The 66,072-nt window shown below is 35.8% G+C and overlaps 8 protein-coding genes and 1 long non-coding RNA gene across 10 annotated transcripts; 5 read left to right on the forward strand and 4 right to left on the reverse strand.

Annotated features, from left to right (window-relative positions):
- The first annotated feature begins 30,092 nt into the window (after positions 1-30,092).
- On the forward strand, positions 30,093-31,889 carry LOC105948674 (tRNA (guanine-N-7) methyltransferase). The gene is made up of 2 exons (XM_088819312.1): positions 30,093-30,405; positions 30,856-31,889. The coding sequence occupies exon 2, from the start codon at positions 30,881-30,883 to the stop codon at positions 31,640-31,642; it is 762 nt and encodes a 253-aa protein (XP_088675438.1). The 5' UTR covers positions 30,093-30,405; positions 30,856-30,880; the 3' UTR covers positions 31,643-31,889.
- Positions 31,890-32,333: 444 nt separating this feature from the next.
- On the reverse strand, positions 32,334-32,998 carry LOC148772741 (putative ripening-related protein 1). Its single transcript, XM_088812815.1, has 3 exons — positions 32,953-32,998; positions 32,553-32,752; positions 32,334-32,498 (listed from the first exon to the last, which is right to left on the reverse strand). The coding sequence occupies exons 1-3, from the start codon at positions 32,996-32,998 to the stop codon at positions 32,334-32,336; spliced, it is 411 nt and encodes a 136-aa protein (XP_088668941.1).
- An 80-nt stretch (positions 32,999-33,078) lies between these two features.
- Positions 33,079-33,846, forward strand: LOC148772742 (uncharacterized). The gene has a single exon (XM_088819323.1). The coding sequence runs from the start codon at positions 33,079-33,081 to the stop codon at positions 33,844-33,846; it is 768 nt and encodes a 255-aa protein (XP_088675449.1).
- Positions 33,847-33,860: 14 nt separating this feature from the next.
- Positions 33,861-34,211, forward strand: LOC148772743 (putative disease resistance RPP13-like protein 2). The gene has a single exon (XM_088813263.1). It carries the CDS (start codon positions 33,861-33,863, stop codon positions 34,209-34,211), a length of 351 nt encoding a protein of 116 aa, XP_088669389.1.
- A 1-nt stretch (position 34,212) lies between these two features.
- On the forward strand, positions 34,213-36,664 carry LOC105950387 (putative late blight resistance protein homolog R1A-4). The gene has a single exon (XM_088819314.1). The coding sequence runs from the start codon at positions 34,213-34,215 to the stop codon at positions 35,749-35,751; it is 1,539 nt and encodes a 512-aa protein (XP_088675440.1). The 3' UTR covers positions 35,752-36,664.
- Positions 36,665-36,706: 42 nt separating this feature from the next.
- LOC105948644 (uncharacterized) lies at positions 36,707-37,788 on the forward strand. Its single transcript, XM_012971869.2, has 3 exons — positions 36,707-37,023; positions 37,092-37,164; positions 37,259-37,788. The coding sequence occupies exons 1-3, from the start codon at positions 36,820-36,822 to the stop codon at positions 37,552-37,554; spliced, it is 573 nt and encodes a 190-aa protein (XP_012827323.2). The 5' UTR covers positions 36,707-36,819; the 3' UTR covers positions 37,555-37,788.
- A 467-nt stretch (positions 37,789-38,255) lies between these two features.
- LOC105948660 (sphingomyelin phosphodiesterase) lies at positions 38,256-45,496 on the reverse strand. The gene is made up of 5 exons (XM_012971886.2): positions 44,825-45,496; positions 43,214-44,403; positions 39,956-40,111; positions 39,222-39,338; positions 38,256-39,124 (listed from the first exon to the last, which is right to left on the reverse strand). The coding sequence occupies exons 1-5, from the start codon at positions 45,117-45,119 to the stop codon at positions 38,501-38,503; spliced, it is 2,382 nt and encodes a 793-aa protein (XP_012827340.2). The 5' UTR covers positions 45,120-45,496; the 3' UTR covers positions 38,256-38,500.
- Positions 45,497-47,205: 1,709 nt separating this feature from the next.
- On the reverse strand, positions 47,206-49,378 carry LOC105965669 (uncharacterized). 2 transcript variants are annotated; one of them, XR_016031662.1, is made up of 4 exons: positions 49,225-49,378; positions 48,797-48,963; positions 47,543-47,751; positions 47,206-47,471 (listed from the first exon to the last, which is right to left on the reverse strand). It is a non-coding gene; the product is annotated as an uncharacterized LOC105965669 (long non-coding RNA). The 2 variants fall into 2 exon arrangements; XR_016031665.1 differs by lacking the exons at positions 47,206-47,471; positions 47,543-47,751 and adding an exon at positions 48,505-48,524 and having other exon boundaries at positions 49,225-49,334.
- Positions 49,379-59,652: 10,274 nt separating this feature from the next.
- LOC105948681 (Pathogenesis-related thaumatin superfamily protein) lies at positions 59,653-60,805 on the reverse strand. Its single transcript, XM_012971908.2, has one exon. It carries the CDS (start codon positions 60,595-60,597, stop codon positions 59,851-59,853), a length of 747 nt encoding a protein of 248 aa, XP_012827362.2. The 5' UTR covers positions 60,598-60,805; the 3' UTR covers positions 59,653-59,850.
- Positions 60,806-66,072: the final 5,267 nt, after the last annotated feature.

Here is a 66,072-nt window from a genome sequence, read left to right on the forward strand (position 1 = left end):
ATTAATTGCTAGAACTAATAATTTATGTATGAGCGTACTTTTATCTACAGCTAAGAAGCAGGTGACGGAAGGCTTGTGCATTGGGGAGCACGAAACCTTCTGAATTATTAGCTTTAACTAGGGTAGGTAGTAGTAGTAATTCAACCCTGATTTTATTGTCTTCATTTTGATGCTAGCTATATTTCACTATATTTTGCCATATCTTTCATTATATACCTTATTTGTGATAACTGAGTATTTCACTTTTGCCTTCATTTTGATTCATGTATAAGGTAGATTTTGCCATATCTTTCACTATATACCTTATTGGTGATATCTGAGTATTTCATTTTTGCTTTCATTTTGATACAAAAATTTGGTTAAATATTGGCAAGTACTTGGTGCCTAAAGATCCGAAGGTTAATACAATACCATCCAACAAAATATTAACCTGAACTGGACACCGCCCCCTGAGGGATGGTTTAAACTTAATATTGATGGTTCGTCTCTTTATAACCCAGGTATGGCAGCATCCAACAAAATATTAACCTGAACTCGACACCGTCTTGTATCTTTATAACCCAGGTATGGCAGCATCCAACAAAATATTAACCTGAACTGGACACCGTCCTCATAGGGATGGTTTAAACTTAATATTGATGGTTTAAATTCAAGACCAAATCAACACAAAAAAAAAAAAAAAAAAAAAAGAAAATTAAGCCAACAAAAAAAAGAAAAAAAAAGTTATCTCTCTAGAATGGAACCGTCTTCATCACCATCTTTACAACACCTTTCTTCCAACCCACCGCCGGAACCACCTCCACCTCCCATACCACCACCCTTTCAGCAACCACAACACCAGTTGTACCACCAACACAACACCCCCTCACCAGTCCCCTAGCCTAATCATGCCATCAAATTTTATGTGTAGCATATAATTTAACAATGTTGTTAAAATCGGACCGGTCGATTCGACCGTTATCTGCCATAAAATCAGTTCGTTCTAACCCTCAAAACTGGAGAAATTATGAACTATAGATGACTAGTTGGATTATCAATTATTTGTTACTATTATCAACAATATGGGTGAGCAAGTCGGATCCATCAACCCGTTGAACCCGTTCAAACCCGATAAAACCGTTTCGCTAGGACCGGATGTATAGATTTATCAATAAGATTGGGTCTTGAAATGGAGAATATCCGCGTGTTTGGATCTAAATCGGGTTCAATTTTTTTTAAACCCGTGAAACCCATCCTGCCCGCCATATAAAACGACATCATTTTGTTTCTATCATGTAGTACAATAAATTTATATATATAATACATGGATAACGTATTTCTTACATGTCAAAGCTTATATATATAACGACGACATCGTCTTATTTTGTCTAAAGTTATTTGTTTTATTTTAAATATTGTATTATAAAGATTTGAATTTAGTTACTCTTTTTAATGGGTTTATTGTTCAAACATTTAATTTTAATTTACTCTTGACATTTATTATTGATGTTATTCACGTTTGTTTCAATTTAAGATTTTACGCTTGGTCATTCATTTTAATTTCTAAATAATTTTGCGTAAAACTTATAAGTTATTAAAAAAATAACATGTTTAATTTATGAAAAATTTCGACCCTGAAATTGGTCTTACTATAAACCCGCCATGGACCGGTCTATCCTAAACCCGTCGAAAACCCACAAGTTTGATTCTTTAAAATCAAGAAACGTTAGTTGACGGGACGAGGGTGAGTTTTAATAGGTAGCGCGGGTTTATGACCCGCGCACACCGCTAATCAACAAGTTCAAATGCCTAGTTAACTTTGGGGATAACAATAATTAAATATCATTAAAGCTTGCAGGCAGAAACAAATGGAAACGCATTTCAAATTGCATTCTGTGATGAATTGGAGATTTGGGGATATATGGAAAACTACGTCGTTTGGAAGGATGACATAATTAATTGCTAGAACTAATAATTTATGTATGAGCGTACTTTTATCTACAGCTAAGAAGCAGGTGACGGAAGGCTTGTGCATTGGGGAGCACGAAACCTTCTGAATTATTAGCTTTAACTAGGGTAGGTAGTAGTAGTAATTCAACCCTGATTTTATTGTCTTCATTTTGATGCTAGCTGTATTTCACTATATTTTGCCATATCTTTCATTATATACCTTATTGGTGATAACTGAGTATTTCACTTTTGCCTTCATTTTGATTCATGTATAAGGTAGATTTTGCCATATCTTTCACTATATACCTTATTGGTGATATCTGAGTATTTCATTTTTGCTTTCATTTTGATACAAAAATTTGGTTAAATATTGGCAAGTACTTGGTGCCTAAAGATCCGAAGGTTAATACCATCCAACAAAATATTAACCTGAACTGGACACCGCCCCCTGAAGGATGGTTTAAACTTAATATTGATGGTTCGTCTCTTTATAACCTAGGTATGGCAGCATCCAACAAAATATTAACCTGAACTCGACACCGTCTTGTCTCTTTATAACCCAGGTATGGCAGCATCCAACAAAATATTAACCTGAACTGGACACCGTCCTCTGAGGGATGGTTTAAACTTAATATTGATGGTTTAAATTCAAGACCAAATTAACACAAAAAAAAAAAAAAAAGAAAATTGAGCCAAAAAAAAAAAGAAAAAAAAATTCTCTCTCTAGAATGGAACCGTCTTCATCACCATCTTTACAACACCTTTCTTCCAACCCACCGCCGGAACCACCTCCACCTCCCATACCACCACCCTTTCAGCAACCACAACACCAGTTGTACCACCAACACAACACCCCCTCACCAGTCCCCTAGCCTAATCATGCCATCAAATTTTATGTGTAGCATATAATTTATCAATGTTGTTAGAATCGTACCGGTCGATTCGACCGTTATCTGCCATAAAATCAGTTCGCTCTAACCCTCAAAACTGGAGAAATTATGAACAATAGATGACTAGTTGGATTATCAATTATTTGTTACTATTATCAACAATATGGGTGAGCAAGTCGGATCCATCAACCCGTTGAACCCGTTCAAACCCGATAAAACCGTTTCGCTAGGACCGGATGTATAGATTTATCAATAAGATTGGGTCTTGAAATGGAGAATATCCGCGTGTTTGGATCTAAATCGGGTTCAATTTTTTTTTAAACCCGTGAAACCCATCCTGCCCGCCATACAAAACGACGTCATTTTCTTTCTATCATGTAGTACAATAAATTTATATATATAATACATGGATAACGTATTTCTTACATGTCAAAGCTTATATATATAACGACGACATCGTCTTATTTTGTCTAAAGTTATTTGTTTTATTTTAAATATTGTATTATAAAGCTTTGAATTTAGTTACTCTTTTTAATGGGTTTATTGTTCAAACATTTAATTTTAATTTACTCTTGACATTTATTATTGATGTTATTCACGTTTGTTTCAATTTAAGATTTTACGCTTGGTTATTCATTTTAATTTCTAAATAATTTTGCGTAAAACTTATAAGTTATTAAAAAAATAACATGTTTAATTTATGAAAAATTTCGACCCTGAAATCGGTCTTACTATAAACCCGCCATGGACCGGTCTATCCTAAACCCGTCGAAAACCCACAAGTTTGATTCTTTAAAATCAAGAAACGTTAGTTGACGGGACGAGGGTGAGTTTTAATAGGTAGCGCGGGTTTATGACCCGCGCACACCGCTAATCAACAAGTTCAAATGCCTAGTTAACTTTGGGGATAACAATAATTAAATATCATTAAAGCTTGCAGGCAGAAACAAATGGAAATGCATTTCAAATTGCATTATGTGATGAATTGGAGATTTGGGGATATATGGAAAACTACGTCGTTTGGAAGGATGACATAATTAATTGCTAGAACTAATAATTTATGTATGAGCGTACTTTTATCTACAGCTAAGAAGCAGGTGACGGAAGGCTTGTGCATTGGGGAGCACGAAACCTTCTGAATTATTAGCTTTAACTAGGGTAGGTAGTAGTAGTAATTCAACCCTGGTTTTATTGTCTTCATTTTGATGCTAGCTGTATTTCACTATATTTTGCCATATCTTTCATTATATACCTTATTGGTGATAACTGAGTATTTCACTTTTGCCTTCATTTTGATTCATGTATAAGGTAGATTTTACCATATCTTTCACTATATACCTTATTGGTGATATCTGAGTATTTCATTTTTGCTTTCATTTTGATACAAAAATTTGGTTAAATATTGGCAAGTACTTGGTACCTAAAGATCCGAAGGTTAATACCATCCAACAAAATATTAACCTGAACTGGACACCGCCCCCTGAGGGATGGTTTAAACTTAATATTGATGGTTCGTCTCTTTATAACCCATGTATGGCAGCATCCAACAAAATATTAACCTGAACTCGACACCGTCTTGTCTCTTTATAACCCAGGTATGGCAGCATCCAACAAAATATTAACTTGAACTGGACACCGTCCTCTGAGGGATGGTTCAAACTTAATATTGATGGTTTAAATTCAAGACCAAATTAACACAAAAAAAAAAAAAAAAAAAAATTGAGCCAAAAAAAAAGAAAAAAAAAATTCTCTCTCTAGAATGGAACCGTCTTCATCACCATCTTTACAACACCTTTCTTCCAACCCACCGCCGGAACCACCTCCACCTCCCATACCACCACCCTTTCAGCAACCACAACACCAGTTGTACCACCAACACAACACCCCCTCACCAGTCCCCTAGCCTAATCATGCCATCAAATTTTATGTGTAGCATATAATTTATCAATGTTGTTAGAATCGGACCGGTCGATTCGACCGTTATCTGCCATAAAATCAGTTCGCTCTAACCCTCAAAACTAGAGAAATTATGAACTATAGATGACTAGTTGGATTATCAATTATTTGTTACTATTATCAACAATATGGGTGAGCAAGTCGGATTCATCAACCCGTTGAACCCGTTCAAACCCGATAAAACCGTTTCGCTAGGACCGGATGTATAGATTTATCAATAAGATTGAGTCTTGAAATGGAGAATATCCGCGTGTTTGGATCTAAATCGGGTTCAATTTTTTTTTAAACCCGTGAAACCCATCCCGCCCGCCATACAAAACGACGTCATTTTGTTTCTATCATGTAGTACAATAAATTTATATACATGGATAACGTATTTCTTACATGTCAAAGCTTATATATATAACGACGACATCGTCTTATTTTGTCTAAAGTTATTTGTTTTATTTTAAATATTGTATTATAAAGCTTTGAATTTAGTTACTCTTTTTAATGGGTTTATTGTTCAAACATTTAATTTTAATTTACTCTTGACATTTATTATTGATGTTATTCACGTTTGTTTCAATTTAAGATTTTACGCTTGGTCATTCATTTTAATTTCTAAATAATTTTGCGTAAAACTTATAAGTTATTAAAAAAATAACATGTTTAATTTATGAAAAATTTCGACCGAGAAATTGGTCTTACTATAAACCCGCCATGGACCAGTCTATCCTAAACCTGTCGAAAACCCACAAGTTTGATTCTTTAAAATCAAGAAACGTTAGTTGACGGGACGAGGGTGAGTTTTAATAGGTAGCGCGGGTTTATGACCCGCGCACACCGCTAATCAACAAGTTCAAATGCCTAGTTAACTTTGGGGATAACAATAATTAAATATCATTAAAGCTTGCAGGCAGAAACAAATGGAAACGCATTTCAAATTGCATTCTGTGATGAATTCGAGATTTGGGGATATATGGAAAACTACGTCGTTTGGAAGGATGACATAATTAATTGCTAGAACTAATAATTTATGTATGAGCGTACTTTTATCTACAGCTAAGAAGCAGGTGACGGAAGGCTTGTGCATTGGGGAGCACGAAACCTTCTGAATTATTAGCTTTAACTAGGGTAGGTAGTAGTAGTAATTCAACCCTGGTTTTATTGTCTTCATTTTGATCCTAGCTGTATTTCACTATATTTTGCCATATCTTTCATTATATACCTTATTGGTGATAACTGAGTATTTCACTTTTGCCTTCATTTTGATTCATGTATAAGGTAGATTTTGCCATATCTTTCACTATATACCTTATTGGTGATATCTGAGTATTTCATTTTTGCTTTCATTTTGATACAAAAATTTGGTTAAATATTGGCAAGTACTTGGTACCTAAATATCCGAAGGTTAATACCAACCAACAAAATAATAACCTGAACTGGACACCGCCCCCTGAGGGATGGTTTAAACTTAATATTGATGGTTCGTCTCTTTATAACCCAGGTATGGCAGCATCCAACAAAATATTAACCTGAACTCGACACCGTCTTGTCTCTTTATAACCCAGGTATGGCAGCATCCAACAAAATATTAACCTGAACTAGACACCGTCCTCTGAGGGATGGTTCAAACTTAATATTGATGGTTTAAATTCAAGACCAAATTAACACAACAAAAAAAAAAAAAAAAAAAAAAAAAAAAAAAAAAATGATCCTAAAAAAAAGAAAAAAAAAATTCTCTCTCTAGAATGGAACCGTCTTCATCACCATCTTTACAACACCTTTCTTCCAACCCACCGCCGGAACCACCTCCACCTCCCATACCACCACCCTTTCAGCAACCACAACACCAGTTGTACCACCAACACAACACCCCATCACCAGTCCCCTAGCCTAATCATGCCATCAAATTTTATGTGTAGCATATAATTTATCAATGTTGTTATAATCGGACCGGTCGATTCGACCGTTATCTGCCATAAAATCAGTTCGCTCTAACCCTCAAAACTGGAGAAATTATGAACTATAGATGACTAGTTGGATTATCAATTATTTGTTACTATTATCAACAATATGGGTGAGCAAGTCGGATCCATCAACCCGTTGAACCCATTCAAACCCGATAAAACCGTTTCGCTAGGACCGGATGTATAGATTTATCAATAAGATTGGGTCTTGAAATGGAGAATATCCGCGTGTTTGGATCTAAATCAAGTTCAATTTTTTTTTTAAACCCGTGAAACCCATCCCGCCAGCCATACAAAACGACGTCATTTTGTTTCTATCATGTAGTACAATAAATTTATATATATAATACATGGACAACGTATTTCTTACATGTCAAAGCTTAAATATATAACGACGACATCGTCTTATTTTGTCTAAAGTTATTTGTTTTATTTTAAATATTGTATCATAAAGCTTTGAATTAAGTTACTCTTTTTAATGGGTTTATTGTTCAAACATTTAATTTTAATTTACTCTTGACATTTATTATTGATGTTATTCACGTTTGTTTCAATTTAAGATTTTACGCTTGGTCATTCATTTTAATTTCTAAATAATTTTGCGTAAAACTTATAAGTTATTAAAAAAATAACATGTTTAATTTATGAAAAATTTCGACCGTGAAATTGGTCTTACTATAAACCCGCCATGGACCAGTCTATCCTAAACCTGTCGAAAACCCACAAGTTTGATTCTTTAAAATCAAGAAACGTTAGTTGACGGGACGTGGGTGAGTTTTAATAGGTAGCGCGGGTTTATGACCCGCGCACACCGCTAATCAACAAGTTCAAATGCCTAGTTAACTTTGGGGATAGCAATAATTAAATATCATTAAAGCTTGCAGGCAGAAACAAATGGAAACGCATTTCAAATTGCATTTTGTGATGAATTGGAGATTTGGGGATATATGGAAAACTACGTCGTTTGGAAGGATGACATAATTAATTGCTAGAACTAATAATTTATGTATGAGCGTACCTCTATCTACAGCTAAGAAGCAGGTGACGGAAGGCTTGTGCATTGGGGAGCACGAAACCTTCTGAATTATTAGCTTTAACTAGGGTAGGTAGTAGTAGTAATTCAACCCTGGTTTTATTGTCTTCATTTTGATGCTAGCTGTATTTCACTATATTTTGCCATATCTTTCATTATATACCTTATTGGTGATAACTGAGTATTTCACTTTTGCCTTCATTTTGATTCATGTATAAGGTAGATTTTGCCATATCTTTCACTATATACCTTATTGGTGATATCTGAGTATTTCATTTTTGCCTTCATTTTGATACAAAAATTTGGTTAAATATTGGCAAGTACTTGGTACCTAAAGATCCGAAGGTTAATACCATCCAACAAAATATTAACCTGAACTGGACACCGCCCCCTGAGGGATGGTTTAAACTTAATATTGATGGTTCGTCTCTTTATAACCCAGGTATGGCAGCATCCAACAAAATATTAACCTGAACTCGACACCGTCTTGTCTCTTTATAACCCAGGTATGGCAGCATCCAACAAAATATTAACCTGAACTGGACACCGTCCTCTGAGGGTTGGTTCAAACTTAATATTGATGGTTTAAATTCAAGACCAAATTAACACAAAAGAAAAAAAAAAAAAATTGATCCAAAAAAAAAGAAAAAAAAAATTCTCTCTCTAGAATGGAACCGTCTTCATCACCATCTGTACAACACCTTTCTTCCAACCCACCGCCGGAACCACCTCCACCTCCCATACCACCACCCTTTCAGTAACCACAACACCAGTTGTACCACCAACACAACACCCCCTCACCAATCCCCTAGCCTAATCATGCCATCAAATTTTATGTGTAACATATAATTTATCAATGTTGTTAGAATCGGACCGGTCGATTCGACCGTTATCTGCCATAAAATCAGTTCGCTCTAACCCTCAAAACTGGAGAAATTTTGAACTATAGATTACTAGTTGGATTATCAATTATTTGTTACTATTATCAACAATATGGGTGAGCAAGTCGGATCCATCAAACCGTTGAACCCGTTCAAACCCGATAAAACCGTTTCGCTAGGACCGGATGTATAGATTTATCTTGAAATGGAGAATATCCGCGTGTTTGGATCTAAATCGGGTTCAATTTTTTTTTAAACCCGTGAAACCCATCCCGCCAGCCATACAAAACGACGTCATTTTGTTTCTATCATGTAGTACAATAAATTTATATATATAATACATGGACAACGTATTTCTTACATGTCAAAGCTTATATATATAACGACGACATCGTCTTATTTTTTCTAAAGTTATTTGTTTTATTTTAAATATTGTATTATAAAGCTTTGAATTAAGTTACTCTTTTTAATGGGTTTATTGTTCAAACATTTAATTTTAATTTACTCTTGACATTTATTATTGATGTTATTCACGTTTGTTTCAATTTAAGATTTTACGCTTGGTCATTCATTTTAATTTCTAAATAATTTTGCGTAAAACTTATAAGTTATTAAAAAAATAACATGTTTAATTTATGAAAAATTTCGACCCTGAAATTGGTCTTACTATAAACCCGCCATGGACCAGTCTTTCCTAAACCCGTCGAAAACCCAAAAGTTTGATTCTTTAAAATCAAGAAACGTTAGTTGACGGGACGAGGGTGAGTTTTAATAGGTAGCGCGGGTTTATGAATGACCCGCGCACACCGCTAATCAACAAGTTCAAATGCCTAGTTAACTTTGGGGATAACAATAATTAAATATCATTAAAGCTTGCAGGCAGAAACAAATGGAAACGCATTTCAAATTGCATTCTGTGATGAATTGGAGATTTGGGGATATATGGAAAACTACGTCGTTTGGAAGGATGACATAATTAATTGCTAGAACTAATAATTTATGTATGAGCGTACTTTTACATACAGCTAAGAAGCAGGTGACGGAAGGCTTGTGCATTGGGGAGCACGAAACCTTCTGAATTATTAGCTTTAACTAGGGTAGGTAGTAGTAGTAATTCAACCCTGGTTTTATTGTCTTCATTTTGATGCTAGCTGTATTTCACTATATTTTGCCATATCTTTCATTATATACCTTATTGGTGATAACTGTGTATTTCACTTTTGCCTTCATTTTGATTCATGTATAAGGTAGATTTTGCCATATCTTTCACTATATACCTTATTGGTGATATCTGAGTATTTCATTTTTGCCTTCATTTTGATACAAAAATTTGGTTAAATATTGGCAAGTACTTGGTACCTAAAGATCCGAAGGTTAATACCATCCAACAAAATATTAACCTGAACTGGACACCGTCCCCTTGAGGGATGGTTTAAACTTAATATTGATGGTTCGTCTCTTTATAACCCAGGTATGGCAGCATCCAACAAAATATTAACCTGAACTCGACACCGTCTTGTCTCTTTATAACCCAGGTATGGCAGCATCCAACAAAATATTAACCTGAACTGGACACCGTCCTCTGAGGGATGGTTTAAACTTAATATTGATGGTTTAAATTCAAGACCAAATTAACACAAAAAAAAAAAAAAAAAAAAAAAAATTTAGCCAAAAAAAAAGAAAAAAAAAATTCTCTCTCTAGAATGGAACCGTCTTCATCACCATCTTTACAACACCTTTCTTCCAACCCACCGCCGGAACCACCTCCACCTCCCATACCACCACCCTTTCAGCAACCACAACACCAGTTGTACCACCAACACAACACCCCCTCACCAGTCCCCTAGCCTAATCATGCCATCAAATTTTATGTGTAGCATATAATTTATCAATGTTGTTAGAATCGGACCGGTCGATTCGACCGTTATCTGCCATAAAATCAGTTCGCTCTAACCCTCAAAACTAGAGAAATTATGAACTATAGATGACTAGTTGGATTATCAATTATTTGTTACTATTATCAACAATATGGGTGAGCAAGTCGAATCCATCAACCCGTTGAACCCATTCAAACACGATAAAACCGTTTCACTAGGACCGGATGTATAAATTTATCAATAAGATTGGGTCTTGAAATGGAGAATATCCGCGTGTTTGGATCTAAATCGGGTTCAATTTTTTTTTAAACCCGTGAAACCCATCCCGCCAGCCATACAAAACGACGTCATTTTGTTTCTATCATGTAGTACAATAAATTTATATATATAATACATGGACAACGTATTTCTTACATGTCCAAGCTTAAATATATAACGACGACATCGTCTTATTTTGTCTAAAGTTATTTGTTTTATTTTAAATATTGCATTATAAAGCTTTGAATTAAGTTAGTCTTTTTAATGGGTTTATTGTTCAAACATTTAATTTTAATTTACTCTTGACATTTATTATTGATGTTATTCACGTTTATTTCAATTTAAGATTTTACGCTTGGTCATTCCTTTTAATTTCTAAATAATTTTGCGTAAAACCTATAAGTTATTAAAAAAATAACATGTTTAATTTATGAAAAATTTCGACCGTGAAATTGGTCTTACTATAAACCCACCATGGACCAGTCTATCCTAAACCTGTCGAAAACCCACAAGTTTGATTCTTTAAAATCAAGAAACGTTAGTTGACGGGACGAGGGTGAGTTTTAATAGGTAGCGCGGGTTTATGACCCGCGCACACCGCTAATCAACAAGTTCAAATTCCTAGTTAACTTTGGGGATAACAATAATTAAATATCATTAAAGCTTGCAGGCAGAAACAAATGGAAACGCATTTCAAATTGCATTCTGTGATGAATTGGAGATTTGGGGATATATGGAAAACTACGTCGTTTGGAAGGATGACATAATTAATTGCTAGAACTAATAATTTATGTATGAGCGTACTTTTACATACAGCTAAGAAGCAGGTGACGGAAGGCTTGTGCATTGGGGAGCACGAAACCTTCTGAATTATTAGCTTTAACTAGGGTAGGTAGTAGTAGTAATTCAACCCTGGTTTTATTGTCTTCATTTTGATGCTAGCTGTATTTCACTATATTTTGCCATATCTTTCATTATATACCTTATTGGTGATAACTGTGTATTTCACTTTTGCCTTCATTTTGATTCATGTATAAGGTAGATTTTGCCATATCTTTCACTATATACCTTATTGGTGATATCTGAGTATTTCATTTTTGCCTTCATTTTGATACAAAAATTTGGTTAAATATTGGCAAGTACTTGGTACCTAAAGATCCGAAGGTTAATACCATCCAACAAAATATTAACCTGAACTGGACACCGTCCCCTTGAGGGATGGTTTAAACTTAATATTGATGGTTCGTCTCTTTATAACCCAGGTATGGCAGCATCCAACAAAATATTAACCTGAACTCGACACCGTCTTGTCTCTTTATAACCCAGGTATGGCAGCATCCAACAAAATATTAACCTGAACTGGACACCGTCCTCTGAGGGATGGTTTAAACTTAATATTGATGGTTTAAATTCAAGACCAAATTAACCCAAAAAACCAAAAAAAAAAAAAAAAAGAAAATTTAGCCAAAAAAAAAGAAAAAAAAAATTCTCTCTCTAGAATGGAACCGTCTTCATCACCATCTTTACAACACCTTTCTTCCAACCCACCGCCGGAACCACCTCCACCTCCCATACCACCACCCTTTCAGCAACCACAACACCAGTTGTACCACCAACACAACACCCCCTCACCAGTCCCCTAGCCTAATCATGCCATCAAATTTTATGTGTAGCATATAATTTATCAATGTTGTTAGAATCGGACCGGTCGATTCGACCGTTATCTGCCATAAAATCAGTTCGCTCTAACCCTCAAAACTGGAGAAATTATGAACTATAGATGACTAGTTGGATTATCAATTATTTGTTACTATTATCAACAATATGGGTGAGCAATTCGGATCCATCAACCCGTTGAACCCGTTCAAACCCGATAAAACCGTTTCGCTAGGACCGGATGTATAGATTTATCAATAAGATTGGGTCTTGAAATGGAGAATATCCGCGTGTTTGGATCTAAATCGGGTTCAATTTTTTTTTAAACCCGTGAAACCCATCCCGCCCGCCATACAAAACGACGTCATTTTGTTTCTATCATGTAGTACACTAAATTTATATATATAATACATGGATAACGTATTTCTTACATGTCAAAGCTTATATATATAACGACGACATCGTCTTATTTTGTCTAAAGTTATTTGTTTTATTTTAAATATTGTATTATAAAGCTTTGAATTTAGTTACTCTTTTTAATGGGTTTATTGTTCAAACATTTAATTTTAATTTACTCTTGACATTTATTATTGATGTTATTCACGTTTGTTTCAATTTAAGATTTTACGCTTGGTCATTCATTTTAATTTCTAAATAATTTTGCGTAAAACTTATAAGTTATTAAAAAAATAATATGTTTAATTTATGAAAAATTTCGACCCTGAAATTGGTCTTACTATAAACCCGCCATGGACCAGTCTATCCTAAACCTGTCGAAAACCCACAAGTTTGATTCTTTAAAATCAAGAAACGTTAGTTGACGGGACGAGGGTGAGTTTTAATAGGTAGCGCGGGTTTATGACCCGCGCACACCGCTAATCAACAAGTTCAAATGCCTAGTTAACTTTGGGGATAACAATAATTAAATATCATTAAAGCTTGCAGGCAGAAACAAATGGAAACGCATTTCAAATTGCATTCTGTGATGAATTGGATATTTGGGGATATATGGAAAACTACGTCGTTTGGAAGGATGACATAATTAATTGCTAGAACTAATAATTTATGTATGAGCGTACTTTTACATACAGCTAAGAAGCAGGTGACGGAAGGCTTGTGCATTGGGGAGCACGAAACCTTCTGAATTATTAGCTTTAACTAGGGTAGGTAGTAGTAGTAATTCAACCCTGGTTTTATTGTCTTCATTTTGATGCTAGCTGTATTTCACTATATTTTGCCATATCTTTCATTATATACCTTATTGGTGATAACTGAGTATTTCACTTTTGCCTTCATTTTGATTCATGTATAATGTAGATTTTGCCATATCTTTCACTGTATACCTTATTGGTGATATCTGAGTATTTCATTTTTGCCTTCATTTTGATACAAAAATTTGGTTAAATATTGGCAAGTACTTGGTACCTAAAGATCCGAAGGTTAATACCATCCAACAAAATATTAACCTGAACTGGACACCATCCCCTTGAGGGATGGTTTAAACTTAATATTGATGGTTCGTCTCTTTATAACCCAGGTATGGCAGCATCCAACAAAATATTAACCTGAACTCGACACCGTCTTGTCTCTTTATAACCCAGGTATGGCAGCATCCAACAAAATATTAACATGAACTGGACACCGTCCTCTGAGGGATGGTTTAAACTTAATATTGATGGTTTAAATTCAAGACCAAATTAACACAAAAAAAAAGAAAAAAAAAAAAAAGAAAATTTAGCCAAAAAAAAAGAAAAAAAAAATTCTCTCTCTAGAATGGAACCGTCTTCATCACCATCTTTACAACACCTTTCTTCCAACCCACCGCCGGAACCACCTCCACCTCCCATTCCACCACCCTTTCAGCAACCACAACACCAGTTGTACCACCAACACAACACCCCCTCACCAGTCCCCTAGCCTAATCATGCCATCAAATTTTATGTGTAGCATATAATTTATCAATGTTGTTAGAATCGGACCGGCCGATTCGACCGTTATCTGCCATAAAATCAGTTCGCTCTAACCCTCAAAACTGGAGAAATTATGAACTATAGATGACTAGTTGGATTATCAATTATTTGTTACTATTATCAACAATATGGGTGAGCAAGTCGGATCCATCAACCCGTTGAACCCGTTCAAACCCGATAAAACCGTTTCGCTAGGACCGGATGTATAGATTTATCAATAAGATTGGGTCTTGAAATGGAGAATATCCGCGTGTTTGGATCTAAATCGGGTTCAATTTTTTTTTAAACCCGTGAAACCCATCCCGCCCGCCATACAAAACGACGTCATTTTGTTTCTATCATGTAGTACACTAAATTTATATATATAATACATGGATAACGTATTTCTTACATGTCAAAGCTTATATATATAACGACGACATCGTCTTATTTTGTCTAAAGTTATTTGTTTTATTTTAAATATTGTATTATAAAGCTTTGAATTTAGTTACTCTTTTTAATGGGTTTATTGTTCAAACATTTAATTTTAATTTACTCTTGACATTTATTATTGATGTTATTCACGTTTGTTTCAATTTAAGATTTTACACTTGGTCATTCATTTTAATTTCTAAATAATTTTGCGTAAAACTTATAAGTTATTAAAAAAATAATATGTTTAATTTATGAAAAATTTCGACCCTGAAATTGGTCTTACTATAAACCCGCCATGGACCAGTCTATCCTAAACCTGTCGAAAACCCACAAGTTTGATTCTTTAAAATCAAGAAACGTTAGTTGACGGGACGAGGGTGAGTTTTAATAGGTAGCGCGGGTTTATGACCCGCGCACACCGCTAATCAACAAGTTCAAATGCCTAGTTAACTTTGGGGATAACAATAATTAAATATCATTAAAGCTTGCACGCAGAAACAAATGGAAACGCATTTCAAATTGCATTATGTGATGAATTGGAGATTTGGGGATATATGGAAAACTACGTCGTTTGGAAGGATGACATAATTAATTGCTAGAACTAATAATTTATGTATGAGCGTACTTTTACATACAGCTAAGAAGCAGGTGACGGAAGGCTTGTGCATTGGGGAGCACGAAACCTTCTGAATTATTAGCTTTAACTAGGGTAGGTAGTAGTAGTAATTCAACCCTGGTTTTATTGTCTTCATTTTGATGCTAGCTGTATTTCACTATATTTTGCCATATCTTTCATTATATACCTTATTGGTGATAACTGAGTATTTCACTTTTGCCTTCATTTTGATTCATGTATAATGTAGATTTTGCCATATCTTTCACTGTATACCTTATTGGTGATATCTGAGTATTTCATTTTTGCCTTCATTTTGATACAAAAATTTGGTTAAATATTGGCAAGTACTTGGTACCTAAAGATCCGAAGGTTAATACCATCCAACAAAATATTAACCTGAACTGGACACCATCCCCTTGAGGGATGGTTTAAACTTAATATTGATGGTTCGTCTCTTTATAACCCAGGTATGGCAGCATCCAACAAAATATTAACCTGAACTCGACACCGTCTTGTCTCTTTATAACCCAGGTATGGCAGCATCCAACAAAATATTAACATGAACTGGACACCGTCCTCTGAGGGATGGTTTAAACTTAATATTGATGGTTTAAATTCAAGACCAAATTAACACAAAAAAAAAAAAAAAAAAAAAAAAAAGAAAATTTAGCCAAAAAAAAAGAAAAAAAAAATTCTCTCTCTAGAATGGAACCGTCTTCATCACCATCTTTACAACACCTTTCTTCCAACCCACCGCCGGAACCACCTCCACCTCCCATTCCACCACCCTTTCAGCAACCACAACACCAGTTGTACCACCAACACAACACCCCCTCACCAGTCCCCTAGCCTAATCATGCCATCAAATTTTATGTGTAGCATATAATTTATCAATGTTGTTAGAATCGGACCGGCCGATTCGACCGTTATCTGCCATAAAATCAGTTCGCTCTAACCCTCAAAACTGGAGAAATTATGAACTATAGATGACTAGTTGGATTATCAATTATTTGTTACTATTATCAACAATATGGGTGAGCAAGTCGGATCCATCAACCCGTTGAACCCGTTCAAACCCGATAAAACCGTTTCGCTAGGACCGGATGTATAGATTTATCAATAAGATTGGGTCTTGAAATGGAGAATATCCGCGTGTTTGGATCTAAATCGGGTTCAATTTTTTTTTAAACCCGTGAAACCCATCCCGCCCGCCATACAAAACGACGTCATTTTGTTTCTATCATGTAGTACACTAAATTTATATATATAATACATGGATAACGTATTTCTTACATGTCAAAGCTTATATATATAACGACGACATCGTCTTATTTTGTCTAAAGTTATTTGTTTTATTTTAAATATTGTATTATAAAGCTTTGAATTAAGTTAGTCTTTTTAATGGGTTTATTGTTCAAACATTTAATTTTAATTTACTCTTGACATTTCTTATTGATGTTATTCACGTTGGTTTCAATTTAAGATTTTACGCTTGGTCATTCATTTTAATTTCTAAATAATTTTGCGTAAAACTTATAAGTTATTAAAAAAATAATATGTTTAATTTATGAAAAATTTCGACCCTGAAATTGGTCTTACTATAAACCCGCCATGGACCAGTCTATCCTACACCTGTCGAAAACCCACAAGTTTGATTCTTTAAAATCAAGAAACGTTAGTTGACGGGACGAGGGTGAGTTTTAATAGGTAGCGCGGGTTTATGACCCGCGCACACCGCTAATCAACAAGTTCAAATGCCTAGTTAACTTTGGGGATAACAATAATTAAATATCATTAAAGCTTGCAGGCAGAAACAAATGGAAATGCATTTCAAATTGCATTCTGTGATGAATTGGAGATTTGGGGATATATGGAAAACTACGTCGTTTGGAAGGATGACATAATTAATTGCTAGAACTAATAATTTATGTATGAGCGTACTTTTATCTACAGCTAAGAAGCAGGTGACGGAAGGCTTGTGCATTGGGGAGCACGAAACCTTCTGAATTATTAGCTTTAAACTAGGGTAGGTAGTAGTAGTAATTCAACCCTGGTTTTATCGTCTTCATTTTGATGCTAGCTGTATTTCACTATATTTTGCCATATCTTTCATTATATACCTTATTGGTGATAACTGAGTATTTCACTTTTACCTTCATGTTGATTCATGTATAAGGTAGATTTTGCCATATCTTTCACTATATACCTTATTGGTGATTTCTGAGTATTTCATTTTTGCCTTCATTTTGATACAAAAAATTGGTTAAATATTGGCAAGTACTTGGTACCTAAAGATCCGAAGGTTAATACCATCCAACAAAATATTAACCTGAACTGGACATCGCCCCCTGAGGGATGGTTTAAACTTAATATTGATGGTTCGTCTCTTTATAACCTAGGTATGGCAGCATCCAACAAAATATTTACCTGAACTCGACACCGTCTTGTCTCTTTATAACCCAGGTATGGCAGCATCCAACAAAATATTAACCTGAACTGGACACCGTCCTCTGAGGGATGGTTTAAACTTAATATTGATGGTTTAAATTCAAGACCAAATTAACACAAAAAAAAAAAAAAAAAAAAAATTGAGCCAAAAAAAAATTCTCTCTCTAGAATGGAACCGTCTTCATCACCATCTTTACAACACCTTTCTTCCAACCCACCGCCGGAACCACCTCCACCTCCCATTCCACCACCCTTTCAGCAACCACAACACCAGTTGTACCACCAACACAACACCCCCTCACCAGTCCCCTAGCCTAATCATGCCATCAAATTTTATGTGTAGCATATAATTTATCAATGTTGTTAGAATCGGATCGGTCGATTCGACCGTTATCTGCCATAAAATCAGTTCGCTTTAACCCTCAAAACTAGAGAAATTATGAACTATAGATGACTAGTTGGATTATCAATTATTTGTTACTATTATCAACAATATGGGTGAGCAAGTCGAATCCATCAACCCGTTGAACCCATTCAAACACGATAAAACCGTTTCGCTAGGACCGGATGTATAAATTTATCAATAAGATTGGGTCTTGAAATGGAGAATATCCGCGTGTTTGGATCTAAATCGGGTTCAAATTTTTTTTAAACCCGTGAAACCCATCCCGCCAGCCATACAAAACGACGTCATTTTGTTTCTATCATGTAGTACAATAAATTTATATATATAATACATGGACAACGTATTTCTTACATGTCAAAGCTTAAATATATAACGACGACATCGTCTTATTTTGTCTAAAGTTATTTGTTTTATTTTAAATATTGTATTATAAAGCTTTGAATTAAGTTAGTCTTTTTAATGGGTTTATTGTTCAAACATTTAATTTTAATTTACTCTTGACATATATTATTGATGTTATTCACGTTTATTTCAATTTAAGATTTTACGCTTGGTCATTCCTTTTAATTTCTAAATAATTTTGCGTAAAACCTATAAGTTATTAAAAAAATAACATGTTTAATTTATGAAAAATTTCGACCGTGAAATTGGTCTTACTATAAACCCGCCATGGACCAGTCTATCCTAAACCTGTCGAAAACCCACAAGTTTGATTCTTTAAAATCAAGAAACCTTAGTTGACGGGACGAGGGTGAGTTTTAATAGGTAGCGCGGGTTTATGACCCGCGCACACCGCTAATCAACAAGTTCAAATGCCTAGTTAACTTTGGGGATAACAATAATTAAATATCATTAAAGCTTGCAGGCAGAAACAAATGGAAACGCATTTCAAATTGCATTCTGTGATGAATTGGAGATTTGGGGATATATGGAAAACTACGTCGTTTGGAAGGATGACATAATTAATTGCTAGAACTAATAATTTATGTATGAGCGTACTTTTACATACAGCTAAGAAGCAGGTGACGGAAGGCTTGTGCATTGGGGAGCACGAAACCTTCTGAATTATTAGCTTTAACTAGGGTAGGTAGTAGTAGTAATTCAACCCTGGTTTTATTGTCTTCATTTTGATGCTAGCTGTATTTCACTATATTTTGCCATATCTTTCATTATATACCTTATTGGTGATAACTGAGTATTTCACTTTTGCCTTCATTTTGATTCATGTATAAGGTAGATTTTGCCATATCTTTCACTATATACCTTATTGGTGATATCTGAGTATTTCATTTTTGCCTTCATTTTGATACAAAAACTTGGTTAAATATTGGCTAGTACTTGGTACCTAAAGATCCGAAGGTTAATACCATCCAACAAAATATTAACCTGAACTGGACACCGTCCCCTTGAGGAATGGTTTAAACTTAATATTGATGGTTCGTCTCTTTATAACCCAGGTATGGCAGCATCCAACAAAATATTAACCTGAACTCGACACCGTCTTGTCTCTTTATAACCTAGGTATGGCAGCATCCAACAAAATATTAACCTGAACTGGACACCGTCCTCTGAGGTATGGTTTAAACTTAATATTGATGGTTTAAATTCAAGACCAAATTAACACAAAAAAACAAAAAAAAAAAAAAAAATTTAGCCAAAAAAAAATTCTCTCTCTAGAATGGAACCGTCTTCATCACCATCTTTACAACACCTTTCTTCCAACCCACCGCCGGAACCACCTCCACCTCCCATTCCACCACCCTTTCAGCAACCACAACACCAGTTGTACCACCAACACAACACCCCCTCACCAGTCCCCTAGCCTAATCATGCCATCAAATTTTATGTGTAGCATATAATTTATCAATGTTGTTAGAATCGGACCGGCCGATTCGACCGTTATCTGCCATAAAATCAGTTCGCTCTAACCCTCAAAACTGGAGAAATTATGAACTATAGATGACTAGTTGGATTATCAATTATTTGTTACTATTATCAACAATATGGGTGAGCAAGTCGGATCCATCAACCCGTTGAACCCGTTCAAACCCGATAAAACCGTTTCGCTAGGACCGGATGTATAGATTTATCAATAAGATTGGGTCTTGAAATGGAGAATATCCGCGTGTTTGGATCTAAATCGGGTTCAATTTTTTTTTAAACCCGTGAAACCCATCCCGCCCGCCATACAAAACGACGTCATTTTGTTTCTATCATGTAGTACACTAAATTTATATATATAATACATGGATAACGTATTTCTTACATGTCAAAGCTTATATATATAACGACGACATCGTCTTATTTTGTCTAAAGTTATTTGTTTTATTTTAAATATTGTATTATAAAGCTTTGAATTAAGTTAGTCTTTTTAATGGGTTTATTGTTCAAACATTTAATTTTAATTTACTCTTGACATTTATTATTGATGTTATTCACGTTTGTTTCAATTTAAGATTTTACGCTTGGTCATTCATTTTAATTTCTAAATAATTTTGCGTAAAACTTATAAGTTATTAAAAAAATAATATGTTTAATTTATGAAAAATTTCGACCCTGAAATTGGTCTTACTATAAACCCGCCATGGACCAGTCTATCCTACACCTGTCGAAAACCCACAAGTTTGATTCTTTAAAATCAAGAAACGTTAGTTGACGGGACGAGGGTGAGTTTTAATAGGTAGCGCGGGTTTATGACCCGCGCACACCGCTAATCAACAAGTTCAAATGCCTAGTTAACTCTGGGGATAACAATAATTAAATATCATTAAAGCTTGCAGGCAGAAACAAATGGAAGTGCATTTCAAATTGCATTCTGTGATGAATTGGAGATTTGGGGATATATGGAAAACTACGTCGTTTGGAAGGATGACATAATTAATTGCTAGAACTAATAATTTATGTATGAGCGTACTTTTATCTACAGCTAAGAAGCAGGTGACGGAAGGCTTGTGCATTGGGGAGCACGAAACCTTCTGAATTATTAGCTTTAAACTAGGGTAGGTAGTAGTAGTAATTCAACCCTGGTTTTATCGTCTTCATTTTGATGCTAGCTGTATTTCACTATATTTTGCCATATCTTTCATTATATACCTTATTGGTGATAACTGAGTATTTCACTTTTACCTTCATGTTGATTCATGTATAAGGTAGATTTTGCCATATCTTTCACTATATACCTTATTGGTGATATCTGAGTATTTCATTTTTGCCTTCATTTTGATACAAAAAATTGGTTAAATATTGGCAAGTACTTGGTACCTAAAGATCCGAAGGTTAATACCATCCAACAAAATATTAACCTGAACTCGACATCGCCCCCTGAGGGATGGTTTAAACTTAATATTGATGGTTCGTCTCTTTATAACCTAGGTATGGCAGCATCCAACAAAATATTAACCTGAACTCGACACCGTCTTGTCTCTTTATAACCCAGGTATGGCAGCATCCAACAAAATATTAACCTGAACTGGACACCGTCCTCTGAGGGATGGTTTAAACTTAATATTGATGGTTTAAATTCAAGACCAAATTAACACAAAAAAAAAAAAAAAAAAAAAATTGAGCCAAAAAAAAAAGAAAAAAAAAATTCTCTCTCTAGAATGGAACAGTCTTCATCACCATCTTTACAACACCTTTCTTCCAACCCACCGCCGGAACCACCTCCACCTCCCATTCCACCACCCTTTCAGCAACCACAACACCAGTTGTACCACCAACACAACACCCCCTCACCAGTCCCCTAGCCTAATCATGCCATCAAATTTTATGTGTAGCATATAATTTATCAATGTTGTTATAATCGGACCGGTCGATTCGACCGTTATCTGCCATAAAATCAGTTCGCTCTAACCCTCAAAACTGGAGAAATTATGAACTATAGATGACTAGTTGGATTATCAATTATTTGTTACTATTATCAACAATATGGGTGAGCAAGTCGGATCCATCAACCCGTTGAACCCGTTCAAACCCGATAAAACCGTTTCGCTAGGACCGGATGTATAGATTTATCAATAAGATTGGGTCTTGAAATGGAGAATATCCGCGTGTTTGGATCTAAATCGGGTTCAATTTTTTTTAAACCCGTGAAACCCATCCCGCCCGCCATACAAAACGACGTCATTTTGTTTCTATCATGTAGTACACTAAATTTATATATATAATACATGGATAACGTATTTCTTACATGTCAAAGCTTATATATATAACGACGACATCGTCTTATTTTGTCTAAAGTTATTTGTTTTATTTTAAATATTGTATTATAAAGCTTTGAATTTAGTTACTCTTTTTAATGGGTTTAATGTTCAAACATTTAATTTTAATTTACTCTTGACATTTATTATTGATGTTATTCACGTTTGTTTCAATTTAAGATTTTACGCTTGGTCATTCATTTTAATTTCTAAATAATTTTGCGTAAAACTTATAAGTTATTAAAAAAATAATATGTTTAATTTATGAAAAATTTCGACCCTGAAATTGGTCTTACTATAAACCCGCCATGGACCAGTCTATCCTACACCTGTCGAAAACCCACAAGTTTGATTCTTTAAAATCAAGAAACGTTAGTTGACGGGACGAGGGTGAGTTTTAATAGGTAGCGCGGGTTTATGACCCGCGCACACCGCTAATCAACCAGTTCAAATGCCTAGTTAACTTTGGGGATAACAATAATTAAATATCATTAAAGCTTGCAGGCAGAAACAAATGGAAATGCATTTCAAATTGCATTCTGTGATGAATTGGAGATTTGGGGATATATGGAAAACTACGTCGTTTGGAAGGATGACATAATTAATTGCTAGAACTAATAATTTATGTATGAGCGTACTTTTATCTACAGCTAAGAAGCAGGTGACGGAAGGCTTGTGCATTGGGGAGCACGAAACCTTCTGAATTATTAGCTTTAAACTAGGGTAGGTAGTAGTAGTAATTCAACCCTGGTTTTATCGTCTTCATTTTGATGCTAGCTGTATTTCACTATATTTTGCCATATCTTTCATTATATACCTTATTGGTGATAGCTGAGTATTTCACTTTTACCTTCATGTTGATTCATGTATAAGGTAGATTTTGCCATATCTTTCACTATATACCTTATTGGTGATATCTGAGTATTTCATTTTTGCCTTCATTTTGATACAAAAAATTGGTTAAATATTGGCAAGTACTTGGTACCTAAAGATCCGAAGGTTAATACCATCCAACAAAATATTAACCTGAACTGGACATCGCCCCCTGAGGGATGGTTTAAACTTAATATTGATGGTTCGTCTCTTTATAACCTAGGTATGGCAGCATCTAACAAAATATTAACCTGAACTCGACACCGTCTTGTCTCTTTATAACCCAGGTATGGCAGCATCCAACAAAATATTAACCTGAACTGGACACCGTCCTCTGAGGGATGGTTTAAACTTAATATTGATGGTTTAAATTCAAGACCAAATTAACACAAAAAAAAAAAAAAAAATTGAGCCAAAAAAAAATTCTCTCTCTAGAATGGAACCGTCTTCATCACCATCTTTACAACACCTTTCTTCCAACCCACCGCCGGAACCACCTCCACCTCCCATACCACCACCCTTTCAGCAACCACAACACCAGTTGTACCACCAACACAACACCCCCTCACCAGTCCCCTAGCCTAATCATGCCATCAAAACCCCCGACCCCCCCCCCCCCCCCCCGGTTATTCCATGCATGGTATTCAATCAGAATTCTTGAAGACTAGTGCTAATCCCTCTTCGCAGGAGAATATATCTTACAATTAGAAACCCATGACAACATCCAAACTTGTCTATCTCCCTGCGTGGTTTGAATATATTGAAGAAGACTCTCCAATGGATGCTGAGGAAGAGTACCCACTAGAAAATGATCTAGTCCCACACATCTCTTTCTCCGATCATGAATTAACAGAAATAAGGAAACCATGGAAGAGAAGCCTTCTTGTACAAACTATGGGTCTTAATTTTCGACTTCATAAAATATGGAAAACTAAGGATATTCTAGACACTTCCGACCTCGGAGAAGGATTCTATGTGATAAAATTTACTGAACCAGAGGAATACTTCATGGCGCTAGCGGGTGGTCTGTGGTATATGTTTCAGTACTACCTCGCTACCTTTCAATGGAAACCAAATTTCAGAAAACAAAATTTTAAAGAAGGAAAACTTTTTATCTGGGTCCAGTTTCCGGATGTGCCAGTCGAATACTTCCAAGAAGCGGCATTATTTAAACTTGCAAATGCGATTGGCAGGCCTATAAAAATGGATATACATACAAACGAAATGTCAAGAGGAAGATACGCACGAGTTTGTATAGAATTTCTAACTGCAAAACCCCTCCCTCCCTTTGTGTATATAAATAATTTCAAACATAAAATATCTTATGAGCTCAACACATGTTTTTTGTTCCAAATCAGTGTAGGGAAATAACACAAGCAGAGGAACCAAACAATAACATCACACACCAAGACACAACCACACATAAGATGGAAGATAAAAACAAATGGAGCATAATAGATAGAAGAAGAACTGGTAAAAGACCGTCTAGAAATCTGCCAAGTTCATACCCACAAGGACAGGACAGGAATAACTAAGATCAAAGTAAACGCAACACCCAAGTATGGAAAATGAAAAATCAAACGAGTCCCGATAATGGGAAAAGATCGAGGACAGAAAATAATGATTATGAAAGAAACAATGATAACATGTTCGGAATTCTAAACATCGTCGATATTCAAGAGGTTAATCAGACAGGGATTGCATGCATGGAAGAGGATCAATTTATTAAACAAAAAGACGACGGCGACACAACCACCCCCGACGACCAGAACGGCAGCACAGGATCAGAATTTCCAACCGGAGACACGTGCCATCAAATAACAAAGTCCATAAAAAACGACACCACGTGGCAACAAAAAGAAGAACCTAGAAGATGCCCAAATCTTTTGAATAAAAAATAAAACAAAAAAGAGACAAAGAGAACCGAAAAGCCCACTGCAGAAAAAACAAACCTTGAAAACCCACCAAAATATATTTCGTATGAAAATAAAAAAACGACGGTTGAATTTTCGAGAAAAGGTGAAACTCATGATGATGCGTCTATAGGTACTCAAGAAGCCTGTTTAAATACCATGCAAAGTATAACCCTTCCTCCATCAACTCAACCTTCCCAAAAGCTCCAACAAAACCCTAAAAATCAAACACACTATGAACACACCACCATCGGAAAACTCCCCCACTCCACCCAGAACACCCTCTCCGCCACAAACTCAACCATCCCTCCCCCAAACACTGCAACTTCTTCCGACCACCCCAGTGAGACAACACCAAACCCAAAACCTACCACAAATACTTCAGAATGGCCAGTTAACACCTCCCAGAAACAATGCCACTGCAAAACGGCAATATCTCCCACAAGCACAACCGCCAGAACCAAAGACCGACTAGGATGATGAACCAACCTTTCCACCGGGCTTTGAACCGATTTTTGAATTCACCTCCGCCGAGAACCCTTCGCCGACCAAACCCACGACCACCCCCATATAACTCCTCCCATTATACCACCTTACCTTCCAACCAGCCTGAGAAATCGCCTCATTTCCCTGGGACCCCATGTCTACATCTTTCAGACTTTTCACATTTTGCCTCATCTTTTCACATGCCCCCCTATGGTGCGTCGAATAATGCTGGAAATAGAACAAGAACCCGAGGTGTTGTTTGACACGATGGAATTCAACTACCGCCTTATGATGATGCCCACAAGTCCACAAAACGGCCACCACCCATCCCAGACTACATTAATGCACCCAAACGACTCTGCGAACCTGTCCCAGATTCATCCAAATGGCAGCTTAACCCAAACCTATCAACAAATCCCACCAATCCCCCACTCAATGAGGATCCTCTCTTGGAACTGTAGAGGGGCTAACAACCCTACTTTTGTCACTGCCACACAAGACCTCATAAATCGATACAACCCCCACATCCTTATCATACTGGAAACTAAAATTCATGCAAATCGAGCAAGTTTTATTGCACATAGTCTCCACCAGATTACTCTATCCCGAGTGTGAGTCACTGACAGAGCTATACATGCATTGGCATCTCTCAACCCAAGTACCCCTCCTTTCATGGTCTCAGCTGTTTACAATCAGCCTGACCGCTATAGGCAAACTGAGGTATGGGACGATCTTCTAAATCTTGCGAATTCATTTTCTTATAACTGGATAGTTATTGGAGATTTCAATTACATTCTACATGCAAATGAGAAAGGGGGGGGGGGGGGGGGGGGGGGTTAATAACATCTATCAATAACTTCCGAACCTGTCTTATGAACTGCGGCTTCATGGACTTGGCTTTAGTGGCCACCCTTTTACATGGAATAATGAGCGTTTTGGTAAATCGTTTATTTGTGAAAGAATTGATAAAGCAGTAGCTAACCAGGGTTGGACTAATCTTTATCCTAACACTAAAATTTACCATCTTACTTCTAGCTTTTCGGATCACTCTCCAATCCTCCTAGATACACTCGACCAAACCCACACAAATAAAAAACCTTTTAAATACGAAATCGCTTGGTCTAAGCACCAAGACTTTATTGACATAGTTAAAGAATCATGGAGCCCCCCTCTTCCAAACTACACATTATCCCTTCACAGCCACTGTCAAATTTTTCAGTCAAAAGCAAAAATATGGAAAAAGAAAGTTTTTGGCAACATTGACAAAAAAATTGATGATATCACTAGTCTCATAGATAAAACTACCGAGTTTCTTGAGAATAATTATACCATATCCATGCATAACAACCTGCTTAATCTCCAAAAAGAACACAAATGCCTCCTAAAACAAAAAGAGATATATTGGAAACAAATAAATAGGAAAAGAATAAATATGATCCAAAGTTTAAAACTTGAAGATGTTGGATGGATATACGAATTAAGTGATATCCAAAAAACATTCACTAATCATTTCAAAAACCTTTTTAATTCGGATCATAATGATCCCACATACTTAAATAATATTGAATGTCCTACGATTGATGACAATCTTCACTCAAACATCACTAAAAGCATAACTGAAAATGAAATATGGAATGCCCTTAAAAGAATCGGACCGGAAAAAGCCCCGGGTCCCGATGGGTTAAATGGTCATTTTTTCCAAAAATATTGGAACATTGTTGATAATTCAATTTCCTCTACCATAACTGAATTCTTTGAAAATAATGTCTTACCTCTCTATCTTAACAATACTAGAATTGTTCTTATTCCAAAAGTTCCTAACCCATATTTACTTAAACCATTTCCGCCCCATTAGCCTTTGTAATGTGATTTATAAAGTTATTTCGAACATTATTGTAAATCGGATGCGTCCTCTTCTTAACGACCTTATATCCCCTTACCAAAATGCATTTGTTCCTAAAAGAAACATTTCGGATAACATTATGCTCGCCCATGAGTTACTTCATAGCATGAGATCCAAATCTGCTGAAAACTCGTTCATGGCTTTAAAGATTGATATTATAAAAGCATACGATAAATTGGAATGTAAATTCATCTGCCTTGTTCTCCATAAAATTAACCTTCCTAGCTAACTTATCAAATGGATCATGACTTGTATTGAAACTGTCTCTTATTCCATTACTATCAATGGCACAATCTCGTAAAAATGGAAACCTAAAAGAGGAATTAGGCAAGGAGACCCTATTTCGCCATATATCTTTATTTTATGTCTTAATTTTTTAGTTTTAAAATTCATTGAGGGCTGCAATAGTAATCACTTTGACGCCCTTAAATCCTCGAAAAATGGTCTCAAAATCCCCATTCTTTGTTTTGCTGATGATTGCATTATCTTTTCTAAAACTAATGCGAAATCAATCAAATTTATCCAAGACACTCTCCATGCTTTTGCGGATGATGCCGGTCTTCACATTAACTGGAATAAATCCAAAGTGTTCTTCTCTAAAAACACCCCTAATCAACGCCAACGTGAGATATGCACTGCCCTTAACATTAAGAAAGGAAGCAATTCTGATAAATATCTTGGTCTCCCTATGATTATAGGAAGAATTACTAAAACAACTTTTTATGAATCATTTTAAAAATACAAACTAAAATATCAAGTTGGTATAATAAATACCTCTCCTATGCAGGGAGATATACCCTCATAAAACATGTTCTTAATACTATCCCTAACTACACTATGAATTCCTTTAAAATCCCATCTGGTACTATCAACAAAATTCACTATTTATCCAAAAAAATTATGTGGAATGCTTCCTTCAATACTAATAAAAAAAGTCCCATTAATTGGAGTAATATCTGCCTCCCCAAATCCAAAGGAGGTATGGGAATAAGAACCTCCACTATCTTAATCAAGCTTTCTTAATGAAGTTAGGATGGAGACTTCTTAACGACTCATCCTCCATTTGGGTTAAATGTATGAAATATAAATATTTTAATAATCTTAATTTCCTAAATGCCCCTAAATATAAAAACCATCATAGCATCGTTTGGAAAAAAATGTTTGGAAAACCATTCCGTGGATTAACAAGTGGTGCATGTGGATTCTTGGCACAGGTGAGAACATTAATTTTTGGTTCGATGAGTGGCTGGATAATTTCAGCATTGAGAGTATATTTCTTATATTCCATACGAATTCAGAAATTTGAAAGTAACATCCATTATTAACCATAACAAATCTTGGGACATCTCTTCTATAATTCACTTGCTTCCCACATACATCATAAATAAAAATTTTGCTACTCTTATCCCTCTACTCAGAAAAATGATACAGTTAAATGAGCTTTTACCAACAACGGAAATTTCTCCATAAAAAGTGCTTATTTTTGCGTTATGAATACTTTGCATCCTTTAGTCAACCCATACCTCCCATGGAATAGCATCTGGAATCTTAACGTCTGTCATAGAATCAAGTTCTTTATATGGCAGCTTGCGCATGATAGCATTCCCACTGCGGATTTTCTGTTCAAAAAGAAAATCTTAGAATCCAATATATGTCCTCTTTGTAATGAAAAACCTCAAAATACCTTTCACATTTGCCTACAATGCCCGATTTTTAAACCTTTATTTTTAAAACTTCCCAACCTAATTCAAAAGAACAAGTTACATTTATGTAATATGTTCTACTCATTATCCCACCAACCATCTCTATCGAACAAAGTTGCGGTTGTTTTTTGGCTCATCTGGAAAGCTCGTAACGAAGCTATCTTCCAAAACAAACCTATCAATAATACAAAAAAATGGTTAAATATTGGCAAGTACTTGGTACCTAAAGATCCGAAGGTTAATACCATCCAACAAAATATTAACCAGAATGGACACCTCCCCCTGAGGGATGGTTTAAACTTAATATTGATCGTTCGTCTCTTCATAACCCAGGTATGACAGGTATAGGGGGGGTTATTCGTAATCAATCCGGTGATTTTATTACTGCTTTTGCCAAGAATATTGGTATTGCTTCGAATAATAAAGCCGAAGTTTGGGCCTTTTATATGGGATTAAAAATCTCAAAAGATATGGATATTGATAACATTCTTATTGAAACTGATTCATCTTATCTCTTATCTTCTCTTAACAGGACGCAACAGAAATGATTGAAGAATTCGAGCATGTCAGCATAAAGTTCTGCTATAGGGAAGTTAATGGTGTTGCTGACACACTTGCTAAACTTGGTGCATCTTTAGATCCTGACAAAGCTGTGTTTTTTGATACTGCTCCGGCTTGTCTTTTTGAACCCTTGTATAAGTATCGTTTTTGCTCTTTTGTTAGATGTACCAACAGACTTTGTAACACTTCCCTCCTTTTGAAAAAGTCTAATGGAAGTTGGTTTTTCTGCTCGAAAAAAAAAAACCAAGAAAAAACTTTAGGGTGCGTCACTCGAAATTAAAAACTCTCAAGGGACTGAATGCTATTTGATACAAATATTAAGGACTCAAAATGCTATTAACCAAGATTAAATGACAAACTTTCAATATCGCATCAAACGCCGCCCTAATCTATCAATTTTCACTCAGTCGCAAAAGCCCCAATTCCAAATCCAAATCCCTAATTTTGCTTCTCGGCGAGGCGAACTGCTCAAAGAGGCTAGGTATACATACATATCTCTCTGTTTCTGTATAAATGATTATTTATATTTTTTTATCTTTACTATTTGCTTCACTGTAAATTCAAACCTTTTTCACGTTTTGCATTTACACCAATTTTCCTCCATCGCTTCTGTTCGCTTCTCATTCTGGAACACATGATTGTCAGTAGGGAAATCGAAATGGACGGTTACGATTTATAAATCTATTAATCGATAATGGAAAATTTTAGAGTAATTCGTTAAATATTATTGTCAATTAGTTTATTTCCTATAAATTTGATGCGGTTATAATTTATAAAGGTATTTAATTGATAGTGTAAAAAATTAGATGAATTTGGTGTTGAATGCGCGCTCCCGAATTAGGGCTTTTTTTTTTTTTTTAATAGTACATACATTCTGTTCATTCTCGATTTGCAATTTGATTAAGTGCGTTGCGATTTGCAAATGTTGCAGTGCGTAAGAAAGGAAAGGCGAAGAAATGTTGGAGCAAGAATCTATCACAAACCATACCCACAGCAAGACGACCGGCCTTCCACGTAAGCGGTTCTATCGAGCCCGGGCCCACAGCAATCCCTTGAGTGACTCACATTTCCCTGTTCCAGCCTCCCCAGCTCAGTTCGATTGCACCCTTCACTACCCTCAGTTCTTCCCACCAAATAAAACCGACGGTTCCCAAAAGATTGAATTTGCTGATATCGGTTGTGGATTTGGCGGGCTTTTGATTAGCCTCTCGGTTCTCTTTCCCGATAAACTTATGATCGGGATGGAACTGAGGGACAAAGTGACGGAGTACGTTAAAGAAAGGGTTCTTGCATTGAGGGTCTCTAATCCGGGACAGTACGAAAACGTGTCCGTTGTCAGGACTAATTCGATGAAGTACATTCCGAACTACTTCGAGAAAGGACAGCTGACGAAGATGTTCTTTTTATTTCCGGATCCTCATTTCAAGGAGAAGAATCATCGGAGAAGGGTGATTAGTCCGCATTTGTTGGATGAGTATGCGTACGTGCTTAGGGTTGGTGGGATTATATATACGATTACTGATGTGGAGGAGCTCGGTGTGTGGATGGACACTTGTTTGGATGGTCATCCTTTGTTTGAAGCCGTTTCGGAGAGTGAGCTTGAAAGCGATCCAGTTGTGAAGCTGTTGAGCAGTGCGACCGAGGAAGGGCAGAAAGTTGCGAGGAATGAAGGGCAGACTTTTCGAGCTGTTTATAGACGTATTACTGCTTCTCGTTGATCGAGAATTGTGTTGTAATGGATCTTGTTATGTGGCTATCAGTTTTTTTTTTTTTTTTTTAGATGAGGATTTTGAGTATTCTGGTTTCGTACAGAATGCTATGAAGTTTGAGGTGAAGTTTGAGGTAACTGAAGTACTGGTATGCGGATGTTGTTTTCGTTTTTAGCTGTTGACTTTTACATGCATTTGTTGGTGTCGATTGAGATTGAGGGAGACTTTATGAAAACGATTATTTGTTGATGCTCGATATTTGAATGGGAATTGGACTGATGCCCCTAGACCCAAGTTGCTTGCCGGCCAATTCCAAATCCAGGAAACAACGCTTGCAACCGAGCAATTTGACAAGGTGGTTTTTCCTACAACACGTACACCATTCTTGCAATAAGAATTTTAGAGTAAAGTGCAAACACAACCCCGGTGTAATCGGAATGTGCTAAAAAGTTCCATGTGAAATAAAATATTCAAAATACATCCCTATAAAGTGTTTTATATAACACACTCAACCCTTTTTCGTCTTACAAAAGGGCTCTTTTTTGTTTTCTAAAACACTTTATGGGGGGTATTTTGTACATTTGATTTCACAGGGGACTTTTTAGCAAATTCTAATTACACGGGAGGGTATTTGCAATTTATAAAACAAACAGAAGTGTGAAACAGGAAGAACAAATATATAGGAGCATAAGAAACTGAACTAGGCATCGGACCAAGTGATATCCAAGCCTCCCGAGTTATTTTCGGGAACTCCCAAAGCTTTCCAAACAGCCTTCGATGCATCAACGATGTTATTACAACAAGGCGGCTGATAGTCGTGGTCTTTATCACAACCCATTGTAGAATCACCATAGCCGTCACACTCCTGCCATTACCACTTACGACAACGTTGTTAAGGCATCTCGACCCTCCACCGTACCAGCCAGTCGATAGAGCGACAACTGGCGTACGTTCCGTCGGAGTGGTGTTTACCGTCACACTCGGAGGGCCCACCTCCATCTCCACCATCTTCAAAGCTGTTGAGAGTGAGAACTGCACTCGTGGTTCCAGAAAGAACTGGAGGTGAACAAGTGTAAGTGGTGTAGTAATCCCCTGCTTTGCAGCAATCCGAGTCGTTTTCTTGGTTGCATATTAAGATATAAGTTGTTTACCGTAAATTTAAGCTGTCTAACTTATGTAATAAAGAATAACACAATACAACCTGTACTTCAGTCAAGTTAATTAAGTGCCCAACTTGGATTAAATATTATGTCATATGGTAGATTCTTTTGTCACGTGCATCTTTCTTGCGTAGCAATAATTAATTCACAAACAAATGCCCATGAAGAAGACTTGTTCCACACTGAAAAGTGAAAGCTGTGTCATATATGAATGAGAGAGAGAGAGAGAGAGAGAGAGAGAGAGAGAGAGAGAGAGAGAGAGAGAGAGAGAGAGAGCATTCAAAGATGGCTTATGCTGCTGTTTGTTGTCTTGAGCTGACAATTGAGCGACTTTTAAATTCTTTTCTTATTTCGATTGTTCAAAATTCATCCCCACAAATCATAAAACTTATGTATGAGGAGATTCTTTCCTTGAAAGAAGCTCTCAGCGAATTCGATAAAAGGAGGAGCACTATTAACATGAAGATGGTCAAAACTTTGGAGGTAGAAATCATAGATGCCATATACCAAATCGAAGATGCAATCGATAACCATCTCTCAAATCAGTTCCAATATTCACAATCTGAAGAAGAGAATGATCATCCTCCATTAATGTTATTCTCGGTAGATCTGCAAGAAATAAAGCAAGATGTCGATTTCTTTATCGAAACAATGAAGAAGATGAAAAGGGCCTACATTCATGAGTTACGCAACCCTTCCCCCGAAGAAGTAGAAGAAGAAGAAGATAATGTTGTCCAGTCAAGAATTGATTTCGACGGAAATGAGTCTAACATGGTTGGTTTATCTGATCTATTTATGAGAATCAAAGATCGGCTAATTCATTCACCACAATCTGAATGGATGGCTGTGTCGCTCTATGGGATGGCGGGCATTGGTAAGACTACTATTGCCAAGAAACTCTTTCAAGATCCATTCATTGCGAGTCGTTACAGCAGACACGTGTTCGTTACCATAGGCCCAAAATATCAATTAGTGGGCATCTTGGTTGATATTCTGACACAATTGAAAGCTGACATTGATGAAGTATTGCTTATGGAAGGAGAAGAATTTTAGTTAGATTGAAAGAGATGGTATACGAAAGTTTAAATTATTTGAGATACTTGATTGTGCTGGACGATGTATGGGATATTGAGTTCTGTTGTGAGTTGACAAAGTTATTTCGAGACGACGAAAATGGAAGCCGAGTATTAGTGACAACTAGGCTAAGAGAAGTTGCTGAGTGTGCTGATTATATGAGTACTTTCAGAATACCCTTCCTTGATAAAAAAGAAAGTTGGGATCTTCTTCGTCACAAGGTGTTTCGTGAAATGCCTTACCCTTGTGAACTCGAGAAAGCTGGAAAGAAGCTTGCCGAAAATTGTGAAGGTCTTCCCCTTACGATCGTGACGGTTGCCGATATCCTGTTGAAAGCTAATTAACATGACTACAGAGTACTGGAACGAGGTAGCTGCTAACAAACGGCATACGATTTTCGCAAACGCGTACGATCGAATGTCGAAGGTACTATATCCAAGCTATGACTACTTAGATCAACATTTAAAAGCATGCTTTCTCTACTGTGGAGCTTTCCCACAAAATTATTTGTTATACGAGTTCCAAGTGATATCCTTGTGGAGTGCTGAAGGATTTCTTGACCGAGACCCGACTGATAACTACGGTTATTTCCATGACCTTAATTCAAGAAATGTTATCATGTTCGATATAGAAGTATCAGCTTGGTACCACCTTCATTCATCCTTTTGGTACCTATGTAGCAAAGAAGCTGCAAAGACAAAGTTTTTCTACGCCTTCAATAGTCTTGCTGATGCTTTAGCAAACAAAGGTCTACACCACGAACATCGATTGTGCATACGAAATAATGTTCTACTTGCCGTCGAAGATGTGCAAAACTCAATCGCATCAACGTTAAAGGTACGCTCACTCCTATGTACAGGTCCATCTCTTAAATATCCAGTACCATTGTGTTTGGAAAACTTAAGGTTGCTAAAGGTATTGGACGCTCTTAAAATAAGATTGTATGAGTTCCCATTGGAAGTGGTGAAACTAGTTCAACTAAGATACCTTGCCCTCCTTTATAACGGAAATCTCCCTCCCTCCATATCCAAATTGTGGAACCTTCAGCACTTGATTGTTCATCGATATAGCATAGTAAAATCAGTTGGGAATTTATCGTATCTGCCTATTGAAATATGGAATATGAAAGAATTGAAGTTTCTTCAGACCATTGGAAGAGACCTACCACATCCTTGCCGTGAAGCATCTCTCCTACCAAACCTCTTAGCACTAACTGGTGTCGGTCCTCATAGTTGTACCAAAGATGTGCTTGAAAAAATCCCTAATTTGAAGGTGTTATTAATTAGTATCGAACTGGTTCCCGATTCTACACAACTCTTGAGCTTCTTTGATCACATTTTCCATCTCCATCAACTAGATATTCTCACATGTGAAATCAAGAATCCAATATTGAAGGCAGAGGTTGTTACTCCACTTGCTCCTCTTTCAAATTTTCCAGCAACGCTTACATCTTTGACGTTGACCGGCGGTTTTGGATATCAATGGGAAGAAATAAGCAAGATTTCTTCATTACCAAATCTTAGACTTCTCAGGTTGCAATGCTATGCCTTTCGAGGGCCAAAGTGGGTAGTTCGTGACGGCGAATTCCAAAGACTTGAAGTTATTGTTATTGAAGACATTGATCTCGAGCAATGGGCATTTCAAAACTCTTCATGCCTACCCGCAATTCGAGTGCTTAGAATCAAGCATTGCTACAAGTTAAAAAAGATCCCTCTGACTTTTGGTACATCTCTCGAAATCATTGAAGTACTCGACTGCAACCCTATGGTTGTGGATTGGGCAAACAAGTTAACACAGGATTGGGGCGACAAATACGGGGATCATAAACGTTCCGTAGTACTTACTATCCATTCTTCATGGGATGATGGAGACATCCAGTCATGACTACCATAACGATTTCTGACAAGGTTCGTCGTTCGATTTTAATTATGTTTAAGGGTGAATTATAAGTACTATTGGAAAATGAATAAGCAAATAAAGGGTACTCTTTTCACTAACCTTAAGAAGATAGCAAGACAAATTAATTTAATACACAAAGTAATAAAGTACCTCGTATACAGTTATTTTCAGACCAAACCATGCTAACTTATAAGCAACCAAAAGAAAACATTTTGTTTGTATTGATTTTTTGATTCGTTGGAATGAGAATTTGGGGCTTGAGATGTTGGGTTATGTGGCTAAGACGTTGCACTTTTTTTGGAATATTGATAAAAATGGAAAAAAAAAACATTGATTTATTCTCCAAAAATAAAATATGCTAAAAATAATAAATTGATAAAATATGCTAAATTTAAAAAAAAATGGTAAAAAAAAAATAATTATGACAACCTAAGTTAGGTTGTCGTAATTTAAATCATGGCATTAATGTGTTTAAATTGCAGAATTGGGATCCATCCGTTAATGTGTTTAAGTTTTAGCTTAACATTATTTAAATTGCAGAAAATTGGGATCTATGTATGGGATCCATCCGTTTATTTATTTAAATAGCAGAAAATCATTTTTAAGTTTTAGCTTAACACTTGCTTCTCGAATAAATAATACTGGAAATAAATCTGTATTAGGGGAAATAGAATATTTAAATTTAGGTATGTTTTCTTATAATTATTACGCAACACCTACATATAAATATATAATCCGAGGCCCTTTAACCCTTGGTTACATTTTTCATTACATTTTTACAGCAGCAGCTACTGCAGCTGACAGGTAAATTTTATGCACTAATAATATTATAGTGGTGTGTTTTTCTTCTGCTATGGAAGTTATCTCTAGTAATTTTGTTATGGCTGTATTGATATTTTAATTTTGTATTTTATTTTGGTCTTACTTTTAAATTTCCGTTGTATTATATTATTCTCGCACGCCGGTAAACTGATTTTTCGATGATAGGGAGTTTGTTTGACGTTGCATTAGTGATTTCTTTCTTCGTTTCTTTCGACAGAAAATTAAAGGTCAATGGATAGTGTGACGAAGGTGCTCAAAACATGGAAGCCAATGAAAATCCACAAGAAATTGAAACTCGGAAAGTTGTGTACCAAAATAACGAAAATAACGAAGGTGTTCAGAACACTGAAACCACTTTTCCGAATGTTTTCTCCGGCAGCACAAGTACAAGGATATCATCAACCTGTCAGAGAGGACGACTTGCCGTCTTTCATGGTATTATTCAATCTGTTCATATATAACATTTTCCGTCACGAACTAATTAATTTTGTCGGTTGCTGCAGACTTTTATCGTAAAAGTGGATACTAGCAAAGAATGGGAAAAAAAAGTATCGAAACTAATTAAGAGTTGCCAAGGTGCGGATATTGATCCGATCCCTCACTCACTCACGCCGTAATTATTTCTCGTCTTATGTCATTCATTCATATTAATATAATTAATTAATTATAGGACCACGGTTCAAGATGGATAGAGATGGGGTGGTGGAATTATCCGGGATAGGATATCCGGATCAAGTGTTGAAGAAGATAGGCAAGTCGAGAAGAAAAGTACAGCTTCTTTGGTTTCAGTTCGGAGAGTGTTCCGCCAATCTTTTTATGCCCGAAACTAAAAAGAATCCCGTTCAAGAAAAGCCGGTTAATTCCAACGACAACAACAATAACGCGATCCCTCCTTATCGTGGTTATCCTCTCTATAGTTATTATTATCGACCACGTCCACAAGTATACAATCCTTATTACTACTAGAAATCACAGCTAATTGTTGGACTGGTGCAGTTTGATTTGCAACCGAAGCCGGCGGATGCGCACATTTTACGTGAGATTTTTCTGTTGTTATATACTGTTAAAGTTTTTAAATTAAATATATGATTTTATTTTTAGGGTTCATGGGCGTTATCGTTTGAATTTTCAAGAATGTATTATTTATACAATGATTTCGAATAATTATTTATATATTAGTAATTTGCATGTTTGCATAAATAATTTTTAAGAGTTAAATCTTTTGTAGTTTGATATAAATATGCAGGTCTAATAGTTAATAAGTTTGAGTTGAGTAATATTGATTCATGAAAGGGTTTATAGTGGCTTTAGCAGTTTTATGATCGACCTTCGTTTATCCCGTTTCACGGTAGATCTTCTGCTTACAATGCTCTGAGGGCAGTTTCGATTTGTCTAGCACAGTGCATGTGAGCCAGCACCCATAAAGTGTGCGCCTTCGTGCACCTCTCGTCTCTATTTCCACGAGGTGTTCCAATAGTAACTCACCGTATATACATTGCTTGCATATTTATTCACCTTTATAGTTAGCTCAAAATTTGCAGGAGAATCAATCTCGATTAATATTGAGGATTATGATGCCTGGATTTAAATGGAAGCGCGTATAATTAATTAATGTATTTTCATATCTACAATACCTACGGTTAAGTTAATTAAGGGCCAGTCAATCGAAACACGAAAAGCTCTCAATGAATCAGAGGGATATTCCTGAAATTCATAGACATCCGGGGTTTCTCGATGCAAAATTACGATAAATCGAGCACAAGAAACCAAAATGCAAACTGATATCAAAATTTTCGCACTTACAAAACCACCCCAGCGAAACCAAGTTTTCTATACAGTCTAACTTTCATTTGTTTGTGTATGTATATTCACAATGTTCAATTCCATTCTTCCATTGTCGTATGGAGAGATACTATATGTATAAACCATTCTGCAGCGCAAGAGCTCTCTTCAAAAGATTGAATGCAGCAAAAACGAGCACCATCACAACTATCTTCTTCGAAGCTAACAATCGAAGATTTACCCTCAAACCATGTGACCTCATAAGTTGCACGCCGGCCCCACCAAACCACATAATCCAAGAAAGCAGACAACAAAAGACCACTTTGAGTGTCTCCATAGGTCCATTTACACTTCGTACGCCGTTGCCTTTCATTTCCACATAGGACCAATCGGAGCCTCTTTGGTCAATGCAGTCAACCTGGTTCAACCCGAGTTTCTCGTTCAGGCGACCGGATATATTGACTAGAAACGAGGCTAGCCAAGCAATCTCGTCATTCGAGAATGGCCTCTTCATCCAGTCACCCTTGTATTTTATCTCAGCGCCACCTATTTTGTTCCGGAAGCTTCTAGGCTTGAATATTTCGTCTCGTGATTGCTCATGTTGAATGGGATGATTATGCTTCGACTGAGGTGGTGAGGATTTTGTAATAGGACCACCGAACAATCGGCTCAAGTGCGATTTCAGAGAGTCCAGACATTGGAGATTGTTTCCAGAGATTGATTGCAACTCAGACTCGGCACGCAATAAAAACAGCTGCAAAATAGAGAGTTACTGGAGTAAATTACAAGATGTATAGATCATTAAGAAAAAAACAATCTATTTGTTCATAATAATATCTTTTTTTTCTTACCTGAAGCAGCTGTTGACCACCATCTTCACCATCAGCAAAGAGTCGTAAATCTCTGTTCCAGTTCTCATGCAAAAAGGATCCATCTGCATCACTTTCACATAGACCATCCTCCCAATCCTGAAATAATCAGAAACAAAATTAAATTATTCAAGAAATTAAAAGCAAGAGAAACCAATATCCCAATAACTGAATTACTTCAACACCCTGTAAAAGCAGGTCGAAAGAAGAGGAAACAATCAATGTGTTTCGATTTAGATGACTAAAGAGGGCAGAGTAGAGTCGAGCTTGCAAAACTTTCTTCAATATTCCCCAAAACTGAAGTAAATAATGTTGTCAATGAGACGTCTATTGTTCATATTGATAATTGGATAATTGATAAAATGTTTGTGCCACTATGGTTTGATAACTTTTAAGCACATGTCTAACAAAAATTTAGATGCAAAGATCCTCGGAAATTAATGTTGCTGAATGAAAATATCACGGTTGGCAATCTATTACATATACCACAGCAAGGTGAATTCTAAAGTTACAATAAGGACAGCACAATTCAAATATTTCCCTCGTGACCAAATGTCTCCTTCACAATTCCTTATAGAAGTAATATTTCACAAATCCTTTGAAAAGGGAAAGTTTGTTTAAGCACAAGCACATGCAAGTTTTTTGAAGAGAAGTAAACCATCACAAAAGAAAAAAACAATTTAGTACGGGAAATAATGAAGAGCAAAGACCAATACCTGTAACTGTTGGCGGATTGTCGGAGTATATCTGTGCAAGGGAGTAAGCACTGATTTAGAAGATTTAGAGGAATCAGTGGCTTTTGAATGGAAAGCAGTGTCCACATTCTTTATGAGATCCATGAGCTCATTAGACGATGTTAATATGTTCATAACCTGCATTAATTTAGTATACATTAATATCTAAGAATAAAAAGGCTGACCCATGACATCAGACAAATGACTTCGTAGTTGTTTCAACAGATTTGTGGTTGCATGACATGTACCAATGGAAAAGAGATGTATCAGGTAGTAAATTAACAACATTGTTAACAAATATTTGAAGCATCAGAGAAAAACAGTACAGGAGTTTGAATCCCTATATGAGCATTATCAACTCCTATTCCTTCCATCTTCAATAAGAAAGGAATTTAGATGAAATACAAAACGATGATTTTTCTTTTTTTTTTTTTTGTATTCGTGTAGTTTTGCCCCTATAAACTAGTGTGAAATTATTGTTACACATTAACATTATGATTAACAATGTATTTTCCGGGGAGAAATATATCCATTTTAGGAAACATATAGTATTTGTCGAATCTCCAAAAGATTAAAGAGCAATTAAATTGCAACATAGCGAGACCATGACAAGCAAGATCAGCAAAAGCAATTATTTTATTTTTTGTTTGTGCAAACCGACCCGGTCAAGGAGGCTGACCGGCTGCAGCGAAAAAAACTTAAGAGGACTTGAGGAAGATAGATTTCTTTTCAGCAAAAGAGTAAAAAAGAAAAAAAAAATGGAGGATGGTTACAGCCAGTGGTGTAGGTTCCTATTGCTTCAGAGAGAAGAATAAATAGAAAGATGGCGGAGGAGAGGCTACAGTTGAGGTAAAGTTGTCAGGGAGTTTAGCTCTCCTTCAGACTTTTCCTTCAAGATCCTTTTACATGTGGAGGCCCGATGATTTAACAGGTCTTACGCTTCTCTCCCTGTCTTAATCTACGATTCAATCTTCTCTAAATGTACTTAGTATGTGATTAATTTTCTGTCTCCGAAAGCAAAATCTCCAAGATACAACTTCGGCATTAAGAATCCCAAATACAAGTCTGTGATTTAGGATAATTCCATGAGTAACTGACATTTGAGGCATCCAAAATACTAAACAAATGCATTCTACTAATAAACAGAAACTAAAATGTGTTTTTGTTTATATTAATATGTTATAAGTTGCAAGACATTATTTTTAAAATGCATTGGTCCAAGTGCTTAATCGTGCAAAATTTAGATGCATAGTGTTGGCAAAATCGTAATACTCACTTATCACTATCAATTGACAGTTTATGGCACTCTAATAAAAAAATTTAACTAAAATTCCATGTTTTTATTTACTTGCTTACTCCATACCGTAATTTCATGTTCCAGGCAGCATAACAAATAGTGAACTATTCCTATGAGGCTAGCAATCAGTAACATCCTAAACAGGCTGCCAAGTGAGGTCAATTTTATGCCTTTCACGTTTTTTACAAGACAATGGAAGTGGCACATAGCATGTAACTGATACAAACTAATAACAACCATAAACTAAGACATTGCATGTAATACTTCTGTAGATGTTAGAAATGCATTCTAAATCATACTAAAACACATATTCGAACTTGTTTAGATGATAACTGGACCATTATCAGATGAGTACAACTCTTATAGATCTTGTATCATTAACGGAAGCTTGAGTAGTACCCAAATATGTAGTGTCCACCTTTTTTCTTAATGTTGACATTGGAAGAGGCCACTAAGTATGTACCTTGTGATCACTACGTGTTGATGTCATCACCAGAAGACATATAAATGCTAAAAACCCAAATGAGTGGATTCAAACACATAGGATTAGAACATGCAAGAACGCGAGGAGTTGAAGAAATCTCATCAAGACAGTAACAATCTTAACACAGGCACATCAGAGTGACAAGGCAGGCAGTCTTTGATCTCCGACAGGGTTATGACATGTAATAGATGCAACAGGAGGTTGCGACACCTACGTGAACGTTGGGCAGTTCTAAAGAAACCTTCAGAAAGGTTCTAAAACAAATATTCTAACTAAAAATATGACGAGTCAAAGAAAGGTCCCGATGTCAGATATTTTCTGTATTTTGGAACAATAATCCTATAATTACGACCCACAATTTTAAAAAGTACGTAGATGTAAGGATAGGAAAGAGAAGTTAGGAGGTTTTATTACAATCCTCTTATAGAAGATTACGAATTCTAGAGATATTTGCAGAGACATTCATCACTTGCAAGGGTAGGGATAAGTCTGCACTTTGATTTATGCATACTTGACATGGCTCATTTCTTATTATTCTTTATTTTGAAAAAATGGATGGTCCAAGAAATGCAGACTAATTCTAAAAGAAATACTAACTGCATATGAAAGTCAAGTTTGATGAAAGATGCGGCATGATTTCCAACGAAACAATTAGAATGATAAATATGAGCTGTAGGGGTCCTGGCAAATTAATTTTGTTAAGTTTAAGATCCCGATCAACTAATTTTTCCATGCGCCTACACACTAGCACTATTTGAACAATTTGGAAGCAGAAACAAAAATAAGCATGTAAAAAGAACTCTAGGAAATAAGACATGCTTCCATATGAAACTTAAGGAGAGACCTCTCCCATATTTACATAGGTTGCCATCCAAGACAACTTATACCTTGCTATGGTCCAACCTAATAGTCTTAGGGGAAAACGAAAAAAAGATAAATTCATCTACGTGACCAAATTCCCAAAGTTTTTGTTGGTGTTTCATCAGACTTCATTACTTCAAAAGAAAAGGCAAATATTACATAAATGTTATTCTATAAGTCTCTTCTGATAGATAATGAAGTATAAGAAATGTCAATCCCTTCCAGGCTTCAAAGTAATCGATAAGTTTCTACAAACTCCATGTGTGCACTTAAGTTTTTATAAACAATATAAAATAAACACAGAGTGAGAGAGATGGTGAAAAGATAGCTGTAGTAGTAGGACATATGTCAACTTCCATGAGGTTATCAATAAGATTAAAGAGATCAAGACAGCTGCTGCCCGCTTCTCTTCACTAATGTGTTATAAACAGTGACTTGATATGGCTTTTACCAGTGCCTACTTTTGCAATTATACAGATTGAACACATTTACCACAAGAAAAAAGGGTCAGTCTCTGGGGACACATTTATAGCAACACAAACCAGTAGAAAGGAACGAAGATGAAAGAAATTGAAGGCCAGATCAAAGTGGAACATACCTTAGCAACCATCTGAACTATTACTTCTGCGTCTGAATGGAGAAACTTGTGAGCAAATCCAATAAAATGCATGACCAAGGAGCTATAAAATAGGTAGTTATCCAATATAAATCCCTCCCAAGTGGATGCATATCCAGGAGAAGATGAATTAGGAATTTTGTTTGCTGAACTTCCCAAAGTTTCATTAAGATCAGCAAACTCTTCAAAACTGATTGACCAAGGTTCTATATAATTGACCCAGACGGAAAATGCTTGGGACACATTTTTTATGGAAGTTTCCACCGGACAAAACAGAAAAGTTCTCAAAATAAATCTGTACAGTGGCCTCTGAATCAACAAGTTCCAAGAACTGATAGTGTGTATACTCAAAGCAGCATCTCTTGATGGAACAAATGAACCTGAACCTCTCCACCCAGGAGACCCAACATATTCATTCTGATTGGGCCCTTCCATAGCTGTCAGTGAACTCATACTCAGATACTTAATGAAAACATTAATAAGATCACCCAATCCTGATGTAGGTGGGGTCTCTCCCAGAACAGACCTGAAAGGAAAAGTTACACCAAAAGGCTTGCACAAACCCGCAGGCAATGGTGAAAAGTCATTATCGACCAGCCAAAAATGGATCACTGTGTTCACTACAAACTCTGCTCGCTCTATTGCAGAACTATCATAACCAGGAGAATAGTGAAGTAAGGAACTACGGTAGGGCTGATGCACTTTCAAGTCATGGACAGGCACGAACGAATGAAGATATACATACAGTAGCCGTATGTACAAGTTACTCTCAGTCTTCTTTTCTGTTTCGCGTTTAGTACTTGAAAGACCAGGGATTGAATAGGACCAGTTTTCCAACCTAAACTTCTTGGTCCTCTGAACCTTCACCGTCTCCGAACCCTCACTATTACCTTTACAAACAGGGTAATAAGCAAACCAGAACAAGTAATACTCAAAAACATTCAATTGAACTTGATAAGAAGTGCCCTTAATTGAATCTTCCTTAATCCTGTACTTGAACAAAGGGCACAAGTCTGTCAAAACCCGACAATCTTTCTCACTTTGAAGCATGTAACGAACCCATTCGGGTAACCGCTCAGTAGGGAAAACATAATTGACTAGAGAAAGCCGATCAACTCCTGAAATTGAAGATAATAGCACTCCATTTGGTGATAGTAGGCTAAATATTCTACCTGAAGTAGGACAAACACGAGTGAGATTAACAAATATGGCTGCACTGTAGGGAATAAAAAGCAGCATATTCATATTCACATACGCGCATAAACGAGTCTATTCTAAAATTTGCTAGCGCCTCAGTGTAAACAGATTGATATAGCAGCCAAACTTTAAAATTATTGAAGAAAAAAAAAGTTTGAATTCAATCAGATATTAGGTATAATATAAATCAATACCGGAAACAGAGACCAGTATCAATAAAAAGCGAGTAGTACGAAATCTAAATGGCTCGGAAATCAACAATATGAGGTAACTCAACAAAGAATTCCAGATTTAAAAACTGACGGCGGCGCACGCGGATAATCATAAACAATCTAAAACTAAACCAATTAAAAACTGATAGTCATAAACAATCACTGCGTACACAGAAACCCCTACCTGCGAGCTCCGTATCATTTCCCGAGGCGGCGATGTCAATCCATCCATTGGACGGACGGCCCTTGGTAGCTGCAGAAGGAGGCGAGGAGTCGTCAAAGCCGAAGATTCTGGAAATTAGGGTTGGGAAGGTGATGGAGAAGAACCACCGCTGCTGGTCGGGGCTGTGCTTTCTGAGGAAGGACTCGACGGCGGCGCACGCGGAGAGGATCTGAGCCGGAGAAATCGCGGCGGCGACGGCGGAGGCCAGCTCGGTGGACTTGCTCTGCGTATCGGTGGCGTAAGAGTGAGGCATCATATTTTGTATTTGATAAATGTATGTTGGTATGTCAATGTGGGTGATGTTTATGTTGTGCGTTGGAAATGGGTAGGGTTTGATAGAGAGAGAGAGAGAGAGAGAGAGAGAGAGGAGAGAGAGTAGAGAGAGAGGGGTTTTGGGGGAGATTTTGAACGGGGGAAGAGGCAAATGGCGCGTTTTAAGTCTGTGTGAGAGGAGAAAATGAAGGACGGTCTGGAAGGGGCTAGGTGATTACGTGGCGGTCCGGAGCGTGTGTTGAGTGATGTTGATGTGTGGGTCCCACTCCAAGGTGGAGGACTCAAGGTAGCTGAAATTGTTGATTTTATTTTTATCGAATGAGGCTTGTTTTTAACTTTTGCTCTTTCTCTTTTATTTTTATGAGAAAATATTAAGGGTAAATTTCACTTTACCCCTCGTACTCTGCCTGAGAATTACTTTACTCTCTCGTACTCTCAATTTCACCGATTTACCCCCTTGTACTTGTACAATTTTCTAATATAGCCCTTTCCTTCAACTTTTGTCAATTTTGACTCTGACGCCGTTTGGTCAACTCTGTAAATTACAAAATTGCCACTGTCTATAACGCGTCGTTTCTCCTCCGTCAATATTGTCATTTCTACTTCTCCCACCACTTCCCCTTCCAAGATATCCCCAAATTGAACACCTAACTTAGTAAATATCAAGACCCAAAAATTGATCGATTCCACCCAGTGCAAAGAAAAAAACATATGAATGTGTGAAACTTTCTCTTTTCAAATCTCGAGAGTCAAAATCGAAAAATTTCAATATTTACGTCAATATTTTGACTCTTGACCAAATGGCGTCAGAGTCAAAATCGAAAAAAGTTGACAAAGAGGGTTGTATTGGGAAATTGTACAAGTACAAGGGGATAAATCGACGAAATTAAGAGTACGAGGAGGTAAAGTGGTTCTTGGGCAGATTACAAGGGGGTAAAAGTAGAATTTACCCAAATATTAATGCATTAATAAGGCTGAATATAAGAGTCTAAAAGGGAGTGACCTAAGCCAAAAAAAAAAAAAAAAAAAAAAAAAAGGAACACAATTAGCATAAGTTACATCATACTATTTTGACAAAAACGCTCATTTTGCTAGATTATGAGTGAGCGGCAAAATTAGCATTTTTAGGGTAAAATTTGAATCTCCACTTCGGTCAAAGATGTTAAAACTTTCGGATTTCTTCAATGATCAATTTTGCAGACCAATCCACACAAAACTATGGTCGATGATGAAGAGAATCGCATTAAGAGGGTCGGTCTCAAAGATAACCTTCTTGATTTTGGCATCATTTCATGGATGGCCAAGGATTCCAATAACAAGAGCATTAAGGCAGTGATGAATGTTTGACTTGGCATAAACAACTGAGGCGTTCCTACTGCGAATAGGGAAAGCAGTAGATGCAATACCATTAATGAAAGAACAACATGTATTGACTTTAAACCATTGCACCGGAGGTTTAGACCTAATTTGAGAATGACTATTTTCAGCTTTGAGAGCAAGAGAAAGCTGACTGGACTAGTGAGCAGCGGCATTGGAGGCACTAGGCCAAACGCAAGACTGGCGACGAAAATTCGCGACGAATTTTATCCCCTAGCGACGTTTTATCACGGTTAGCGACGTTTTATTTTCGTCGCCATATCAGTCCAAAATCGACGCCAAATGCCCCGTCGCAAAGTCAGCGACGAAAATACAATTGCGTCGCCAAGTTTGGCGACGAAACAAACACTTCGTCGCTAAAACCGTATTTTCTGAAAAAAAATATTTATTTATTTTTCGCGACAGATAATGCATATTCGTCGCAACGTGTTGCTACGAAATTTCATATTTCGTCGCAAGTTCACTGAATCTTTTGGCGACTAAATAGTTTTTTCGTCGCCCGGCTTTAATTAATGTGGCGACGTTAACGGAATTATATTTCGTCTCAAGTACTATTTTTGTTTGTGACGATTTTTTTGTCGTCGCAAACGTTTTTTTTTTTTATTAGTTTATTTATTTTAATTATTTTCTATTACAAAATAAAATCAGCTGTTAAAAAAAAAAAAAAAAAAAAAAAAAAAAAACCAAAACCATATTTACTCAAAAATATTAAAAACCACGATTACCAATTACATATCAAAATACAACACAAACATCAATTCAAAAATTACATAAAAACTTGAAACCATAAATGTATTAGTTGAAGAGGCACACTAATTTCATCTCGTGTTCATACTTCACTATTAAAAGGCTCGAGCAAGGTGTTCAAAATACCTCGGCTTTCTTGCAATTGCTCTTCTAATCGATCAACTTTTTCATCTTTAACTTTATTTTGTTCTTGCATTGTTTCTCGGTTTTCCTACAATTGTTGTAAGGACTCAATTTAACTTAATTGAAACTTAATGACTCAATTGAACTTTTGAAACTTACCCAAACTAGAAATTGATTGAAATGAAGCTTTGGTTCTTCTTCTCTTCCATGGGAGCTTCTCCCCCACTATTTTTTTCTTGACTAACAATACCCTTTGAAGGGTAACCTCTGCCCATGTGCATCAAAATTCCTGGAGACAAATGGAAAGAAAGAAGGGGCCCAGCGGCGACGGGAGGCCATAAGAAGTGGTCTTTTTTTTACCAAGACCACTTAATGAGAAAAATACATTAATCAATTCCCCTGTTTTCCATGTAATTTCGCACAAAAATTAATCGCAACCCTTAAAGAAATACGTCCGAGTACAAAAACTTAAACCCAATATAAAACATCAAGAATATACTGCAAGAACATATATAACACAAGATTAACAATAGATAAGACGAATTAATCTGCAAGTGTGGGCAACAATTATACCTAGAAATTGGGAAGGGTCACAATTATTAAAATCACAATTATTCTATCAAGTCAAAGTTACATTCATAAACTAAAACTAAATTAAGGTAGTAGTCGCAACGAGAAAGCTTTTCAATTTTTAATTGACATCAATTTTCAATTTTCAACGGGAAAGCTTTCAATTTTTAATTGACATCAATTTTTAATTTTCAACGGGAAAGCTTTCAATTTTTAAAGTTGTGTTTGAATTTAATTTGAATTTCGTAAGCCTATCATACTTTAACTAAATCGGACACAAACTATAGCACAAATCATAGCTGTTGTCGATTATTTTTATTTTTACAGTTTAACATTTTCTTCTAATCGAACACAAATACGAGTTTGAGCCAAGTATATAAGCATTTCCAGAACACAAATACGAGTTTAAGTTTATTTCGTACTGTTAACAATGAGTTTCAATAATCGTTCGAAAGTCATTAGTTTAATTTTTTCTTGAATTATCGAATGTTATGGAATATAACATTCGATAATTAAGGATTAGCAAACAGTATATATCTTGTTCGTCCCACGACGGAACTCATTTCAAATTCTTAAACGACATTTAGAAAAATCCGTTATTTTTAAGGTTTCGACATAGTTTAGTATAAGAGATAACATTAACTCTTGAAATTAACAATCACCAATCTAACAACAGTTGATTGACAAAAAACAAAAATGAAGCCGCTTTCTCAAACCCCAAAATTGGAGACAACAAATATACCAGATCATAAACAAACACATACGCATTTCTTCAAGGGACTAAACAAACGGTTCATCATAGATTTAAGATCATGCGAAGGGTAAAAAAAAGGATTTGCGTACCTGCTTGGCCTTGTAGCCGAGGCGGCGGGCCTTGTCGGGGCGAGTGGGGTGGGTGACACGTACAACAGCGGGAAGCTGACGGTACTCCCAACAGCGAACCCTAAGCAAAAACCGCATCACATCGGATTGCTTCTTCTTCCATAGCTCAGAAACGTAAGTGTAGGCACCTGCAAATTAGAAAATGGAATCAAACTCGCTATTCCTGAAGAAAAAAAGAGGGGAATTAGGGTTCGGAGGAAGAAGAAAGTAATACCCACCACTCAATCCGAAACCTTAAAAATAACGGATTTTTCTAAATGTCGTTTACGAATATATTTATCAACTGAGGAAGCACACTTAGCTTTGAGGTAGTTAAGGATATATTTTGACAAAAAAAAAAAAAAAGAAAAAAAAACCTTCAATATAAACTTAGCAGCAAACAAAATTACCAATATAATTCTGGACGGAAGAGGGCGGACGGAGGACGGCTGGCGGCAGAGGTCTGGCGGCGACGGAGAGGGCTGACGGCGACGGCGACGGCGGCAAGGGCTGGCGGGAGACTTCTGCGGCGGAGGGCTTACGGGATCGGCGACGATTAGGGTTCACGGATGAGGGCTAACGCCGGTGGGCTGACGGGGAACGGCGGGCAGCGGACGGCGGGCGGCGGACAGCAGGCGGCGGTGGGCTGATCGGAGAAGGAGAGAGAGAGAGAAGAGAGAGACAGCAAAGTGAACTGTGCAGAATAATTAATCTAAAATTTGCGACGTTTCTAAATTAAAGTCGCACGATAATATTTTTTTAAAAGGAACCCTAGCGACGTATACAGGTTTACGTCGCCACCAAATTCAGGGAAAAACAAAATTGAAAATATCTATTGCGACGGTTTCCCCGATCTGTCGCAAACAAAGATATATATATATATTTTTAATAAAATCATGGCGACGTTTTTTCAAATTCCGTCGCCATATATTAATTATTATTAAATAATTGGGCATTACTAGCGACGTTTCAACATAACCGTCGCAACGTATATTATTTTATTTTTTTTAAAAGAACTATGGCGACGTATTATACTGTTTCGTCGCGAGTTTTCAAATATAAAATTGCAAAATATGTAAATCGTGCGACGCTAAAAGCGACGATTTTAACTCATAAACGTCGCAAACATGCTACGAACATAAAACCGTCGCTAAAAAAAACGTCACCAGTCTTGCATTTTGGCCTAGTGAGGAGACTTTTTTTGGAAAGCGTAACCTGTAAAGAAATAGAAGAAGATCCATGAGAGAGAAGGTTGCGATTAAATAAAATAGCATCAAAGATAGTTGCAACGTAAACTAGGAATTCTTTACGCATGATATCTGAGGAAAAAACCACTATTTTTCTTGAAAATCAAGGCAATCAAATCTTTAGCAGAAAAATCCAAAAATGGCAACAAAGAAAAATCCCACTTAAAAATATACCACAATTGCATAATAAAAGGACATTTAATAAAAAGATGGTTAATTGATTAATCTTCAGAATTGCAGAGAGGCACAATGAGTTAGAAATAGGGAAAATAAAGCTCAATTTAGATTTAGTAGGGAGGATATTATGAGCAATACACTAAAGAAGAATTCTGTGTCAATTTGGAGAATAAAACTCTATTGAAATCACAAGTTCTTTTAAACCCTAAAACACCAGCTGGTTTAGGGAGACATAAATTGTCCCAACACTTTGACATATAGGAATTTCCATTCCATCAAAAGTTCCTAACAGAAGCATCAATAGATTGGCAAATGCTAGTAGGGAGGAGAGAGATGGACATATATTATATGATCGGATGGATTGAGCAACAACGAAAACAAACACACTTCTGCTAGATTGAGATAAGTTTTTTGCCTTCCAACTTTTGAGTTTGGCATTGATTTTGAGAAGAATGTCACAAAAAGAGGCTTTTTTCATATTTGATGACAAAGAGGACAAAAAGGAATGGAGATAGAGGATCTCCTTGCCCAATCTCCCTTTTAATGAGTGAGAAGACCGAAAAGCAGACCATTTATACGAAATGAAAATGATGAAGAACAAAATCAATGTATTATTCAACCTGTGAATTTCAAAGAAAACCCGAGGTTAAGCAAGATACAGTCAATAAGTTTCCATTCAACCCTATCAAAAGCTTTAGCCAGATCAACCTTCATTGCAAGAAAACCATTTTTTCCTTTATTCTTGACATCTTATATTTTTAGGTGTTTTGTATATAGGGGCAATTTGTGAACATATCCAAAATCTCCATGTCTTAATAAATTAAACATATTTATTATGGCAACACATACACGTAATTAAATTAAATCAAATCAAATCCACCAAGATCTGTTTACCAAATCAAATTTCACCATACATCTCTCTTCCAAATTTAACTAAAAAAATTAAATCATAAAAAAATATATATATATATATATATATATATATATATATATATATATATATATATATATATATATATATATATATATATCTATGTATTATTAAAAAACCACCTCTGCAGTAAATGCAAAAGTCATAAGGTTGATAAAGTGCATATCTTAGGATCTCTTGGGGTGCATTTGGATGGAGGGATTTGGGGGAGGGATTTCAAATCCATAATAACAAATCCCTCGGACTTGTTTGGATTGAGGGATTTGGAGATGGATTTCAAATCCCCACCCCTCCTTTTTAGTTGATTTTGGAGCAATAGTGATGGATTTCAAATGACTCCAAAATTGGAGTCATTTCAAATCCATTCCCCAAATCAAATCTCTCTCCAAATCCCTCCATCCAAATGGACCCTTGGAGATTTTCTCGCATAACCCAATCATCACGTGTCAAAATTCTTAAAGTTATGAACAAAGCAAGGGAGGCTTGCAAATTCCAATTAACACTCTCGAGTCTCTACTAATTCCATGAATCGTTTGGGCCAACCCACGAGTTGGATGTTTAATCATGTATGTATATAATTAATCTGATGTGAATATCTAATTACAATTTTTACATGGTTTGTTCAAATTAAAAATTCATGTATAAAGTTATTTGACCTATGCCTAATTTCAATTATCATTGGAATTATTCAAGTTGATAATCCATATGTACAATTAATTTGGTCCATGAGGCCTAAATTCAATTGTCACGTGGATTATTGGAGGCAAGAGTCTAAATGAAGCCCGTCAAGTGAAAAATCCATAAAAATTCATTATCAATTTGGGATATGTTTTCTTTTCTTGGCAATTTAGAGAGTTTTCTATCCTAAAAAAATATTCTTGTTGACTTGATCGACGGCCAACTCCAACGAGTCATCTAGTATTTGCCTCGATTTTGTAGGTCGGAGCAAAATGAACCCCTCTATATGTGATTATCACTGGACAGTTAGCTCGTAACCCTACGTTCATCTTGGACATGTTAGTAACCTTCAACATTCTTTTAGTTTAAAGGCTCTTGGGTTGTCCGTCCCATTTATTTAAATAACCAACTCCAACCCCACTAGGCCCAACCCATCTCCGATTTTTTTTTCTTGCTTCGAACCCGTCTACGTTTCTTCCCTCGAATTCGACGGCGAGTCCAAACACCCCATGATCGGAGTCCAACCCTTAAGTCTAATACAACACACAGTCGGTCTCCACCCCATATTTTTTATGAAGATTCGGTTCTCATAATCGTATTATCATGTTTCAAATATCCAACTTTTTTTGTAATACAAAACATACGGAATATATCAGAAAATTTTAAAAACCTATAAACACATTCTCTTAGATAAATTTTCAGAGCTTACATGATACTATCTCTTGGGTATCATAAGATTTTTTACGAAAACTCAAAAGAAATATTATTCTGCATACGAAACCCTAACACAATACCTATTTAAATATAATAAAACCCTATAATCATAATTTAACAAGGAAACACAATTACTAAACACACGGCTACTATAAAACTACCTATACTACTCTAAGTAATAATTCAATACTAACTTAATCAATAATTAAATAATAAACTAAATATTAATATATCGTAACATTCCACCCATCTTGAAGTAAGATCAGACGAATCAATATGTCAACCAAGTAATGTATTTTAGACTTTTTCTGTCTCCGTTAACCCTTCACACAGTGTTGCTAAAATTTATAACCAACATAAATCCAGATGCTTGATCACGTTGAGATAATAATGATTCACCTAAAACTTCAAAAGGAGACTTTCTGGTTCAGTGAAATCCTGTGGATAATATTTTTCAACAAGAGTGCAAATATTATTTGCGTTAAACGACTTAATGAATTAATAGGATCTAAAGCGAGGGTAAGAGTCAAGAGTTCCACAATTTGATCACAAAATATGTTATTCAACTCTTTCAAGTGAGTGTCTATTGTGATATTAAAGATATCAAAATTTAAATGATTCTCAATAGTAATATTAATATTTCTATTAATATCTTGAGGTTGATGACTCAATTTTCATCGGCCTTTGTAAGCACCATTCATATCAGACATCTCAACATCCTTGCTTTCACAAAATGATGTAGCCTCTCTTAGAAAAATATCCAATCCATTATCTCTTTAATTTTTAAAGGAGTTAGCTTTGTTGTTGAGAACAAATTCATAGCATTTAAGATATCTTGAGACTTTTGCTGCAAATCTTAGAACATCAGCAATTCCGATAACTTCTTTCATCAAAATTAGAATGAAGACAAACTGAAAAAATGTTATGGTGGTATAAGCATAATCAACATCTTAACATTGAGAAAAATTGGTGCCATCAACTGTAATACTTTGAAGCACTACACCAATAGAATTATATAAATATTAATAAGCTACATATTGAAGAAAAATGAGAACCTCGTTTGAGTATTACCTGCCCGTTGTAAAGTATCAATTTGGTTAGCTCATTTACGAGTCTCAAGCTCAGTAATTGATATCAAAAGAAAAATTTCAATATGTTGTGCATTAACACCATTTCGCTTAGTAGAAACACCAACAGTATAATAAAATCCAACTTCGTGAAAATTGATGCACAATAATCACTTTCTTAGTTGTTGTAACTAGAGCCTATTAAAGTCGATAAACGAAACAATGCTTATAATCTTCATATGGACCATCCTTAAAAAATAATACTTGTAAGTTGTAACCCATTCCATTCGCTACGCATATTGCTTGCCTCATCATAACATTACCTCGAACATTGTCAACACCAAAGGCATGATGAGAAATAATATATTATAACTCCACACTTAAGAGTCAATGCAGCAGTGTATTTCACACTTACAATAAATAAATAAAAAAAAACACGTTATTGAAGAACACCAACTTTGTCGAGAAACCTCAAAACAAGAGTCATTTGCTCTTTTTTTTTTATTCATCGCGTGGTTCGTCAAAAAGAATACAAAATTTCTAATCACCAGTCATTCACAAATTTTGGTTCGCACTTTTGAATCTTGTCAGACGTCTATTTGGCATTACGAGGAGCTTTCTCCAAAACTGTTTCAGATACTTTAGCATTATAATTTGTCAAAAGTTTTACCATTTCCATAAAATTGTCTGAATTCATTGATTTTGGCCCTTCATCATGTTTCCGAAAAAGGCATGATTGATATGCAAGACACCGGGCACAAGCAATTTTTAAGTTATTATGCACGTTGGTTCATCATAACATTGTTAATATGTCGAGATTGAGTCATTATATCCTCACATGATTTTAATGCAGCGGAATGTGTGGAAGAATGATCTCTCACTTGACTTAGAAAAGCACACTTCACTCATCTAAAAAAAACACACTTCACTTTGTCGTTAACCTTTTTCCAATTATGAAATCCTGCCACAATATATGCATTTGCCCCAAAACGTGCATTTGGTTTGCTTTAGAAAACACAACAAGGTAAATAATATGCAGCATATGTGGTAGGTGAGTATTCTAACCATGTTGGAAATTGGGCAAACCAAGAGTGTTGGAATCTCATTGAATGTTTTTTTTTTTAGAAAAAGGGATAGGTAGATAAATAAAATTGATGTGGCTATACAAGAACATCGAATTAAATCTTGTTGGTTAACACAATACTAAAAAAATTGGAGAAGTTTTCTCGTATCACGTTCCAAAATTAATTTCCGGTTAGAATCAATTGTAGTATGTTCAACTTTACGAGCAACAAATTGATCTTCATGAAGGAAAGTTTATATCATTTTTCGGTCATTGTTGGGGCTAAATACCTTACACGCAAGTGCACGTATCGCAAACAAGTAGTAAAAGTGGACTCGTGAGAGTCGGATATCGATCCCACAGGGAATACTCAAATTATCTAATCCTAAGTACCAAATTCTAAGAATTATGATATTTATCCAGCCTACTCAAAGTTGTCAAATTTAATCAACTAAATAATTAAACTAATTATGAAAGCAAATAAACACGAGAAAATATCAATAAAAACGGACCTAGGAATTTATCTTCCCCCTATTCAAGAATTGCTCACCCAAAACCCCTCAATTATGAAATATATGATTCATGATTCATGATTATTGACCCGAGACACTAATTTACTCTCATAACCCGCTGTCGCGTGTATTATGAGTCTATTATTCATAAACGTTCACTATATGTATATGCAAACAAGTTATGAATAAAGCATTAACTAACAAGTCTCATAAATGGCTACCTAAGGTGATATATGTATGTCTACGACACCACATGCAATTGACACACTCATCCGGTGAAAACTACTCGAAGGTTCTTATACTTACAGTCTAATTATCAAAATAGCTATGTCGAGTCAATCACAATAATCACAGATAAAGCACATAAATTGATCAAGTTCATGCACTAACAATCATAACAAGTAGAAGGAATAATCATAAAATCATAATTGCATAATCTCAAGAAAACGGGTTCAGCATCCCCACATAGGGTTCCAACAAATCCTAGATTAAAAGCTTAGCTACTCGTAATTCTTATGATAAACAAAATAGAATAAATAAAATAAATAAGAAAAACTATGCTTGAGTCTTCGTTGATATTCGTTCTTCGCGTTTTGGGTTGTAAAATTTCGTGCTTATGGTGTAGAAACTTGTTGCTTTTATAAGATTTTCTTGATAACGAAGTAGTGGAAACCTAATAGAAATCAATTTCCGCCACTTTCCCCCATCAGGATTTGTTCGTCAATTTGTGCCATGTTAGAGTCCGAATTTTGGAATGTTGTTTACATAAGAATTGTAGCCCTTGAAATTAGCTTTCCAATGCCGTCAAAATCACCTAATTCGGAGTTCGTATGAGAGAGATATGCTTGAAATGGTGGACATTGTCAAAGCTGTGGCGAGATTCCCTTTTCCAATTTGATTTGTTTCTTTATTTGCAACTTTTTCCTTACTTTTTGATATTTTTTCTTTCATGGACACCTAATTCTCGTTTTTCACCTATAAAACACAAAATCAATCAATTAAAGCACAAATATAATTAAATCTAAACAAAAGATCCACATAAAGTAAACGTATTGAGTGTAATATCTACACTCAACAGTCATCAACAACAGAACTATCAACATCAGGTGTTATTGTCAATTCACGATAACTCTTAAAAAATGTTTCGATTGTGCTATTTTTAATAGCTTAGATGGTGTGTAGACATGACAATAATAAAACCTACATTTACAATTAATAAAAAAAAAATGAATCTTTGAAATATTCAGCACGAAGTAGCAAACATGGTGAAAAAAATTATCAATAAACTCCAAATCAATGAATACGACTGGAAAAGAGATATCCAGTGAAAATTTAAATTAGGTTTAAAGAACTCATTTTCGATTCCACTGAAATTAATTTATTGAGTCTAAGTACTTAAATTTTAGATATTCAAACAACCAAAAAAAAAAAAGAGAAAATCAAACATAACCATATTATACGGGAATCAAGAAACAATAACAATTAGAAAATCTCACAAATATAAAGTAAAGAAACAATTAAAGATGATATCAAAAGTCTTACCTACAAATTTGGGAGCAAAAGATCAAAAGTTACAAAGCCCTTTTCTTAATATGTTCTTTTCTTTTCTCTTTTAGTTCGATATGAATTTAAAAGTGGGTGACCACATTAGTGTTGCACTAGAGTAGATAAAAGGCTGATATGTTTGATTAACTCTTGAAATGGATAGGATAATTATTAACTGTTGATGTGGTGAAATAACTTTTCACTGAGCACACATACACATGTGAGTGTGTGTGATTGTGTGCAGATCAACGATTAATAATTACTCGGTGCATTTCATTGGGTATAACATTCTGCTGAAAAGTGAAGTATCGGTTACCACGGTATACCGAAAAGTGAAGTATCGATTAATATTTTTATTTTTATTTTTAAGTTATTGTTTGGTGGTTAATTATGTGTATTGTACTACTACAATTATCTTTTGAAATCTAAATTCACGAAATGCGAGATAATTTTTTTTTTTAAATAACTCTTTCCTCAAGCTAATGTACGAGAATTGGTTATTGTACGAGCGTGGAGATTTACTCCATACACTTATATTGTTAGCTTTAATTTTTTTGTCTTTAAAAAATTAAACGAACAAGTCAAAAAAACTTGTTCACATACATCGCCCACGATTTATAAAATAAAATAATAAAAATTACTATTAAGCAATTCATAAGATTATTAATAAGAAAAACACTATTATTGACAATCAATTGTCGAAAAGAAAAATAATTGTTCAGCACTCATTCAAACTTAAAAGTATTCAAAATAAATTTGTTGATATCCTACAAATTAAGAAAAATGAAAGGGTTTTTTTAGCAAGTGGTATTTGTAAATAAATATTGTTAAGATAGAAAGACAAAATGCCACGAAATTCAAAGCCGAGAAATCAGACGATGGGAGGCATCCAATGTTCTTTTTCTTATGCTTTTGGGTCTTGAAAACTGGTAAATTTAGCGTTGATAGCAAGCTCTTCCATCTTATCTATTGTTATTATTTTTATAGATATATTTCTTGATCGGTTATTTCTATGCTACACCCAGTAAATAATACATTGAGTAAAGTATTTTACTACTAATCTACACACACCAATGTGGGTGTATGTTTATGAATGATATATATATTTCTAGTGTATTTCATCCGGTGTAGCATAGTATAAACTTTTTTAAAATTTTGTCAGGTATATCTCCTAGTTACTTTTTGTAATTATTTAGAGTTTTCCCTTATGCACTACATATATTAATAATATATTTGAGAGATATACTTATCTCATTTAATTTTATTCTTCCTATAGGATATCAGAGCCCAATCTAGACGTCGACCACCCTTCTTTAGTCGTCGCCTCTTTTCTTTTCCATGGCCGGTAATGAAACTACTCATCCTCCTCCACCCGCTGCCACTCTTAACTTCAAGACTTTCATTACTGTCACTCTTGATATTAAAAACCCCAACTATCAAAAGTGAAGTCATTTCTTCCCATCACTGCCGACCGCTTCTGCCTCTCCGACCTTCTTCATGGCAAGCCTAGGCTCGCCTTCATCACTGCGGATGAACGGAAACCCGCAGACTATCTCCTTCTATCTTGGATCTACGACACCATCACCGACGACCTCTCCGGCATGGTTTTCTCCAAAACCGCCATCACCTATGATTTATGGATCTCCATTTCCCCACTCTTCACCGATAATAAAGATTGTTGAAGAGCAGTTCAAGTCTCAAGAAAGGGTCTCTCTCCATCCATGATTACTACCAAATACTTAAACTCATATCATACAGTTTGGCCGATTGTCGGCAATTTAATATTCGACAAACAATTTGTTCTACAAACGATGCACGGGCTTTCCAAAAATTACGGCACAGTAGAAAATCTCATTTCTTTCCAGACCCCTCTTTTCACTTTTCTCCAGACTCGCTGCTCCAGATGGAAGAAAATCAACTTGCTGAACTCGAGCAGACCCCCGCTATTTTCTATGCCTCTAGCGTCAAACTGTTCCCACAGTCCGTCGAACTGTTTTCCAAACAAGCCTACACCTAGTTCGACTGACACTCAATGATCGGCATCGGGCTACTACATCCTCCTTGGAAACAATCTCATTTCTTGGCCTTTCAGACGGCAACTCACAACTTCTCGGTCTGGTGCGGAGGCCGAATAGCGAGTTGTCGCATATGTCGTCGTCGAAACAACATGGTTGCGCACCCTTCTTTCTGAATTGCGCCCTCCTAAGAAAACAACCATCGTATACTGCGACAACGTCAACGCCATCTACTTATCCAACAATCTCATTCAACACTCTCGCACCAAACATTTAAAAATTGATATTCACATTGTCCGCGATAAAATTATTAATTACATCCATGAAGCAAAGCGATGAATTGCATAAAATTCAACAAATGTGTGGTTAAAGTACACTGCATGTCTGTGGGTCTACAAGGGAAACTCTATACTAGACAGGGCCATATTATTTACACATGATCATTGTTAATCGTAGATCTACATATAATCACACATTCACCTATATTATGCTTAGTGAGTGTGTTTATTTAACCTCATCTATAATTAAGATTCACCTGTGCCCACACTAATATTGTTAGAGAATATTATATTATAGAACTCTCCTAATATTATGATTCTATTATGATTGAGTTACCTAGATTAGTTAGGATTTAGTTACCTAGTCAAACTCTATTACCTTGCAATATTTCTCTATATATATTTCATGTAATCAACCCATAACATAATGGGAGTTTCTATTATATTACGTATTATTATTTATGTCCTTCTCCTATTCTATTTTTCCTATAAATATTAATAGGAATGTATTAAACCAATAATAACGCAAACAAGTTATTCAGCTTCTAAACAATTTATTAGGAAATATATATATATATATATATATATATATATATATTTCTCAAAAAAAGTAAAACTAACAAACTTCATTAGCGTTCATCACGAGAAACATACACCCAAACACACCCTAACATCCATGATCACTTTCTTTTTTCACGACAGTTAATAATAATACAAGCGAAGAAAGAAGACAAAGTAGAAATTAATGACTCAGATGTTCGTCAGATCCAATCCCCCATGCAATTAAAGCAAAGTAGTACACAGTCCTTTCAATGGCAGAAAATGACTTTAAGCTCACGTGGCGCAGAGCACTCGTGAGTGAGCGAGGGGCTATCGTGCGCGTAGGTGAACGTCGCCGGGCAAGCATGCTTGAAGAACTCCGAGTAGCTCGACGCCCGGCAAGTCTGCGGGCTGTTGTAGTGGTTGCGGCAGCACAGCTCGTCGCTACCGAAGGCGGCGCACCCGCTCTTGCACCCGATCACCCCGCCGTGCGGCGGCCCCCGCACCTGCAGCGCGTGCGGGCACGTGGCCAGCAGATCCGCCCGGCACCCCACCACGGGGCACTGCCCCTTCCCTTCGTGCGGCGTCACCGTCATCGGGATGTTGAACCCGTCCACCAGGCTGACGGAGTACGACGAGAAGTCGGCGTGGCCGTGGTGGAGCGTGAACTGGGCTAGGGTCGCGGGGGCGGCGCCGCCGAGGCCGCCGCACTCGAGGCGGCCGCCGCAGTCGCCGGTGGCGCAGGAGAAGCGGCCGTGGGCGTAGATGCAGCCCGTGCGGGCCCAGAGGCGGCCGGACCAGTGGGCGGAGGGGGCCGGGAAGGAGCGGTGGGTGAGGCTGGAGAGGGCGAAGCCGCCGCGCTCGAGGGCGGGATGGCCGGCGTTGGGCTGGATGGCCGGCCAGATGGTGTAGGGGCAGTTGTTGACGACGGTGAGAATGAGGCCCGGGTGAGTAGCTTTGGCTACTGTGCACAGTATGAGGAGAATGGAAAGTGGAAAGAGATAAGTGGCCGCCATTGTTGTGCTGTGCTGTGGAATGTGAGCTGAGTGAAAGCTTTGTGTGCTTAGCTTGTATATATACACAAGTAGTGGCCGTGTAGTATAGATCGAGCATCTTCTCCTTTTTAATTGTTTTCTCAATTTTAAGAAAAATATTTATAATATATGGTCAATTTACGAAAACCACCCTCTTGTTTGGATAATTACGTCTACCCCTCAACTATGATTTTTTCTTACACCTCCACTCTCATGGTGTCAAATTCAACATTATCATCTAGATTTCGTGGAATGTGCTCTAGTTTATGCTCGTTTTGGGTAAAAATATAGTTTTTGATGAACCACAATCTGATATATACAAGCCAAAAAACACATATTATGATCATCTTGCTTCAAAATGTTGAGTTTGAATGGGATAAATCGGGTACAAAAGTGATAATATCCATATATTTCGAAGATTCCACTAAATTTGAAAACGCAAGGGTGGACGTGTAAAATGATTTATAGTTGATGGGGGTGGTTGTAATTATCCGAAAAAGAGGGGCGTTTTCGTAATTTAACCATACCTCAGGGGGTGATTGTAATTTACCCTTATAATATATTATGCCAATTATTCAATATCAATAGATACAACAATTTTTTTTGGGTAAACAAGCTGAGCCGACTCGTGAGCTCGTAGCCGATTTGAAAAACGTTCGAACTCGAGTTTTTCGAGCTTCAATTTTTTTTTTTCAGTTTTTCGTGAACTCTCGAGCCGGCTCGCAAGTCTTCCTTTTTTTTTTTTTTATATATATTATTTTTTATTTAAATAATATGAAATATAATAATAATAATAATAGAAAACAAAACATATAAAATTTAAAACTATATATAATTACACTTCATTATTTATTTTATAATTTTTCTTTATAATATAAATATTTTTTTATAATAAAAATTAATTATATAAAAAAAAAAGCTTGAACTCGAGTTCGAGCCTGCCAAAATAGTCGAGCTCAGCGCCCCTTACCCTTTTCATCAACATTTTGGCAAATGATAATGTTATTTTGGGCTTGCATGAAAAGTCATTAAGTTTTAAATCAGATATTCAATTACCTAAGAAGCATTGGGAATAGTTAGTTAGAGCATCCATATAGTTGCTCTCTTAGTTAAATTGCTCCACAATTTAACAACGGACTCCACGAGTATACAAACACAAACCCAAACATCAAAGTTGGAGAGTCATTAAATTTTGACACAAACATTATAGTTAGGAGGTGATAAACATTAAGTGAGTCTTCTGCTGTCACGTGTTCTTTTTTGTATTTTTCTAAAACTTCCGCAGGTCAACCTAAAGTGAGGGAATATATTATAAAATATAAAAACACACACGTGACAACAGTAAACCCGCACCGGGTGTAGGGTTGAAGAAGTCGTCTGTTATGGGTGCTCTTATACAATGTGAAAAGGATGTAAATTGATATTATATTAATTTCTAGATACAAATGTGTAAAGTTTGTATTTTATTTTACTTTGAGGAGAAGAATTGTAAAAGACTATTGCTTTAATTTTCAACATAAATTATTGCGCACAAGGGTTTGGGGCGTGAACGAGTCGAGTTCGAGCTTGAGTCCACTTTGTCGAGCTCCAGCTCATCGAGTAAATTGTTTCTTTTTGGCTTTGAGTCGAAGCTTATTTTGATTTTTTTTTATAATTATTTTATTATTATTAAAATTTATATATATTATAATAAAAAAAAGGGTAAATTACACCCACACCCCTGAGATATGCTTAAATAACTGTAAGGTCCCTGTGGTATCGATAATTACACTCATCCCCTGAAAGGTAGTTAAAAACTCTAACGGGATAATGCATTGGATACATTATTCCGATAGGGTTCTAATGGACTATTGGTTTCAGGAAGTGGTGAAGACAACAAAGAGTTATGAGTGATTTAAAATATATATATATATATATATATATATATATATATATATATATATATATATATATATATATATATATATATATATATATATATATATATATATATATATATATATATATATATATATTAATTTTTATGCATTCTTTTTATATTATTATATATTATTTAAATAAAAATAATATATAAAAAATAAATAAAAGAAAGATTCGTGAGCCGGCTCGTGAGTTCACGAACATCTAAAAAAATGTTCGACTCGACTCGATAAAGAGCTCGAGCTCGAAAAACTTGAATTTGAGTTTGAACTTTTTACAAGTCGACTCATCGAGCTCACGAGCCGGCTCAACTCATTTACCACCCCTACACAACAGAAGGTTAAAATTGTGACAGCTGACGCACGTTGAATATGTGAAATTGTTAAGTGAAAATGGAATGGAGCCAAAGATAACAATCAATCGTATCCAAAGCAAATTATGGATTTATTGAAAATATTGTGAATAAAGGTATCCTTTTCCTTTTGTTTTTAGGTAGAAAATAAGGGAAAGTTCAGTATCAACTTTATCGGTAACAACTTCAACTTAGGGCTGGCCATGGACCCGGCTCGGGCAATTATCGATCAATTACTTATTCGATTTAATTACTCGATTTTGCTGAATATTAAAAATCATTGCCGGTCTGACCATTATGGATCGAATAATAGTTTGCACCAACTTTGTCAAGTAAACAATGATCGGTTGGTTGGTATTATCGACCATCTATTTATTAATTTTTTTTTTCAAAAGATATTCAAAATTTTGGGAAAAATTATGTTGCAAAAATCTCAACTTTAAAATTAAGATTTCTTTTGTTAACCTTCTATTATAAGTAAATATACAATGAAGAATATGAAATAAGAATTATAAAATAGAAATAATACGTGATGTTTATAAATTTGAATTTTTGATTTTTGACTTATTTTATATATTATTTTTATAACATTTAGAAAATAAGAATCAAATTTAAATTTTAATAATAGATTTTTATTATTAAAAAAGTTGATTGACTGATATTACCCGATCACCGGCTTTTGAGTAAACTGAAAACTATCGGCCTACCCATTTGTATATGGATCGGTTAAAATTACCGATTTAAGTATATGAATTGATTACTTATTATTAGTTATCAGCCAAGAACACTGGGACGAAGTGGATCAAATGGGACAATATAATAGATTAATTAAATGACCAAACAAACATACCAAGAGCCAAAACATTTGATTTTGAACCCCAAGATCTTGTCTTATTTATTTAATTGTTTACACACTTTATTCGATGCGAATATCTCAGTCAAATTCTTGGGACACGAATCATAGTGTGAAAAAGACATGGTGGTGTGATTGTTCATGAATTGTCGTTCAAAACCTTTTGCATAAATGCTTATTTCATTTTCAAGTATATCTATATGAGGTTTAATTGTTTTTATTATATATACAATTATTATAAACTCTTAAAATACATTGCCTAGTTTAATTTAGGAGATGTGGTATTCGCGGTAGCAAAATTACGAATGCGGGTTTAAAAAATTCACTTTCTACTTATTTTTCTCTCTCTATAATTTTATTTTTAATAGTTTTTATATTAGAAATCGTTCCAGAACCCATGTTATTGTAGCAATTTGCAAAGAAAAATGAATGCATCGAATGAGGATCGAGATACGGAACCTAATGAGGTAAAATTTGTTCGTTTTTGTTCTTTAAATCGTGAAAACGCGACTCACGACCAAGTTGGACGCCGAAAAATACGTTTCATGACCAAACTGGGCGCAAAAAAGCTCGATTCACGCCTGATTTGGGCGCGGAAAAGTACTTCCCGCGCCCGGTTTGGGCGCGCAACACAGCTTTCTGCGACCGGTTTGGGCGCGCGTGCTGACTGTGTTTTAATAAAAAAAATGAATGCATCGAATGAGGATCGAGATACGGAACCTAATGAGGTAAAATTTGTTCGTTTTTGTTCTTTAAATTGTGAAAACGCGACTCACGACCAATTTGAACGCCGAAAAATACGTTTCACGACCAAACTGGGCGCAAAAAAGCTCGATTCACACCCGGTTTGGGCGCGGAAAAGTACTTCCCGAGCCCGGTTTGGGGGCTCGTGCTGATTGTTGTTTAATAAATTTTTTTTTTATATATTTTTGCTGCCGGAAAGTCTTGAACACATATTACTACTGTGGAAGTATCAACTTGCCTAACCAACTAGGCTACAGCCATTTTAATAACAAATTCTTATTTAACTATAATTATTTACTTCATTATATTGGGCAAAAAATCTTATTTAACTATAATTATTTACTTCATTATACTGGGCAAAAAAGTGTTGCTACAAAGACTCAAACACGGGTCTATTGTGTGATAGACAACGCCTGACCAACTAGGCTACAACAAGTTTGTTAACTATTAATACTTCTTTAAATATAATCATTCATTTTGATTATGCTGGGCAAACAAAAAATTGATCCGGACGATCGGTCCAGAACCGGTGTCTGGACCGAACGTCCGTACTAATTTTCCACGTCCATTTTGGGCGTGAAAAAACAGTTTCCACGCCTAAACCAGGCGTGGAAACTACTTTCACACGCCCATTTTGGGCATGGAAAATTCGAAAGCCCAACATAAAAACAACCACAAATCGCGATTTTCTAAGGATTTTCACATGATTAACCACAAATTCAATATATATAACTACTTTAGATGATTAATTACCTTTCAGATTGACGAGATTTTCGGATTTGAGAGGATTTGTGAGAGAGGTTGAGGGTTTTTGTGAATTTTGGGGCTTTTGAGGATTTTGGGGTTTGGGTGGATTTTAGGATTTTTAGAGAGAGAACGAGATGACTATAGTGAACGACATTCGTAATTTTACTGCCGTGTAAATCATTTCAGTTAATTTAGTGTTGAGTTTCTGCGAACAAAAAATAAATAAATAAAAATTAGGACAAAGTTTATTTTGCACCCCTGAATTATGGGTTGCGCCGCATACACATCCCTCAATTACGAAACATATCAAATATCATCATATATTTTTTTGTCAAACTTACGAAAATGCAAGGGGCCTTAGGATATAAGTCCCTGGTGACAAAACTTATTAGAACTAAATGACAAGTCCAACTAAATCTTTGTTTCACTTTCACTTTCACATCCTTTATAAAATTCATTCCAAAAATGCTCATCCACTCACAAATTCGAAATATGATTAAGTAAATTTCAAACTGTATTTGTCAATTTATTTATTATGTATTTAATATTTTCAAATTTCGATATAAGATTATTTTAGAGAATATCCGTTTTATCTTCCTTTTTTTTCTTTCTTCATTTTATCATTTTATACACTATTATAAAAAAAATTCTCTTTTTTTTCTACTTGATATTGAAAATTAAATATAATATATATATACAATTTTTTTTTTCTTTTCAATTTACATATTTTTCAATTTGTCTTTAGTAGACTATAGTATACTGCGGTTAGCTATACTATACTAGGGTGTACTACACTATAGTATCTACAATGTACTATGTTTTACGACCAAATCCTAGCCGT

Source organism: Erythranthe guttata, chromosome 1, assembly GCF_056151865.1.
Source record: "Erythranthe guttata isolate IM_541 chromosome 1, IM_541, whole genome shotgun sequence".
Classification (NCBI taxonomy): domain Eukaryota; kingdom Viridiplantae; phylum Streptophyta; class Magnoliopsida; order Lamiales; family Phrymaceae; genus Erythranthe; species Erythranthe guttata.

Excerpts from the sequence above, each read along its gene's own strand:
- LOC105948674 (XM_088819312.1), top strand. The coding sequence starts at position 30,881 with ATGTTGGAGCAAGAATCTATCACAAACCATACCCACAGCAAGACGACC.
- LOC148772741 (XM_088812815.1), bottom strand. The coding sequence starts at position 32,998 with ATGACACAGCTTTCACTTTTCAGTGTGGAACAAGTCTTCTTCATGG. Across the intron at positions 32,753-32,952 it reads GGAACAAGTCTTCTTCATGG|AAAACGACTCGGATTGCTGC; the intron begins GCATTTGTTTGT and ends TATGCAACCAAG. Across the intron at positions 32,499-32,552 it reads GTCGCTCTATCGACTGGCTG|GAGTGTGACGGCTATGGTGA; the intron begins GTACGGTGGAGG and ends TGGTAATGGCAG.
- LOC148772742 (XM_088819323.1), top strand. The coding sequence starts at position 33,079 with ATGGCTTATGCTGCTGTTTGTTGTCTTGAGCTGACAATTGAGCGACTT.
- LOC148772743 (XM_088813263.1), top strand. The coding sequence starts at position 33,861 with ATGGTATACGAAAGTTTAAATTATTTGAGATACTTGATTGTGCTGGAC.
- LOC105950387 (XM_088819314.1), top strand. The coding sequence starts at position 34,213 with ATGACTACAGAGTACTGGAACGAGGTAGCTGCTAACAAACGGCATACG.
- LOC105948644 (XM_012971869.2), top strand. The coding sequence starts at position 36,820 with ATGGATAGTGTGACGAAGGTGCTCAAAACATGGAAGCCAATGAAAATC. Across the intron at positions 37,024-37,091 it reads ACGACTTGCCGTCTTTCATG|ACTTTTATCGTAAAAGTGGA; the intron begins GTATTATTCAAT and ends CGGTTGCTGCAG. Across the intron at positions 37,165-37,258 it reads ACTAATTAAGAGTTGCCAAG|GACCACGGTTCAAGATGGAT; the intron begins GTGCGGATATTG and ends AATTAATTATAG.
- LOC105948660 (XM_012971886.2), bottom strand. The coding sequence starts at position 45,119 with ATGATGCCTCACTCTTACGCCACCGATACGCAGAGCAAGTCCACCGAG. Across the intron at positions 40,112-43,213 it reads TAGTTCAGATGGTTGCTAAG|GTTATGAACATATTAACATC; the intron begins GTATGTTCCACT and ends AAATTAATGCAG. Across the intron at positions 39,339-39,955 it reads CAATCCGCCAACAGTTACAG|GATTGGGAGGATGGTCTATG; the intron begins GTATTGGTCTTT and ends TGATTATTTCAG.
- LOC105948681 (XM_012971908.2), bottom strand. The coding sequence starts at position 60,597 with ATGGCGGCCACTTATCTCTTTCCACTTTCCATTCTCCTCATACTGTGC.